General features: G+C 45.7%; 1 protein-coding gene across 1 annotated transcript; it reads right to left on the reverse strand.

Annotated features, from left to right (window-relative positions):
* Nucleotides 1-7,009: 7,009 nt before the first annotated feature.
* LOC130483900 (uncharacterized) lies at nt 7,010-48,721 on the reverse strand. The gene is made up of 14 exons (XM_056856809.1): nt 48,668-48,721; nt 46,112-46,228; nt 44,640-44,727; nt 39,729-39,877; nt 34,996-35,090; nt 34,268-34,356; nt 31,453-31,533; nt 19,974-20,128; nt 12,979-13,095; nt 11,964-12,051; nt 10,396-10,544; nt 9,215-9,309; nt 8,378-8,466; nt 7,010-7,137 (listed from the first exon to the last, which is right to left on the reverse strand). The coding sequence occupies exons 1-14, from the start codon at nt 48,719-48,721 to the stop codon at nt 7,010-7,012; spliced, it is 1,494 nt and encodes a 497-aa protein (XP_056712787.1).
* Between the last annotated feature and the right edge of the window lie 23,368 nt (nt 48,722-72,089).

The following is a 72,089-nucleotide window of genomic DNA, read 5'->3' on the forward strand; positions in this document are numbered from 1 at the left end:
AAAATAACTTCCAAGAGCAACTGGAACTCTAACCACAGACACTGGCGCTTTTGTGCTTTTCAGTGTGGTTTGTGTTTGAAACATAACCCTTTCAGTAATACCAACCAATGTGGAAGGCTGAACTGTAGCTAATCTTAGGAAACACGACACCAGTGTAGTGGTTTGAGAGTGGCAGGAGAATCTGGGAGAACCAGGTTCAGATCTCCACTCTGCTGTGGAAGCTTGCAGGGTGACCTTGGGCCGGTCACACACACAGCCTGACCAGTGGTAGAGCCTTTGCTTGGCATGCAGAAGGTCCCAGGTTTGATCCCCCGGCATCTCCAGTTGAAGGGACCAGGCAGGTAGGTGATGTGAAAGACCCCTGCCTGAGACCCAGGAGAGCCGCTACCGGTCTGAGTAGACAATACTGACTTTGATGGACCAGGGGTCTGATTCAGTATCAGCCAGCTTCATGTGTTCATGTGTTCATGTGACAGTCTAACACTGCTACCCATCATGATGTATCAAACTGAAAAATGTGAACCATTTACTTTTGCATCAGGAAAAAAAATATATGTATGGCTGAGAGAACGCAACACTCTGCTTCCATTTCATCTTGACATTACAGCTGTTGGCTCTGCTTTGATCAATATTTTCTGGAGGCATGGGATATTCAGTCATATCTTTGCAGCGAGACTGAATTTTCGGTTCAGTGCAGGGCCCATCCCTGATCAACTGACTCTCTAGACCATTTCAGAAGAAGAGTTGGTTTTTATACCCCGTTTTTCTCTACCTTAAGGAGTCTCAAACCAGCTTACAACCACCTTCCCTCCCCGCTCCTCCACAACAGGCACCTTGTGAGGTAGATGAGGCTGAGAGAATTCGGAGAGAACCCTGACTAGCCCAAGGTCACCCAGCACCCAGCATGTGGAGGAGTGAGGAAACCAACCCCGTTCACCAGATTAGAGTCCACCACTCATGTGGAGGAGTGGGGAATCAAACTCAGTTCTCCAGATTAGAGCCCACCACTCTTAACCACCTGGAGAAAATGGCCGTTTGGCAATTGGGCTCTATGTAGGGTTGCCAACCTCCAGGTACTAGCTGGAGATCTCCTGCTATTAAAACTGATCTCCAGCTGACAGAGATCAGTTCACCTGGAGAAAATGGCCACTTTGCCATAGAATCTACCTTCCAAAACAACTGTTTTCTCCAGGTGAATGGATCCCTGTCGGCTGGAGATTAGTTGTAATCCCAGGAGATCTCCAGCTACTACCTGGAAGTTGGCAACCCTAGGAAGGAGGGGAAGGAAGGATAGGATGGAGATGACAATCAGCCAGCGAATATTTTCCCCAGCAAATCTTTAAGGATCTCCTGCTCGTTTACCCTATTTTTAAGTTTTAACGACTGAACTGTGTTGTGAATTTACCAGATAAGAATGCTCAATAAAGGGTCACAGGAACACATGAAGCTGCCGTATACTGAATCAGACCCTTGGTCCATCAAGGTCAGTATTGTCTACTTGTACTGGCAACTGCTCTCCAGGGACTTAATCGAGGACTTTCACATCACCTTCTACCTGGTCCTTTAACTGAAGATGCCAGGGATTGAACCGGGGACCTTCTGCATGCCAAGCAGATGCTGTACCTCTGAGCCACAGCCCTTCCCCATCATGTAATGGTGGAGAAATTAAGTGGCTCCTTTCGCATTAGACGTATGATGCAACTAGAACTATTCAGTACATAACAGGGTACTGTTTTAGAAGTATTGATGGCACTAGAAATACCTCCACCCCTCGCTTACACAACGGTGTTCAGCTATGGCATGCAAAACAAATTTCCACTGCAAACCGCATTGCCTTTGAGGAAACTGGCACAGAACTGGGCAAACCCACAGGCTTTAAGCTCAAAACTGGGCCTTTTCTGGCAGATGCTTTTGTGCAGTTTTCTGGAAAACGTTGGCAAGCCGGATGCCGACGCTTGCTGCCTGTAGTCACTTTGCTTCTTCTGTGCCTCATTTTGCCCAGACCTGGCTAGCCTGATCTCATCAGATCTTGGAAGCTAAGCAAGGTCAGTCCTGGTTGGTACTTGGGTGGGTGACCACCAAGGAAGGTCAGGGTTGCTGCGCAGAGGCAGGCAACGGCAAACCACCTCTGTTTATTTCTTGTCTTGAAAACCTGAGGAGGTTAAGTGCGCTGCAACTTAACAGCAAAAGCCTCACAATGTAGCAATGTGTAAATACTGAGCACAGCAGATAGTAACTAAGTCCCTGTCATCACAATGTAAACTAGGGTTGCCAACCTCCAGGTGGTTACAAGAAAGAAGAAGAAGAAGAAGAAGAAGAGTTGGTTTTTATATGCTGACTTTCTCGACCACTTAAGGGAGACTCAAACCGGCTTACAATCACCTTCACTTCCCCTCCCCACAACTGACACCCTGTGAGGTAGGTGAGGCTGAGAGAGGTCTAAGAGAGCTGTGACTAGCCCAAGGTCACCCAGCTGGCTTCATGTGGAGGAGTGGGGAAAACAACCCGGTTTACCAGATTAGTGTCTGCCGCTCATATGGAGGAGTGGGGAATCAAACCCGGTTCTCCAGATCAGAGTCCGCCGCTCCAAACCACCACTCTTAACCACTACACCTTGCTGGCTCTCTTAGGAATTTTATTGAGGGATTTATTGAGGGATTTATTGAGGGATTTATTGAGTGTTTATTGAGGGATTTGGTACAATAGTGGGGGGACACACTTATCTTAAGCAAATACTAAACCAAGGCACAGTGAATGCAGCAACAGTGAATTCAGCAGAACTCCTCCAATCTGGAGAAGGAGTTCATCTTTGAGCTAAAGGTATAGAAAATGGAGAATAATAGTTTGGAAAATGGGGGGGGGGGCTAGATCAGAGGGAGAGCAAAGATTACCTGTCCTATTCTGCGAAGAAATCAGATGGAAGCAGAGGTATCCAGTATGTGTTGGGAGTCTGTCAGAGTTCAGCTGGTATTCAAGATCAGACTCTCTTTCCTGGTTCAAAAGCCAGGCTAGTTATAGTGTTGGCGGCCCATAGCATAAAATGGGTTCTTTTCAGGAAACAAAAGATTACGACAGAGGATAAAGGTATAATTGAGAGTAATCAGCAGAAAACGATAGAACTGACTAAAGGGCATCAGGAAGGGCAGTTTTTGATTGGATTATGATTACAATGGCTGGAGATGTTAAGGTGAGTCATGGATTGGGCAGGAGCCTTAAGGACTATGGGAAACTTTGAGTCAGAGGTCCCAGGTTGTCATAGGGCACTTAAACGTCCGAATTGTATCAATGGTCAGTGATTGCGTCTCATGTAAAAGACAATACAGGGAGCCAGTGTGGTGTAGCGATTCAGGTTGTGCAAAACAAAAAACAAAAAAAAAAACGGTAAAGTTTGGGTTTCTTGGGCCCGATTTTTTCTGATAAACCCGGAATAAGCTGAATACTCACACTGGTAAATTTCGGTATTCAGCTTATTACTGGGTTTACTGAAAAATTCGGGCCCATTATAGTCTGGAGACCAAGTCCTATGAAAAAAGGTTGAAGGAGCTGGGTATGTTTAGCCTGGAGAGGAGAAGACTGAGAGGGGATATGATCACCATCTTCAAGGACTTGAAGGGCTGTCATATAGAGTGGTTTTCTGTTGCCCCAGAAGGTTGGACCAGAACCAACGGGTTGAAATTAAATCAAAAGAGTTTCCGTCTAGACATGAGGGAGAATTTTCTAACAGAGCGATTCCTCAGTGGAACAGGCTTCCTCGGGAGGTGGTGAGCTCTCCTTCCCTGGAGGTTTTTAAGCAGAGGTTAGATGGCCATCTGTCAGTAATGCTGATTCTATGACCTTAAGCAGATGATGAGAGGGAGGGCACCTTGGCCATCTTTTGGGCGTGGAGTAGGGGTCACTGGGGGTATGGGGGAAAATAGTTGTTAATTTCCTGAATTGTGCAGGGGGGTTGGATTAGATGACCCTGATGGTCCCTTCCAACTCTATGGGCGAAAACGCACGGTCGCTTTATCCTCCTTTAATCCCTGTTTCAGCCAGGATTCAGCCTGGATCGAACGCATGCGTTTCGCCTAATGTGAGTTCGATCCTGGCTAAAACAGGGATTAAAGGAGGATAAATCGACCGTGCGTTTTCACCCATTGATTCTATGATTGATTCTAAGCAAAAAAGCTTTTATGATTGATTCTATAGGGATTTTTTCCTGAGCTCCTGGAGGGCATTTTTTGGGGTAGAGTCCCCATGTTTGCAATATGGCTGCAAGACACTCTCTTTAGACAGTCACTAAAGTTTAGTGAATTTTGGGACCGGGGGGTGGTCTAATTTTATGGGCCCGCAAAGGTGTCACCCCCATCCTCCAGGCATTTGTGAGCCGAGCTGTTCATCAGTTTCCAGGTTCAGAAGTTTAGCACTGCTGAGGATTGACGGAAAGAGCTGATTGCCAGGCTGGCGCCTCAAAGTCTGGGGGCTCCATTCGTATCTGGGCTGCATGCAAAATAGCTTCCAAACTGAGGAAAAAGGCTTAAATGCAAGAGAAATAAGGCACGGAAAACATTTCTTTTGGTGGCAAATAACATCCTGTGAACAGTCCCTTCAGTGGGTTAATATGGATCAAGCATAAGGGTTTTTTAAGAGACGGGGTTCACCAAGTCCCGACCGGAGGGATATACCCTCCAACTAAAAAGAGCTGGTTTCAACAGCTGCTCACAGCACCAGGCTTCTGAAGGGGACTCCCTCACTTGTGCAAAGCATAGTTAAATTGTTGAACCCCCTACCCCAGGATGGGGTGATGGCTGCCAGCTTGGAGGGCTTTAAGAGGGGGGGTGGACATGTTCATGGAGGAGAGAGGTATTCATGGCTACTAGTTAAAATTAATACTAGTCATGATGCATACCTATTCTCTCCAGGATCAGAAAAGCATGCTGAATATATTAGCTTCTGTGGAACACAGGCAGGATGGTACTGCTGCAGTCGTCTTGTTTGGGGACTTCCTAGAGGCACCTGGTTGGCCACTGTGTGAACAGACTGCTGGACTTGATGGGCCTTGGTCTGATCCAGCAGGGCCTTTCTTATGTTCTTATGTTCTTATTTTGGATGGGGGACCACCAAGAAAGACTCTGCAGAGGAAGGCAATGGCAAATCACCTCTGCTTCTCACTTGTCTTGAAAGCCCGTGCTGGGGTCACCAGTCCAGTTGTGACTTGACAGTGCACGCACATGCGCGCGCTCACACACACACACACACACACACAGAGTAAGGGAGGGAAGGCAGCATGGGATAGCCCAATCTCATCAAATCTCAGAAGCTAAGCATGGTTGGTACGTGGAATGGGAGATCCCCGGAAGGCTCTGCAGAGGAAGGCACTGGAAAACCACCTCTCCTTCTCACTTGCCTTGAAAGCCCCTTGCTGGGGTCGCCAGGAGTCAGTTGTGACTTGATGGCACTTAGATATGTACATATATATATACACTAAGGGAAGGATGGTGGCGTGGAATAGTCTGATCTTGTTAGATCTCGGAAGCTAAGGATGGTCATTATTTGGAAGGGAGAACACCAAGGAAGGCTCTGCAGAGGAAGGTAATGACAAACCACCTCTGGTTTGCAGTTCCCTGGAAGCCCCTTGCTGGGGTCACCAGAAGTCAGTTGTGACTTGACAGCACTTACATACACATCATAGCTGATAGTTGCCAGATTGGATCCAACCAACTTTGCCTCTCAGTCTCAACCAATTCTCCTCCTTCATAGAATCATAGAAACATAGAGTTGGAAGGGTCATCTAGTCCAACCCTCTGCACAATGCAGGAATTTCACAACTACCTGCCCCCACACACCCCCAGTGACCCCTACTCTATGCCCAGAAGATGGCCAAGATGCCCTCCCTCTCATGAACTGCCTAAGGTCATAGAATCAGCATTGCTGACAGATGGCCATCTAGCCTCTGCTTGTTACTGTCCCTGATGCCCTCATGCCTTTTTGTCCATGCAGGCCCGGCGATCCACACCATAGCCTTTTTTGGTTGTCAGAGGGGAGCTTCTTCCATTTTCCAGCACTGGAAATGCTGGTTGGATCCATCCCATACTCCAATCCTTTTCAAAAACCCGTCTAAGCTCCTGGTCATCCCTTCAGTTTTGGCCTTGCAAATTGGAAAAGCTCAGTTTGCCTTGTTTCCCCGCTAGGGTTGCCAGGTCCATCTTCACCACCGGCGGGAAGTTTCTTGGGTGGAGCCTGAGGGTGGGGTTTGAGGAGGGGAGGAGCTTCAATGCCATCGAGTCCAATTGCCAAAGCGGCTGTTTTCTCCAGGGGAACTGATCGCTGTCAGCTGGAGATCAGTTGTAATAGCAGGAGATCTCCAGCTAGTACCTGGAGGTTTGATGTGACAGTCACTTATGTTTTACAGCCTTGTTTACATTAGGCACCAGTCTTCGGAGGTCCTTCAGTTTTGACACTGGGACTCATATGGACAGAATGATATGTGGCATCTTGTGGGATAACCCTTGTATTCGAATCCTGTATTTGTATGTTGTTATAGATTACATGACTTGTCTATTCGAGGTATCTCGGCAGTTACAACGTTATGTTTAGTTTGGTTATGCTTATAGGGTTCAATAACAACAGAGACAGTACATGTCATCACATGTGGCACCTCTGATTGTCGGGAAAGGCATGCGTAGTCAAAATGAAGCGCCGGAGCGGTCGGAGGGGGGGGGACCGCGGGGAAACAGCCCCGCAAAAATGGCCTCAATCAATCACTGCAGTTGGGTTTTGTTTCACACACACACACACACACACACACACACACACACACACACACACACACGCCGTCTTTTTGAAATTAAAGCTTTATTAGCGAAGCAAATTTGGTTACAAGAAAACAAGAGAGGGGGAATCTAACACCAAGCAGTCTTGTTGCCATCTCCGATCTTTGCGTCATCCTCATTCTGAAAGCTAAACGGGAGCAGAAGTTACGGTTTTAACACCAAGTGATGAATTGCAGAAACAAGCTGCTGGGGGGGCTTTATTTTATTTCCTTGGTACATTTAATAGAGGCCTGACAGGAGTCTCTTAGGTCCGGGTGGTCGGGTCCCCACTGCGCAACCATGTCACCGCAGTTGCTGAACTTGTCGACGTATGGGCATGGATTAGCTGCAAATGAAAATATTTAAATAAACATATAAATAAAACCACATAGTGTGTAATCTGCACTGGAAACTGAAAACACTTTCCTAATTCCTCCTCCTTTCTAAAAAGGAATTTTTTTAACAACCACACCTCTACAGTTTGTCTCTGCTAGATTTGGAAACGGAAGGGCTGCTTTCCTTGTCCCTCTTCACCACTGGTGGGAGGTTTTTTGGGGCGGAGACAGAGGAGGGCGAAGTTTTGGGAAGGGAGAGACTTCAATGCCATAGAGTCCAATTGCCAAGCGGCCATTTTCTCCAGGTGGATTGATCTCTATCGGCTGGAGATCAGTTGTAATACCTGGAGGCTGGCAACCCTACTCATGCCTTGAATTTGGTGACTAGGGCTGCCTACTCTGGCTGGGGAAATTCCTGGACATTTGGGACAAGTGCCTGGGGAGGGGAGAATTTGGGGAGGAGAAAGAGCTCAGTGGGGAAGTGATGCTGACTTTTAAAACCTTATATGGCGTGGGACCGGCATACCCAGAGGATCCCCTACTCCCTTATGAACATACCTGACTGCTACAGTCACCTTCTGAGGATCTCCTTCAGGTGCCACAGCCTTCTGAGATTAGGCAGGTGGAAACCTGGGACGAGGTCTTCTCAATCGGCACTAAAACTCTGGCATTTCTCCCTAGAAAGACTCGCCTGTCCTCTTCTATTTCTCTGTTCCGCCAGTGGGTGAAGACTTCTGTATTGTCTGGCATTCCCTCTTTGAGCCCTCCTTCCTGTCCTTTGTATAAATTGTTGTTTTTATGCCTGTGTATTTTACCTTGGTTTTAATTGCTTGAATGACGTGTTTTTGTTTGATTTTAAGGGTTTTTAAGATACGTTTTTATTATCTTGGTTTTAAATCTGCTAGCCACCTTGTTGGCCCTGATCAGAGCAGAAAGGTGGGGTATACATTCTGTAAATAGATAGATAGATAGATAGATAGATAGATAGATAGATAGAGAGAGAGAGAGAGAGAGAGAGAGAGAGAGAGAAAACAACCAACCCCCAGAGCAACGTTTGAAGGGACAAAGGGGGTAAAGGAGAAAGAGACAAAGATCCTTTATGTGAACTTCCATTCACTGTTCTTAGGATTCAACCCATTAACCAGAATTTTGTGAAGACCGAGTTATGATTTTTATGTGTAGAGTTGGTTGAAAAATATCCTAATATGCCCATTTCTTTACTCTGTAAAAGAATAGCATTATCAAACTTACTGCACAATCCGTTGTTGCAGTTATTTGGACATTCACCACATGGAGATCCGACTGCGTAGGGGGTCTTAAGTTTATTTTGCATGTTCCCTCTGGAATGTTAAAATGAAAATTTGAAATGCTAAATCAGCAGCATAAATACATCATTGAATACAAATCAAGGACTATTGAGAGAGGACCTTGAATCTGAGGACTATTGAGGAATACCTTAAATTCAAGATCAAGGACTATTGAGACAGGTCCTTAAACCTGAGGACTATTGAGGACTACATTAAATACAAGATTAAGGACTATTGAGACAGGTCTTTAAACCTGAGGACTATTGAAGATTACCTTCAATACAAGATCAAGGACTATTGAGCGAGGACCTTGAACCTGAGGACTATTGAAGACAAGATCAAGGACTAAAATACAAGATCAAGGACTACTGAAATATGATCTTAGTAAATTGCTCCACTTGCTGTATTTTTTTTGAGAGAGTGACCTTGAAAGGAACTTCCACAACAAGGGAGTAGGGTAGGAGGAAAAAGCCAGCAGGAGACCTGGCAACCTTGATTTTGCCCAGGGCTAGGGAGTTAGAGCAGGCAATACCAGAGCAGAACCTCATACATGCTGGGAAAAGCCTAGAGCTATCTGGAAGGTCAGCGGTACGTACAGGGAACAATATGGCACATATAGGGCAAAATCTGTTGAAATGGGTGGAGCCTGTCAGAATCTGATTTTCTTGAAAGCTCAGTCATGCCTGGAAACCACAGGTTGGATGGAAACTTTAACTTGAAATATACATGTACCAAACAATGACAGTCTCAGCTACTAGTCAAATCTGTTGTTACTACTTACGCGGGGCAGTACTGGCAAACATAAAAATATGCGAACCGTGTTGTAGGACAATAGGCCACAGCACATCCCACTTTATAAGAGCTATACCAAACAACCTGCAGATTAAAAAACAAAACAAAAACACATCAGTGTGAGAAACTGGAGACCTCTTTGGGGTATGTTGTGGAAGACCTTCCCACAAGTTCCCATTTGTTTTTCGTCTTGTCACATAGTGCCCTGGCATCCTTTCTCCAGGCTGACCTTCTGTGGCAGGATCTTGCCTTTTGCTAGGAGTCAGATGGAGGTGTCTTACAGCCCATTCCTGAGCTCTGGGGCCAAAAGAGCTCAAGAGGCGCGCAAGCGGGCTCGCTGGCTTCCGGACCACTGGTTCTGGCACCCGGGCCACTTGCGTCGCCCAGAGAGGCAGGGTCGCCGGCGTTGGGGCGCTCACGCTGGCCTCCCTGCGCTGGCGCAGTAGCGCGGCCCTGGGATGCTGGCTCAGCCTCCCGCTCCATCCCGCCAGCGCAACTCCCCACATTGACATCTTGGGGGATGTCTCGCTGTTTTCAATGGGAAAAATGCCCCATTTTCCAGAAATAAATTTTAAAAGGCTTTTAAAAACCTTTCAGCAGCCAGGGAACGGCTTTGGAGGTGCCGTGGCGGTGCCTCGACCACACTGTCCCTGGCCGCTGAAAGGCACAGGAATGAGCTGTGATTGTACCCGGTAAAATGTGACACTTTCCTCCAGTGCCGGAGCAGCTTACTTTCAGTCACACGGTGACCATCTTTGAGCTTCGGTGGCAGCTGCTGCCAAAGCAATGTTTTTACAAATCTGCACAGCCAATCGAATCTGCAATGGCCAACAGAGGTCAATTGAGACTTCTGCTTGCTACATGGTCCATTCGGGCCAACTAAAGACTGTAAATGCGTGGTAAAGTCTTAGTCAAACCCTGTCAGGAAAACGTACAACAACATGGGGAAGGGCGGTAGCTCAGTGGTAACACAACTGCTTGGCATGCAGAAGGTCCCAGGTTCAATGCCCAGCATCTCCAGCTAAAGGGACCAGGCAAGTAGGTGATGTGAAAGACCTCTCTGCCTGAGACCCTGGAGAGCCACTGCCAGTCAGAGTAGACAATACTGACATTGATGGACCAACGGTCTGATTCAGTAGAAGGCAGCTTCGTGTGTTCATGTGGTCGTACCTGGGTGTAATGGCCGACGACTGCACTTGGTGAGGTTTCTCCAACGCCGTATTTGAAGTCTTTTTTTTCATTGTCCCAAGCCTCAATTGCTTCAGACCATGAGTTTGGCTGGGTGGACATGAAGAGGTTTTCACCACAATTTTTGCCACCTGCAAATGGAACAAGAATTATTGTCGAATAATTCAGTGTTACTACTCTGAAGATGCCTGCCACAGTTGCTGGCGAAATGTCAGGAAAGAAAATCCCAAGACCACGGTTACACAGCCCGGATAACCTACAAGAACCAAGGAACAAGAATTATTTTACAAAAAAAGAAAAGAAAAGACACAAAATATCCAAGCAATGTATTAGACAGCTTCTGCCGGTCAGTATAACTTTCAGAAACTGGGCGGTGGTGGAATGTATTCATTTTAGACACTCATCTGTGTTCCCAGCGTGTCTACAATCTGCATTGATCTTGCCTGCGACGTGAGGTTCTTGTTTAGAAGCAAAAATGTTGTTCCCAAATTTATAAATCACTATTTCGGCACCTCTGATTGGAAGTGTAAAAAGAAGGGCTTTTTAGAGCTGATGGCATAAGAAGGAAAGAGATACAATATTTCAGTATGAATGGCCCAAGAAAATATAATGTTTCATTACAGAATGGCCCAACGCATGCGGAGGTATTGCATAACACCACCCCCATGTGAAAAGACCCCTTAAAAATTGTAGTTCCAGTCTATCCATATCAAGGAAGATCTATAAATTGCGGTACAAAATGGCAGGTGAAGACATATTTGGCATGTATATCAAATTTGCCCACCAGATATATTGACCTGCGTTATATTGCAAGGATATATGGACCAATTAACAGGAAGAAGTAGGTTCTGACACTCTTCTCCTCTCAATTGCCTTCTCCAGTTATGACACAGCAACGTTATTTTCACTACTTTAATGTTTATCCTAATTTTGTAATGAAGACTGAATATGGGAAACCATTGGTTATACAGGATCAAAGAGATTATGGAAGATTAAAGGATAAAACAAATCAGTGGGTTATAGATCAAATCAAGCCTCAACTCACCCTAGAAGCTAAAATGACTAAACTGAGACTGTTGTATTTGAGTCACATCACAAGAAGACAAGAGTCACTGGAAAAGACAGTCATGCTAGGAAATGTTGAGGGCAGCAGGAAAAGAGGAAGACCCAACAAGAGATGGATTGACTCTATCAAGGAAGCCACGGCCCTCAGTTTGCAAGACCTGAGCAAGGCTGTTAAGGATAGGCCGGTTTGGAGGACATTGATTCATAGGGTCGCCATGAGTTGGAAGCGACTTGACAGCACTTAACACGCACACACAAGCGGATGGTTGGTACAAGTTGTACTATGTTTACTTAAGAAGACCCTCTGTGTACTCCTTAATGATTGCAGCATCTTATGCTGAACTGAAGTTCAAGGTCTAGTTTCTGAAGTATGAATACCTTTTGAATGACTACAGTGGAGTTTTTTTTTAAAAAAATGTTTTTTAAACCCTCTGTTTAGATAATGTACTTGAACAATATTTGCTTTAGAGGTATAGTCTGCTTACCAACAATTCTGCTATCCGATGAACTGTGGCCTAATTGGCATTGGTTGGCCCATTGTTGAGCGTTTGCCGCAATGGCGGGGTCCCAATTCTGTAGGAGATAAAGGTACATTAATGGGCTTTTGCTTAGTTTCAGTAGAAGCGTGAGGGCACCGCTAAGACCCAGAGTCAAGCATCTTACAGAAGAGGTGTGTAAGTTGCAAAGACATAATTGTTGTTTTCATGAAATTCCCCAAAATTATAGAATCATAGAGTTGGAAGGGACCACCAGGGTCATCTAGTCCAACCCCCTGAACAATGCAGAAAATTCAAAACTGCCTCCCCCCCTTCCCCCAGTGACCCCTACTCCATGCCCAGAAGATGGAAAAAATACAAAAAACCCTCCAGGATCTCTGGCCAATCTGGCCTGGAGGAAAAATTCCTTCCTGACTCCGAAGTGGCAATTGGCATTACCCAGGGCATGCAAGAAAGTGCTGACACAACCCTTCCTGCCCTCTCTCTCATGATCTGCCTAAGGTCATAGAGTCAGCATTGCTAACAGATGGCCATCTAGCCTCTGCTTAAAAACCTCCAGGGAAGGAGAGCTCACCACCTCCCGAGGAAGCCTGTTCCACTGAGGAACCGCTCTAATAGTTAGAAAGTTCTTCCTAATGTTTAGCCGGAAACTCTTTTGATTTAATTACCTCACATCCTTCTCTTTCTTGGTCTGTAACCTTTCCCCCCTCTCGGGATGCCAACCTCCAGGTACTAGCTGGAGATCTGCTATTACAACCAATCTCCAGGCGATAGAGATCAGTTCCCCTGGAGAAAATGGCTGCTTTGGCAATTGGATTCTATGGCATGGAAGTCCCTCCCCTCCCCAAACCCCGCCCTTCTCAGACTCCGCCCCCCAAACCTCCTGCCAGTGGCGAAGAGGGACCTGGCAACCCTATCTAATACTTGAGTGGAATAAACCTGAACACTGACATTGCTAACAGGCTTCTTTCGATTCCTTCTAGTGTTTCGGAAGGCATTTTACCATTTCCAGCATGTTTCTGGCTGGTGGCTGCACCATTCTCCTGCACGCGTTGTGTTTGTTGACGATCTCTCTTTGTTGATCCGAGTTGGTGGTCATCAAAGCATCCGCCGGGCTGCCCTGCAATGAAAGAGACATGATGCTTCCTGTGACATTTCATTTTATGGGTTGCATCGCAATTTTCACTGGTTCCGCCTTCCCACTGCAGACCCCCATATTATACCCAGTCTATTCCTTGAGGAAGGTTCTCTGAACTCCAAGGGCAGAATTTTTTTTGGGGGGGGGGGGCAAACACATGGTGGGAGGTACAGGTGAGACAATTCCACTTGCCAGATACAACCCAATGTTTACAACATTTACATATCAAACACTGGAGAATACCTGTTCTTCCAGGAACATTAACTTTCTGGAGAAAATTCAGATCCAACATTTAGAGTTGGATGGACATTCAAATCATCCTATCTAGGGCTACTAGCTTTGGGTTGGGAAATACCTGGATATTTTGGGGGGTGGAGCCTGAGAAGGGCGGGGTTTGGGGAGGGGAGGGACCTCAGCAGAGAATAATGCCATAGAGTCCACCTTCCAAAGCTGATCAGGTGATCTCAGGAGCTCTCCAGATACCACCTGGAGGTTGGCAACCCTAACCCCATCCTAAACATCCTCTGAGGTCAGAAGTCCCAGTTTGGGAAAGCCTAATGGAAAAGGGCTCTGCCGACTGGTTATTTTTGTGAAACAGAAATCAATGCAGCCACAGCGATCCATGCAATGGTCACCTCCAGATTAGACTGTAACTTGCTCTACACAGGGCTGCCCTTAAGACTGCTCCAGAAACTTCCGCTGGTCCAGAATACAGTGACCTGGATCCTTACAGGGATCCCAGGGTGAGAACATATTTGACCAGTGCTCCTCCAGTTTCACTGGTTCCAGTTTGGACACTGAGTCAGGTTTAAGGTTCTAGTATTGACTATTACAGCCCTTAATGTTCTGGGACCATCATATCTTCGGGACTGCCTCTCCCTTTACACCCCCCAAAGAGTGCTTCGCTCTGCTGGAGAAAATCTGCTGGTGATCCCTGGCCCGAAAGATGTCCGACTGTCCTCAAGCACGGCCATGGTCTTTTCGGCTCTGGCCCCGACCTGGTGGAACACTCTACCAAGTGAGATCCGGGCCCTGTAGGACTTAAATCAATTCCTCAGGGCCTGTCAAACGGAGCTGTTCCACCAGGCATATGGTTGAGGGCAGCAATGGTTTTTATTCTGCTGGCCTCCCTTCTCTTCCTTCCCCCTTCTTTCCTTCTGTTGCTGAAAATGTTTATAAATAATTATTTTCTATATGTGCGGATCAATGTTACCACTATGGGTTAAGGGCGCTGTCGATTTTAACTGATGTTTTTGTTTGAATCATATATTGTATTGTGTTTTAATCATGTTGTAAGCCGCTCTGAGCCCGACTTGTTGGGATAGAGCAGCCTAAAAATTTAATACATTATCATTATTATTAGGGTTGCCAGGTCCCTCTTCACCTCCAATGGGAGGTTTTTGGGGTGGAGCCTGAGGAGGGTGGGGTTTAGGAAAGGGAGGGACTTCAATGCCATAGAGTCCAATTGCCAAAGCGGCCATTTTCTCCAGGTGAACTGATCTTTATTGGCTGGAGATCAGTTGTAATAGCAGGAGATCTCCTGCCATCACTTGGAGGTTGGTAACCCTAATTATCATCATCAGGACACAGAAATGAAGAATCCTGGCAAGGGTTTGTTTCCATTCTTGACAAGATTTCCTTAGGTCTGATCCATACAGTTGAATTGAACATAATTATGGGGCACCCCACTTTTATAATATCACTGTCATCTTAGACCCCAAAATGCAAATCCCTTACCTCAGATTGGTGCAACCCTGCAGCCAGGCACCCGGCCAAAACAAGGAAGATCATCTCTGCAAAGCAAAGAAACATCTGTAACTTGAAATTCTTGAAACTTTTACTTGGGGTAACATTTTCCACTGAGCCCCGTGGTGCAGAATGCTAAGCTGCAGTACTGCAGTCCAAGCTCTACTCATGACCTGAGTTCGATCCTGATGGGAGTCGGTTTCAGGTAGCTGGCTCAAGGTTGACTCAGCCTTCCATCTTTCTGAGGTACACAGCTTGCTTGGGGTAAAGGGAAGATTACCAGGGAAGGCACTGGCAAACCACCCCGTAAAAAACAAAGTCTGCCTAGTAAGAGTTGGTTTTTATATGCCGACTTTCTCTACCACTTAAGAGAGACTCAAACCAGCTTACAATCGCATCCCCTCCCCACTACAGACATCCTGTGAGCTGGTTGGGGCTGAGAGAGCTGTGACTAGCCCAAGGTCACCCAGCTGGCTATGTGTGTAGGAGTGGGGAAACAAATCCAGTTCACCAGATTAGCCTCTGCCACTCATGTGGAGGAGCAGGGAATCAAACCCGGTTCTCCAGATCAGAGTCCACTGCTCCTTTGGATGCCATTGTGAGGTCATGCTGGTTCCTGTGGCGCCTTGACCCCCCTTCAGGATAGCACAGTTAGAGTTGGAAAGGACCTTTTAGGACATTTAATCCAACTCCCTTAATCCTTACATGAAATCTATATCTAGAACATTCCATCCTGACAGATGGTTCTCCAGTCTTTGTTTGAAAACCTCCAGTGAGGGAGAACCCATCCCAATGCCATGCCATTGGTTCCACGTTAGGAAGTTTCTCCTGATGTTCAACGGAAATATACATTTTTAACTTTAGCCTAGGAGTGAAGGTGGCATGGTATAGACCAATATCATTAGGTCTCAGAAGTTAAGCAGGTCTGGTACTTGGAAGGGAGACCACCAAGGAAGATTCTGCAGAGGAAGGCAATGGTAAACCACCTCTGCTCCTCACTTGCCTTGAAACCCTTTCCCTAACTTTTGTTGGGGTTGCCATGTGTCGGTTTTGAGTTGGCGGCCCTTACGTGCATCAGTTAAGCCAATTAGATCTAGCTCTGTCCTCAGGAAGTCTGAGGGCGGACAGGAAGTCTGTCCTCTTTTCCAGGACAGCCCTGTAGGTATAGGTTCCATCTTCTCTTTTTAATTAAACCCATGAAGTTTCTTCAACCTTTCCTTGCCTGCTGGGCTGTGAGGATTCACACCCCAGGTCTGCTAATTTAGTGTGGCTGCCACTCCCCCCTGATGGGAACTCATTGGATGGCTTGTCCTGTGCCTTCTTGACAATAGTTACCTGTTGTCCAAGAGGAAAGTACAGCATCTCCTGGCAGAAGCAAATGGTTGTGTGAAAAAACACCCCTTCTCCAGCTTTTTTTTGGGTACAATCCAGAAACACACAAACACTGTGAATGCAACAATTGCTATTCCTGATTTAATAATTAGCAAATAATTTCCATAACAGGTAAATGCAGATATCTTGATTTGAATACGAATACGAAAGCCTTTATTGGCATTAAAAGGGAAATTGTACAGTGAAGTTTACAGTAAAATCATGATATAAGGGCATGCAGACATACGATCAAATTTTAGACAATGTGGACAGAACAGCTTCCTTAGTACTGGCAGCTATTCTTAGCATTTTTGTTGCATGGTCCATCTTGATGTCCCAACACTTACGTTTTGTCCATCTGCTGATCTAGCCGTTCCAGTTGTTTCCCCCTCAAGTGTCATACAGACCTTCTTGTTACATACAGGTGCTTAGAATGTAACACTCATAAATGGAATTAAGATTTTAAAATGTAAAACTAGACCCATTTAAGATGTGCTCTACTCAAGCGAGTTTCGATCTACTTACCAAATGCCCTTCTGAAAGGACTTTCCCCCTCCTAGCAAAGGATAGACGAATCTTACCTCTGCGTTTCTAGGAATTCCAGAAGAATTATCTTTATCCTCGTGCAGTTTCCTTCGAAAGTCGGTAGATACCTTCGCTTCACTGGGGCCTGATATATATACCAAAGCTTCTTCCTGTTTCGCAAGGTGACTCGAACAGGAACGTAAATCTTGATGGGGTTGGATGACGGCTTTGTTCTGCGGGGGCCCCCACCGCCCAATTGACCAACGTGAAAGACATATATTTACATCATGTATTATTTCCTGGTATTTTATGGCTCCACTGCTCTCAAAAAATGCCCAAAGCTGATGCAAGGTCCTAAGCAGCATGTTTATTGACTACAAAAGGAAGCTGAGTTACCAAAGCCAGTTGGGTAGATTTTTAGGCAATTTGTCCGATTCTAATTTTTCTTCTTGTGAAAGCTTTAAAACACAGCCTAGTCCACTATGAACATCTCGCAGTCTTGAAAAACATGTTGAAATACAAGAGGCTTCTTTTGCTGTTAGGGAGCCATCCGAAATAGGCCTACTTGGATGTAAATCCCAATTTATTCAATGGGTTTACTCTCAGGAAAGTGTTCTTAGGATTGCAGCCTTAGGTCTTTTATGCATGGCTGTTTCACTCGCCGTCACCCCTCCGACGATTTCGGGTTTTCTTTGGATTATGCATGCCGTTTCCAAACGTCAGAGGTTGCCTCGCTCTCTCCCTGCATTTCCCTGCGTTTTGCCCACGTTTTCAAATCTGAGATAAAACAGGTCCCTCAAAACAGGACCAAACAAAGGGAAACGCATGAGGAGAGGGAAGCGACCTTTGACGTTTGGAAATAGCATGCATAATCCAAAGAAAGACCCGAAGTCATCGGAGGGGTGACTGTAGGGTTGCCAACCTCCAGGTGGCTAACAAACAAAGACAAGCACTGATGGCACACAGTATATGTAATGAAAATTTCCTTTTCAAAACAATTACAAAAAATAAACTGAACCCGACAAGCTGTAATAGTTACAGAAACATATAATGCTCAGTTGGCGAAGCGGCTGTGGACAAAACGGAGGCAAGTTGGCTCTCCAGATGAAGGATGGAAAACCCAGAATGGATTTTCGTCATGTTAAACACTCAAACTGTGTGCTTGCGTTCGCAGTGTATAGTTCATCCACTGGGTTTCTGGGGTTTTTCCTGTTGTTATTCTGTCTCTCACAGCTACAATAAACCTACCATTAAAATTATGGACTGGTCATTTCTTTGTCAGAGGGCAAATGGGCAAATTTTGCAGGGGATCAAATACTTTCCCCCCTCACTGTATGGTATGAAAAGGAGAAAGTAAACAAAGAATTTAATTCCCATATTATTAGAGGTGGTCTACTTCAAACTTGGAAGAAACATAAAGGATTTTTGGAATGTAAAACCCCTGGCTGGATTAACCCTGTAGAAGCTTTTATGAAGAGCGGTGTACAACTAAATCTGGATATTGATATTTATAGAGAAATTACGGAATGTAAAGGGGTTTGGATGTTGAAAAGTAGAGAAGAGCTTAAAATTAAAGACTGGTTTATGTATTCTAAATTAAGGGATATATTTAATAAAGATAATTTGAAGGGATTTAATCAAAATAAATCTAAACTAGAAATTATATTAACTAAGGGAAGTAAAGGACTGATAGGAAGAATTTATAAGTTACTAATTGAAGTGAATTTAGAACAAGAAAGGATAAAACCAGTGATGGTGAAATGGATGAAGGAGTTAGGTTATAATATTGATTTGGAAATAAGGGAAAACTTGTGGAAGAGGGAATACAAATTTACAATCACTAATGAAATAAGAGAAAACTTATATAAGATGTTTTATAGATGGTACATAACCCCGGTACTGCTAAGTAAAATAAAGAAAGACGATATGGGTTTATGTTGGAAGTGTGGAACTGAAAAAGGCACGTTTATGCATGTATGGTGGTTTTGTAAAAAAATCAAGAGGTTTTGGAGACTAATATTAAAGGAAACTAATAATTTGATCAATATAAAAGTAAAAAAAGACCCTGCTTTTTGTCTATTGGGAATCCCTAAAGATAATATGGATAGATGTGATAGAGTTATATGTCAATACAGCTTTGTGGCAGCAAGAATTATAATAGCAAAAAACTGGAAGCAAGTAAATAAACCTTCAGTTAAGGACTGGAGAGAGAAATTGTGGATGTATATGCAGATGGCCAAACTTACAGATTCTTTACATGGTAAAGATATGGAAGAGTTTAAAAAAACATGATTAAAGGCCGTCGCATTTTGGGATAAACTGGCGAAAATGAATTTTACAAGTATAGTTAATGAATTAAAGATAAAATGTAATGTTTTTTATAATAATAACAGTATAAAGTAATTTTAAATACTGTCAAAACACTTCTCCAGAATTTTGGTGATGGGACACACTGTTAAGGTGGGTGGTGGGCATTAGAGCACTGTGTATTTTACAATTTATATTATATGGTGTAATTTTTGATGGTTGTATAAGTGCTCTTTTTGTATCTCTGTATCTTTTCTGTTTTTTTCTTTTCTGTTTTTTTAATGATTTTTATAATTTGTTTGGTTTTTATTATAAAAATTTATATAAAAACAATGAAGATGCCTGCCACAGCTGCTGGCGAAATGTCAGGAAAGAAAATACCAAGACCACGGTCACACAGCCCGGATAACCTACAAGAACCGATGAACTCTGACCGTGAAAGCCTTCGACAATACATCAATAAACTATTTTTACATACAAAATGTTTCTATAGATTAATTATCCATACTTACAATGCATTTTCTCAAAGATTGACATAGTCCCTTCCTGGTTTTACCAAGGCATTTTCTAAGCGGGATACAAGTGGAATCCTTAACTAACAGCATACACCTAACTGATTATATGTCTGTCCCTGATAACACCTCAGGAAAATTAAAGGGATCGCACGGTTTAAAGGTAACAACCCAAATCCAGTGCGGTATTCATACCCTTAGGTTGAACAGTATCAAACAAAAAAATGAACTTGGCCTCCTGCCTTCATAAAACATGATCTAAATCCATCCTATTATACAAATCTGGTTGTGGTTGCCAAATGGCAAAGAAAACTAACAGCGCATTCCTGAAATGCGCTGGGGGCCGTGGTGAAAGGCCTTAGGAGGCTGACGAAGGCCTCTGCTAGCACAGGGGCTCACTTCGCTGGTGCCTGGATGGCGTACGCCGGTGTGAGTGGCCCCGGTGCCGGCATGCAGGCCCGGCTGCCGGTCCCCAGCTGGCCCCGGCCGCCTCCGCCGCTTCCTGCCGGCCTCCGAATGCTGGCAGAGGCTGCGGTGGTGAGCAGGAGGCTTTCCTGGGGCGTAAGGGCGCTGCCCGGGGTGCGGGGCCAACGTTTGTCAGCCTCATGAGCCGTTTTGGCTCGGGAACACCCCCTTTTGTTTTTCTCAAGATATGCCAGCTTTTTGCTGGCGTTTCTGAGGGTTGCACAGGTTTTTGGCACCGGGCGGAGGTTTCGAAACCTCCTTTGGTGCCGAAACCTCCTTAGGAGGCAACGCCGCTGGGTTGCCTCCTAAGCCCGGCGCAGGCATTCCTTTCAGGAATGCGCTGTGAATCATTGTCAGAATGTCCTTTGGAAATAAAGTGCTGGACCATAGGTGCCTCGATGACCTTATTGCGGATCCTTGAACTATGCTCGCTGATCCTGTGTTTCAACGATCTTGAGGTCTTACCCACATACAAATAATTACAGGGGCCCCTAATCAAATAAATAACCCTCCTAGAGTCACAATTGGTGAAGGTTTTAAGTTTGAAATGAAAGCCCATATTTGAGGTAAACTCCTTTACCTGCACGGAAAATGCACACATGGTGCATCTGCCACATTTGAATTGGCCAGCTGGTAAACAGGAGACATTGCGTTCCTTAAGTGTGAGGGTCTCTGTCTTTGTGTCTCTGCTTTCCATCACCTGCGGTGTTATCAGTGAACTCGTAAAAGCAGTTCACACCTTCTGGTCTCAGGCGCCAGGCCTGATGGCCCATGTATCTTCCCCCCCGCTGTTCTTCCTGCCAGTACTCCCTCAGGCCGGTGCGGCCTTGGAAGTGTGATAGCCGCACCAGACTTCCTGGGATCCGTCTGATGTTTTGTATTATGCCAAGCTTGTAACTTCCCATAACAATAAGTGTGAACCCCAGTGCCCCAGTGCCCTGGAGTCAATATATTCTGTAAACCCGTATAGCCCCTCACTTGCAACTTTCTACCTGTGCCTGTCTCATCTCCTGAAGGCTTCAATAAATCTATTGTTTCTGTATCAACGTCTGAGCAACTGATTTGGAGAAGCAAACTCAGAGAGGGGGATCTCTCACATTAAGTTGCAAGTCTTTGCCTCCCGGACTGCAGCTGTACCGCTTTGGACAGAATGTCAGCCGACGAGGACACCACCCCTAACCCCGATGTCCCCAAGGAACCGGACGAGCCGGAGAAGCCGGACCCGAAGGAGGAGGGAGCCAAGCCAAAGAAACCGAAGGATCGCGCACCCGACCAAGATCGGGACGGACGTCCCCGGGGGCTTACTTATTGGCTGGACTCTCCCAAGGGCTGGTCGCTCTCGCGGACTGCGGCGAAGGATCGCCGGTTGGCCTTCCCCAGCACGGGACTCGAAGGGGACCCGGCCCGCAAAGAGGCCCTCATGGAGGAAGAACGAAAGCAGTGGCAGGAAGACCGCCGGGCTATGCAGGAGCAGATGGAGATCATGCAACGCGTAATGGGTGAGATGGCCACGACCCTGGATGCGCTGAAGTTGCAACCTCCAGCCGGTGCTCCCCCAGACGGGGCGCCGGTAGTTCCGCCCGCAACCCCTGCCCCCCCGGCCCGTCGGGACCTGAAAGTCACGTATGACGGGTCGGGAGACCAGTTGACCTTTTTTATGGTCCAAGTAGACATTTTTATGCGGGAACAAGGCCGAACCTTCGTTTCTGAGGAGTCCCGGGTGCAGTACGTGGCTTCCTTACTGCAAGGGGAGGCGGCTGCCTGGATGGTGTTGCAGTATGAACTCCGCTCGCCGGTGCTGCGAACCCTGGACGAGTTCATGGTAGCACTCCGAAACCGTTTTGAGGACCCGACTCTGGGTGAGCGGGCTAAAGCATCCCTGATGCAACTGCGCCAAGGGACTAAGTCGGTGGCGCAGTATGCAAGTGAGTTCCAGTCACTGGCTAGCCGAATCCTGGACTGGAGTGAAGCTACCTTGGTGCAATGTTTCAGGGAGGGTCTCAACCCAGACCTCCAACATTGGGCCTTCATGCAAGGGAACCCCCCGGATGTGGAAGGTTGGGTTCGCCATGCTGCTGACATCGAGAATCGCAAACAACTCCTGAACTTGTCCAAGCAACGGCTTGGGCGAGACCCCAGGCCCCGAGGTGACCGTGGCCGGGAACTCCGGCAAGGGGGTGGCGGGGGTCTCTCGGCCGCGGAACGCCGCAAGCGGTTCGAGGCCGGCGTCTGCCTGATCTGCGGGGGAAAGGGTCACTTTGCATCGCAATGCCCCTCTCGCTCAGGCCGTCCGACCCCCCCCCGCCAAACCCAGGCCGAGCCGACGAAACCGGCCGCCGACAGCCAGCCTCGCCGCAGAAGTGGACCACTGAGCCGGCGCTCCGGCGCACCCTCCGCTCTCCACGCGCGCCCCCAGGATGGGGCATCCGACTCTACGGTCCCATCGGGGTCCCGGATTACAAATACCGTCTTTGATTCGGACGGCTCCCCGGAGGCCACCACCCCGTCCCCCTCTTCCAGCGAGGAGGAAGAGTGGGAACAGCCGGCAAAAAACGCCGTCGGTCTGCTGTAGAGGGGGCTCCGCAGCAGACCGTCCCTATCGTTGTGCAAGGAGCTCCACCGATGGTAAGCGCCCAAGAGGACAATGTATTTGTGCGTGTTCATCTGTCCCTACCCAAAGGGGGTCCCCCGTTAGAGGTCCCCGCGTTGGTCGACTCGGGGTGTGCCCGCACCATGATAAATGAGGAAACTGCCAAGAAGTTGGGTGTCCGGCGCAAGCGGCTTCCGGGACCCCTCCGTTTTTCCCAAATGGACGGGAGTGACTTTAAACGGGGCCCTGTGACCCACAGAACTGCAGCCGTGATTATGTCCGTGGGGGAACATTGGGAACGGTTGTATTTCACCATCGCCCCTATTGTAACCCCTGTGGTGTTAGGGATGAACTGGTTAAGGGGACACAATCCCTCCATTGATTGGGTTAAACGGGTGCTTTCCTTCCCCGAAAACCCCTGTGGGTTGCATGACAAGGAACGGGTACTCAGAACTCCAGCCGCCGCGCTGGTAGGGTCCCCCGCCCCAGTCTCTCCTCAATTACCCTCTGAGTACTCGCAGTTTACTGACGTTTTCGATGTTAGAGAGTGCGACGAACTGCCTCCCCACAGAGAAACGGACTGTGCCATCGAGATTGTAGGGGAAGGCAAACTGTCTAAGGGAAAGGTTTACCCCATGAGCCCTAGTGAAAAGACTGTATTGCGAGACTATCTGGATGTCAATCTGGCGAGGGGTTTCATACGCCCCTCCAAGGCTCCTTATTCAGCCCCAGCTTTCTTTGTAAAGAAAAAGACGGGAGATTTAAGACTGTGTATTGACTTTCGAAGACTGAACGCAGTCACCCAGTCTAATGCTTACCCCCTCCCTCTTATTCCTGACCTTCTAGCACAATTAAAGGAGGGCCGAATCTTCACCAAACTGGACTTGGTAGAAGCCTACCACCGCATTCGCATCAAAGAAGGAGACGAACCCAAAACGGCCTTTTCCAGTTGTTTTGGGATGTTTGAGTACCTGGTCATGCCGTTCGGACTTTCGGGGGCTCCGAGTGTCTTTATGCAATTAATTAATGAAGTTTTGCATGATTTACTGTTTCGGGGGGTGGTGGTATTTCTCGATGACATTCTTATTTACTCTGAGACCATGGAAGAACATGTGCGCCTAGTGCGAGAAGTGCTCCAGCGGCTGCGGGAGCACAAACTGTATGCTAAGGTGTCCAAGTGTGAATTCCACCAACCTTCTATTACATTTCTGGGGTATGTGATTTCCCACCAAGGGTTGGAAATGGACCCCGCCAAGGTCCAGGCGGTGCGGGACTGGGAAACCCCCACTACCCGCCGCCAACTTCAACAGTTTTTGGGGTTTGCCAACTTTTACCGGAATTTCATTCCCAACTTTGCCCAAGTTGCGCTTCCCCTCACTGCCCTGTTGCGTACCAAGGACAGGGGGGCTAGCGCCGCACTCCCCTCAGCCCGTCTGCAATGGTCTCCCCAGTGCCAGCAAGCTTTTGAACGTTTAAAGCTACTTTTTTCATCCGAACCCGTTTTGGCTCACCCGGATTGCACCAAGCCCTTCGTGGTGCAGGTGGATGCCTCGGATGTAGCCATGGGCGGGGCCCTATTGCAGAGGGATGAGGGGGGACGGTTGAGGCCATGCGCCTACTTCTCCAAGAAGTTTTCCCAGTCCGAAATCAACTGGGCCATTTGGGAGAAGGAGGCAGCAGCGGTCAAACATGCCCTTACCATATGGAGACACTTCTTGGAGGGGGCCGAGCTGCCGTTCGAAGTGTGCACAGATCACAAGAATCTTGAGGCTCTCAAGGGAGCTAGAAAACTCAATGCCAAACAAATTCGGTGGGCCCAATTTTTTGCAAAATTCCGGTTCACCCTCAAACATGTCCCTGGCAAAGAAAATGCCCTCGCTGATGCTTTGTCACGACTTCCCCAGTATCGCAACGATTTCGATCGCCCCGTCGACTCCCTGTTCACTCCCGAACAGCGAGGGGAAGTCCCTGGCTTGGCCGTCACCACCCGATCCCAAGCCCGCCAACCGGAGACCCCCCCTACGCTCAAAGGTATCCCGGAAGCATTCCAACAGCGACTCCGGGACGCCTCCTTACAGGAGGAGGAGCACCATCTCCTCCCCACTGGCTTGGAACGAACCAACACTTGGTGGGTGCAAGGGGGGAAACTATATGTCCCATCTTCCCTTCGCAAAGAAGTATTGGGACTTGTACATGGGGCCAGGCTAGCGGGTCATTTTGGTTTCATAAAAACGCTTCACCTGGTTCGAAGGCAATTCTGGTGGCCCGGTATGAGATCTGATGTAGAGTTGTATGTGCGCAGCTGCCCCACCTGCGCCACAGCCAAGAAACGGATGGGAAAACCCCCGGGGCTTCTCAAACCGCTTGAGAACCCCTCCCGTCCCTGGGAAGTCATCGCCATGGATTTTATCACCGACCTACCTCCAAGTCGGGGGAAAACGGTTCTCTGGGTTATCACAGACCTCTTTTCCAAACAGGTTCATTTCGTTCCATGTGCAGGTCTTCCTTCAGCCCAGGGCTTAGCTAAACTGTTCGTCACGCACGTCCTCAGGCTACACTCGATCCCGAGGAAGGTCCTCTCCGACCGGGGGGTCCAGTTTGTTGCCAAATTCTGGCGGGCTTTCCTAAAGTTAATGGGAGTGGAGGAACAGGGCCTTTCTTCCGCCTATCACCCCCAAACGGATGGTCAAACGGAACGAGTAAATGCGGTAGTAGAATGTTATTTGCGTTGCTATGTAAATTTCCACCAGGACGACTGGGTCGACCTGCTGCCATTTGCCGAATATGCGTACAACAATGCGCCTCATTCCTCTACCGGCTTTAGTCCCTTCCAAGTTATATACGGGACGGATTTTGGCCCTTTTGGTTCGGCCCCCGTCTCGCCAGAGCTCCAGTCTACCCCTGATCTTCAGGAGTGGATTCAGGTGGTTAAATCCACCTGGCCATGGTTGCTCAAAAATCTGGAAAGGGCAAAAAGCAAGTACAAGGAACAAGCAGACAAACACCGGTCTCCGGGATGGGAACTCAAGGTGGGGGAGCAAGTCTATCTGTCCACCAAAAACCTCCGCTCTCTTCGCCCCTGCAAAAAACTGAGCGACCGTTATGTAGGACCTTTCCCCATTACCAGAGTAATCAACGAGGTTACCGTGGAACTGAGTCTCCCTAAGACTCTCAAGGGAGTTCATCCAGTCTTCCATATAAGCCTCCTCAAACCTTATGTAGCAGCTCCCCAGTTCCACCCCCCTCCCGCTCATGAGATTCCTACCGTAGTAGGAGGGGATACCCATTTGGAAATATCCAAGGTTTTAGATTCCAAATGGAAGAAAGGGAAACTGTTTTACTTTGTTCGCTGGAAAAACCTTGGCTCCGCTCATGACGAATGGGTGGCCGCACCCCACATGGCAGCTCCTCGCTTGGTCCGAGAATTCCACCTCGCTTATCCCGATAAGCCTCGTCCTCTCGGAGGGGGGCCTTAAGGGGGGCAGAATGTGAGGGTCTCTGTCTTTGTGTCTCTGCTTTCCATCACCTGCGGTGTTATCAGTGAACTCGTAAAAGCAGTTCACACCTTCTGGTCTCAGGCGCCAGGCCTGATGGCCCATGTATCTTCCCCCCCGCTGTTCTTCCTGCCAGTACTCCCTCAGGCCGGTGCGGCCTTGGAAGTGTGATAGCCGCACCAGACTTCCTGGGATCCGTCTGATGTTTTGTATTATGCCAAGCTTGTAACTTCCCATAACAATAAGTGTGAACCCCAGTGCCCCAGTGCCCTGGAGTCAATATATTCTGTAAACCCGTATAGCCCCTCACTTGCAACTTTCTACCTGTGCCTGTCTCATCTCCTGAAGGCTTCAATAAATCTATTGTTTCTGTATCAACGTCTGAGCAACTGATTTGGAGAAGCAAACTCAGAGAGGGGGATCTCTCACATTAAGATTAGTGTGAGTTAATTTATCTTGTAAGAAACCTGTTTTCCTCTGACCCAACCTGGGGTGTATGTCACACCCCGGTAAACTGCACAATGTGCTAAGATATTTTTTTATCTTAAATGTAAGGGCTGTGTATCCAAGAGAAGAGGTAATCCCCTAAAACTCCTTCCGTGGTTGTGCTTTTAAAAGCTCTGTTCTTGGTTGGGCTGCTGCTCTAATGTAAGCTTGTTTAATCATGGTCTCAGGGTACCCTCGTGCCTATAGATCTGTGCTCAATCTTGAAGCTGCAGTTCTAAAGTCCTGCCAATTTCTGCTTAGCCTCAAAAATTGTCCATTGGGCAAATTCCTTTTCAAATGTGAGGGGTGAAAAGAGTTAAACTGTAACAAAGAATTTCTGTCTGTTTCCTTTGTGTAAAGACATACCCCTAATTTGGTCCTATCTATGAAGTAAACCACTGTATCCAAAACATTGTATCTGAGACTGATCCACCTTGCCTGTAAGAGTGATGTATGGATTATTAGTGTTAACCCATTCTGTAAAAACATAATATGAGGACTGGTCTGTAAATCTTAGGAAAATGTCATCTATGAATCTCTTGAAACTTAGAATATTGGCAGAGAATGGATTATTGGCAAATATATATTGTTTTTCAAAGTAAATCATAAAGATGTTCGCCAGTGAAGGGGCACATGCCAAGCCCATTGAGACACCCTGCACCTGTAGGAAAAACTGATGTTGATACCCAAAGACATCTTTTTCATAGAATAGAATAATCGAATCATAGAGTTGGAAGGGACCACAAGGGTCATCTAGTCCAGCCCCCTGTACAATGCAGGAATTTCACAACTACCTCCCCCCCCACACACCCAGTGACCCCCTACTCCAAGCCCAAAAGATGGCCAAGATGCCTCCTTCTCATGAACTGCCCAAGGTCATAGAATCAGCATTGCTGACAGATGGCCATCTAGCCTCTGCTTAAAAACCTCCAGGGAAGGAGCACTTACCACCTCCCGAGGAAGCTTGTTCCACTGAGGAACCACTCTAACTCTCAGAAAATTGATCCTAATGTTTAGATGGAAACTCTTTTGATTTAATTTTAACCCATTGGTTCTGGTCCGACCTTCTGGGTCAACAGAAAACAACTGGGCACCATCCTTTATGTGACAGCCCTTCAAGTACTTGAAGATGGTTATCATATCAATTCTCAGTCTTCTCTTCTTCAGGCTAAACATACCCAGCTCCTTCAACCTTTCCTCATAGGACTTGGTCTCCAGACCCTTCACCATCTTTGTTGCCTTCCTCTGGACACGTTTTCTAGCACTCTGTCTAATAAGTTGACCAAGAATGAAGATGGGCGACTTCTATCTTCTTTTGTCGAAGGCTTTCACGGTCAGAGTTCATTGGTTCTTGTAGGTTATCCGGGCTGTGTGACTGTGGTCTTGGTATTTTCTTTCCTGACGTCAGGAAAGAAAATACCAAGACCACGGTAACACAGCCCGGATAACCTACAAGAACCAATCTATCTTCTTTTGTTTGTAATGACTCAGAGACTAACATTCTCACACTGTCAAGTGGAACATTTGTGTACAAAGGGTTCACGTCTAGAGAGGCAAGTACACTTCCCTCAGGGACCGAAAGTGCTTCAACCTGAATAATAAAGTCCCTAGTGTCCAGAACATATGAGGTAGTTTGGTTGCTAAACTCATGTGTTTTTCCAAATATTTGGCAATGGGGTCTAGGACTGAATTCACCCCAAATGAAATGGGTCTTCCTGGGGGTGGTGGTGGATATTTTAATGAGTTTTGGGAAGGACATAAAAAAATAGGCACTCCTGGGTGTAGGTTAATCAGAATCATAGAATTATAGAGTTGGAAGGGACCACCAGGGTAATCTAGTCCAACCTCCTGCACAATGCAGGAAACCCACAACCACCTCCCCGCTACACGCCCAGTGACCCCCCACTCCATGTCCAGAAGATGCCCAAGATGCCTTCCCTCTCATCATCTGCCTAAGATCATAGAATCAGCATTGCTGACAGATGGCCATCTAGCCTCTACTTAAAAACCTCCAGGGAAGGAGATCTCACCACCTCTCAAGGAAGCCTGTTCCACTGAGGAACCGCTCTAACAGTTAGAAAATTCTTCCTAATGTCTAGATGGAAACTTTTTTGATTTAATTTCAACCCATTGGTTCTGGTCCGACCTTCTGGGGCAACAGAAACCAACTCGGCACCCTCCTCTATATGACAGCCCTTCAAGTACTTGAAGATGGTTATCATATCCCCTCTCAGCCTTTTCCTCTTCAGGCTAAACACAACCAGCTCCTTCAGCATTTCCTCATAGGACTTGGTCTCCAGACCCCTCACCATCTTTGTTGCCCTCCTCTGGATGTGTTCCAGCTTGTCTACATCCTTCTTAAATTGTGGTGCCCAAAACTGAACATAATACTCTAGGTGAGGTCTAACCTGAGCAGAGTAAAGCGATACCATCACTTCGCATGATCTGGACACAATTGAGTATTCTGCTGTTAGTTTTGAGATAACATCCGACACAAGGGCTTCATTAACTACTGTTCTTATGATCAGAGATATTTCCTCTGTCGGATCTCTATCTAACGTGCGATAATATTCTGTGTTATTTAATTGATGGTGTAATAATCCTTTCTATTAAGAAGGACTATCGCCCCACCCTTATCAGCTTTTTTTTACCACTATGTCCGGGTGTTGTGCAAGGCGATTCATCCCTTCCCAATCCTCCCTACTGAAATTATTGTTTATAGTTCTTACATTTTTCCAGTTCTTCAATGTCCTTGAGAACCAGATGTTCAAATGTGCTAGTTAGATGGGGTGGATGTGGATGGGGTGAATGCAGATTTAGGGTTGTGTTCATATTCAGATGGTTCCCTAGTCGTGTTACCAAAAAATTCTCGTAGCTTAATAAGTCTTGTTAATTTATCAATGTCCACCCTTGTTTGAAAGCTAGAGTACTGTGGTGTAGGTACATATCCCAGCCCTAAACTAAGGACTCTAAGTTCTTGCTCTGACAGCATTTTGTAGGATAAATTAACTACTATGTTCTGCGTCCCTAGTGTCCCCAGCCTTTTTCCCGCAGACGCCCAGGGAAAGGACGCAGAACATAGTAGTTAATTTATCCTACAAAATCCTGTCAGAGCAAGAACTTAGAGTTGGCACACCCTGATTTCTCCCAGAGAGGCTTCTTTGGAAGCAGTGCTGTGGTCTTTGTCCCAGGATCCTCTGATGTGCTCACCGCTGCACTGTTCCCTGTGAGACACAAAACCCGGCGGCTGCTCCCAATGTGTGGTTGTGTGCCTTGTGGGACTTGCTCACGGTGTTACTCTGGCAGTACATCCATTCAGGCAAGGAAGCAGGGTGTGCGGATGAAAGGGGGGCTGGCAGCAGGACTCTAATCTGGAGAACTGGGTTCAATTCCCCACTCATCCATATGAAGCCTGCTGGGTGACCTTGGGCCAGTCACAGTTCTCTTAGAGCTCTCTCAGCCCCACCTACCTCACAGGGTGTCTGTTGTGGGGAGAAGAAGTGAATGTGATTGCAAGCCACTTTGAGACAGTTTAAGGTAGAGAAAAATGGGATATAAACCCCTTTTCTTCTACACTTCATAACTAGATAACTCTCGGCGAGGATTCTACCCGCACTGGATCAGAGAAATTGACACAGCAGAATGTGCGCATACACAGAGCAGCAGCACAATGCGTGATTATATAAAGCGGTTCAGTTAAATCGACTCAGAGCGTGGAAGGGCAGTCTCATTCCTATGGAAGGATAAATGCAAACAGGCAAACTGAAGAAAGATTGTCGAAGGCTTTCATGGTCAGAGTTCATAGGTTCTTGTAGGTTATCCGGGCTGTGTGACCGTGGTCTTGGTATTTTCTTTCCTGACGTTTCGCCAGCAGCTGTGGCAGGCGTCTTCAGAGGAGTAACTGCGGATGCCGGCCACAGCTGCTGGCGAAACGTCAGGAAAGAAAATACCAAGACCACGGTCACACAGCCCGGATAACCTACAAGAACCAACGGGAAAGCTCAGTTTGCCTTGTTTGAATAAGTCTTCTCAGGTCATTTATGTGGGGCTGTTTCCCCACTAGGGTTGCCAGGTCCCTCTTTGCCACCAGCGGGAGGTTTTTTGGGCGAAGCCTGAGGAGGGCAGGGCTTGAGAAGGGGAGGGGCTTCAATGCCATAGGGTCCAATTGCCAAAGCGGCCGTTTTCTCCAGGGGAACTGATCTCTATCGGCTGGAGATCAGTTGTAATAGCAGATCTCCAGCTAGTACCTGGAGGTTTAGGAAAGCAGTACAGGAAACTGTATATACACAAAGTGCAAATTTTTATAAGCTACTGAAGTGAAACATAGACCATATACGTGACATATACACAACACAATTATAATACAATATGTACAGTTCACACACGGCCGTATCCATCGATGATTGTGGCTTTATATGAACTTTACACAAGGATTACAATATTATCATTCATTTGGTACAAATGAAGCACCGGAGTAGTGACTGTGGGGAAACTGCCCTGCACAAATGGCCTCAATCAATCACTGCAGTTGGCTTTTGTTTCACACACACACGCACAAAAGAAAAGACACCATCTTTTTGAAATTAAAGCTTTATTAGCGAAGCAAATTTGGTTAGAAGAAAACAAGAGAGGGGGAATCTAACACCAAGCTGTCTCGTTGCCATCTCCGATCTTTGCGTCATCCTAATTCTGAAAGCTAAACGGGAGCAGAAGTTACGGTTTTAACATAAAGTTACGGTTTTAACACCAAGCGATGAATTGCAGAAACAAGCTACTGGGCGGGGGGGGGGGGGACTTTATTTTATTTTGTTGGTACATTTAATAGTGGCCTGACAGGATTTACTTGTTAACGGGTGGTTGGGGCCCACCATCACAACCAGGTTACCGCAGTTGGTGTAGTCGTCGTCGTATTCGCATGGATTAGCTGCAAATGAAAATATTTAAATAAACAAACAAAACCACACAGTGTGTTGTCTGCACTGGAAAATGAAAACACTTCCTAATTCCTCCTCCTTTCTAAAACAGATTTTTTAAAAAACCACATATCTACGGTTTGTCTGTGCCAGATCTGGAGAAGGGAGGGCTGCTTTCCTTGTTTCGTAATGTGCCTGCCTCATGCCTAGGGTTGCCAGGTCTCTCTTCACCACCGGTGGGAGGTTTTGGGGGTGAAGCCAGATGAGGGCTGGGTTTGAGGAGGGGAGGGACTTCAATGCCATAGAGTCCAATTGACAAAGCGGCCATTTTCTCCAGGTGAACTGATCTCTATTCGCTGGAGATCAGTTGTAATAGTGGGAGATCTCCAGCTAGTACCTTGAGGTTGGCAACCCTACTCATGCCTTCAATTCGGTGACTAGGGCTGCCCACTCTGGCTTGGGAAATTCCTGAAGATTTGGGAGAGGTTCCTGGGGAATGTGGGGAGGGGAAAGAGCTCAGCGAGGATGTGATGTCACTCTGGGATTTCCGTATCTTGAGTCTTTATGGGATACTATAAAATCCACCCTCTGGAGCTGCTATTTCCTCCAGGGTAGGACTGCCAACTTCCTTTCTTACATCTTGAGCCCATGGGGAGGGGCTGTGGCTCAGTGGTAGAGCATCTATTTGGCATGCAGAAGGTCCCAGGTTCAATCCCCGGCATCTCCAGTTAAAGGGACTAGGCAAGGAAGGTGATGTGAAAGACCTCTGCCTGAGACCCTGGACAGCCGCTGCTGGTCTGAGTAGACAATACTGACTTTGATGGACCAAGGGCCCTGATTCAGTGTAAGGCAGCTTCATGTGTTCATGTGTTCATATTTTCACTTTGGGGTCAGGAAGTAATTTTCCTCCAGGCCAAATTGGCCAGAGTTCCTGGAGGTTATTTTTGGTCATCTTCTGGGCATGAAGTAGCAGTTACTGGGGGTGTTGGGTGGGGGAGGTAGTTGTGAATTTCCTGCATAGTCAGGGGGTTAGACTAGATGATCCTGGAAGTCCCTTCCAACTCTATGCTTTTATGATTCTGTATCTATATCTATAAGGGAGCCATGGCTGATCTGAGTAAGGCTGTCAAAGATAGGACACTTTGGAGGACAATGATTCATAGGGTCGCCATGAGTCGGAAACAACTTGGCGGCACACACACATCTATATCTATAGACAGAGAGATAAAGATAGAGAGATAGCTTTTATAGCTAGATATGGATATAGATAGATATATATTAATATTGATATTGATGTTAAGGTGTACCCTTAAAAGCTATGTGTGCTTGATAAATGCATGCTATCAGTTGTGTGGGTCATAGAGATACGGTTATGAAGATACCAGTGTCAAGATTACAAATCTGTCAGTTTAGTTTGACAGGGCAGGATAGATCAGAGGGATCTAAGGATGATGTAATCAGCCTGGAAAGTACCTGGGGAGCTAGAGAAAGCTGGCCTGATCCAGCTATAGCCAGGTGGCTGATGCAATGCAGTAGCAATGCCAGAATAATTGGATATCTACTGTGATTGGTGGCTGCAACCACCAGGTGTATATATTGAAGTGAAACCGCAGTTCTATGCGGGATGTTATGAGTGGAGAGTGTGAAAGGAGTATCTGTATATATTTCTGCACTGTACAAATAAACAACACTTTTTCTATGTGGCCGTGGACTTTCTGATGGGTATCCTGGACTAATCCGCTTGGCTTCCGAGTCAACCAGATAGGCTGTGGTTCATCACTGCGTGTTCATATAGCGGTAAACCTATGTTTTGTCACAGTGTAATACATGAAGCAGGCCTTTCTAGTGTGAAATCTAGGCAGTGACTTGCCATGCTGACCACCCAGAGTTCACCGCTGAACAGGGAGTGTTGCTACACCCCATTCTGTTCCTGATGGTCCCTTAATCCATGGCTGTTAATTCAAGGGCCCACCTACCGGTACACTGGTTCCCAGTCTGTTTCTGGGCATAATTCAAAGTTCTGGTGTTGACCTTTAAGACCTTATATGGCTTGGGGCCAGCATACCCAGAGGATCCCCTATTTCCTTATGAACATACCTGACTGCTACAGTCACCTTCTGAGGATCTCCCTCAGGTGCCACAGCCTTGTGAGATTAGGCAGGTGGAAACCTGGGACGAGGTCTTCTCAATCATGGCACTGAAACTCTGGCATTTCTCCCTAGAAAGACTCGCCTGTCCTCTTCTGTTTCTCTCCTTTGCCAGTGGGTGAGGACTTCTGTTTTGTTTTGTCTGGCATTCCCTTAATGAGCCCTCCTTCCTGTCCTTTATTTTAATTGTTGTTTTAATGCCTGTGTATTTTACCTTGGTTTTAATTGTTTGAATGGCATGTTTTTGTTTGATTTTAAGGGTTTTTAAGATGTGTCTTTATTATCTTTGTTTTAAATCTGCCAGCCACCTTGGTGGCCCTGATCAGGGCAGAAAGGTGGGGTATACATTCTGTAAATAAATAAATAGATAGATAGATAGATAGATAAAACAACCAACCAACCCCCAGAGCAATGTTTGAAAGGAAAAAGGGGATAAAGGAGAACTTTATGTGAACTTCATCCACTGTTCTTAGAATCCAACCCATTAATCAGAATTTTGTGAGGACAGAGTTATGATTTTTATATATAGAGCTGGTTGAAAAAATAACTAATATGTCAATTTCTTTCCTCTGAAAAAGAATAGCATTGTCAAACTTACTGCACAATCCGTCCTTGCAGTTATTTGGACATTCACCACATGGAGTTCCTGCTGCGTAGGGGGTCTTAAGTTTACTTCGTATGTTCCCTCTGCAATGTTAAAATGAAAATTTGGAATGTTAAATCAGCAGCATAAATACATCATTGAATACAAGTCAAGGACTACTGAAAGAGGACCTTGAACATGAGGATTATTGAGGACTACCTTAAATACAAGATCAAGGACTATTGAGACAGGACCTTGAACCCGAGGACTATTGAAGACTACCTTAAATACAAGATCAAGGACTATTGAAAGATGATCTTAGTAAATTGCTCCACTTGCTTTAGTTTTTTTGAGGGGGCAACCTTGATATGAACTTCCATAACAAGGGAGTGGCTTGGCTGTGCACAGTCTGGGAGTAGGGTAGAAGGAAAAGCCAGTGGGACACCAGGGAACCCTGATTTTGCCCAGGGCTAAGGAGTTAGAGCAGGCAATACCAGAGCAGAATCTCATAGGTGCTGGGAAGAGCCTGGAGCTATCTGGAAGGTCAGGGGTATGTATAGGGAATAATATGGCATATACAGGGCAATATCTGTTGAAATGGGTGGAGCCTGTCAGAATCTGATTTTCTTGAAAGCTCAGTCATGCCTGGAAACCACAGGTTGGATGGAAACTTTAACTTGAAATATACATGTACAAAACAATGACAGTCTCAGCTACTAGTCAAATCTGTTGTTACTACTTACGCGGGGCAGTACTGGCAAACGTAATAATACTTGAACGACTGGTTAGGGCAGTAGGCTAAAGCACATCCCACTTTAAAAGAGCTATACCAAACAACCTGCAGAAAAAACAAAACAAAACAAAAACACATCAGTGTGAGAAACTGGAGACCTCTTTGGGGTATGTTGTGGAAGACCTTCCCACAAGTTCCCATTTGTTTTTCGTCTTGTCACATAGTGCCCTGGCATCATTTCTCCAGGCTGACCCCTCTGTGGCAGGATCTTGCCTTTTGCTAGGAGTCAGATGGAGGCGTCTTACAGCCCATTCCTGAGCTCTGGGGCCAAAAGAGCTCAAGAAGCGTGCAAGTAGCTTCGCTGGCTTCCGGGCCACTTGTGCTGCTGAGAGAGGCAGGGATGGTGGCGTTGGGGTGCTCACGCTGCCCTCCCTGTGGCAGCGCGCCCTAGGACACTGGCTCGGCCTCCCGCTGGCGTCCCGCCAGTGCAAATCCCCACGCCGTCATCCAGGGGGCTGTTCCTGGGGCATTCTGGGGGGCCGAGCTGCCAATAGGCAGCTTCCTGACCCCTTTCAGGCCAGGAATGCCCCCTTCAACAATAGAGTTGGTGCGTCAGGTTTTTCCTGGTGCAGCCTCGCTGTTTTCAATTGGGAAAATGTCCTATTTTCAGCAAAAAAATTTTTTTAAGGCTTTTTAAAGCCTTTCAGTGGCCAGGGAACAGCTTTGTCCCTGGCCGCTGAAAGGCTCAGGAATGAGCCTTTATTGTACCTGGTAAAATGTGACACTTTCCTCCAGTGCAGGGGTCCCCAACCTTTTTGAACCTGTGAGCACATTTGGAATTCTGAAAAAAAAGGTGGTGGGCACATCACAAAATGGCTGCCACAAAATGACTGTCACAGGAGGTGGAACCAGCCACAAAATGGCTGCCGGAGCAGCTTACTTTCAGTCACACGGTGAAGATCTTTGAGCTGTGGTGGCAGCTACTGCCAAAACAATGTTTTTACAAATCTGCAGATCTGATCAAATCTCCAATGGCCAAAAAGCCCCACCTGGCCCCACCTAAAAACACTCGGTGGGTAGCAGGAAAGGTGTTGGTGGATATCCTGGTGCCCACCAGTATCATGTTTGGGACCCCTGCACTAGTGTTTTTGTTGCAGCTTGTAAACCCAGCGAACGCTAAGGACAGCACATGATCCCGGGTACTCAAGTTTTATGTTTTACCTAAGATACATAAAGGCATAATACCATAACCAGGACGCCCAATTGTAGCAGGGTTTAATGGAATCCTGGACCCAATTTTAAAAAATTTGGAAAGTTTTCTACATAAATTTACAGAAGATACCCCTTCATTTATTTTGGATTCAAAAGACTTCATACAACAAGTTGAACAAATTCAGGTTCCACAGGGTGCTATTTTAGCTACTCTTGACGTAATATCACTATATACAAATGTGCCTTTAAATGAGGCTAGTAGTATCATAGAGGAACTTTTGCATAATAGGACACAAAATAGTCCTCCTACTCATTTTCTAATGGATCTTTGGGATCTGCTGGCAGATAATAATTTCTTTAGGTTTAAAAATGATTTTTATAGACAAATAAATGAAGTTTCAATGGGATCAGCAGCAGCCCCTTCAATTGCAAACATATTTATGGTTTCTTTTGAAAAGCTTTTTCTTTTTGCAAATGAAGGTTACAAACAGCATGTTCTATTCTATCGAAGATATGTGGATGATTTGTTTATGATTTTTGACAATCAACATAACTATGAAGCATTTATTGCTGAGATTAACACAGTTAGTACTTGTATAAAATTTGAGTACAATATGCATGAGTCCGCAACCCTGTTCTTAGATATAACAGTTAACCTAAGCATGGATGGTAAAATATGGGTTTCACCATATAAGAAATCAAGTGATAGAGGTACATTATTGCACTATAGATCATATCATCCAAATCATTTAAAGCAAAACTTACTGTTCAGTCAGCTATTAAGACTCAAAAGAAATTCCACAGAACAAAGAGACTATGAACGGGCTGCGGGCTCTTTAAGAGCAACGTTGAGTAGCAGAGGTTACCTGGATGAGGTTTTTGACTGCAAAAAGAAAAGTTGATTCGAAACAACGGGTGGAGCTGTTTCAAAAAACACGTTCATCCAATACTACAATGACAGCCTCATTAAAATATACACCACTGGCAGGAAAAATTAGGCAAATTATAAATAAACACTGGCATGTAATTGATTCAATTCCTGGATGCACCACACCACCTAAAATTGGCTACAGGCACACATTTTCATTAAAAGATAAATTGGTTTATAGTGACCTAATTAAGGAGTCAGCTCCCCCGATTGCAAAGGGACATTTTCGATGTGGCGCATGTGCCATGTGTGCATACGCCTTGCCAGTTAAAAGTTTTACCTACATTAAAACAGGTTTTCGGTTTGTGTTAAAATCATTTACTAATTGCAATTCAACAAATGTAATTTATGCTTTAATTTGTCCCTGTGATTTAATTTATATTGGAAAAACTTCCTGCCAATTAAAACTATGCATTGGCAAACACCGTTCAAGAATTTGTAATCATGTGATAGAAGCCCCTGTAGTAGTCATTTTTTTAAAAAAACACTCAGATACAGATTTTAGATTTTTTTGCAATGTTGCAGTTTCTCCTTAAAAAATATGAACAAACGAACACTGAAAGAATTTTACATCAACAAGAGGCTCGATATATTACCCTCTTCAATACGGTTATTCCAAATGGCTTGAATGATGCATGTGATTTTTCAGGATTCTTGTAATTAACTTCAGCTGTTGCCGAGTTGGGCTAAAAGTCTTTGTCTTTAATTGTTAAAGTACTAAATTTTGTTAAGAATCATTACAGAATTTAAGAGTAGAAACTGATTATGTATAAGTAGTCTATAGGTTTCATGCATCACGCATGAGCAATTATACCCTAAGAGGTTAGACGGTACGCCGTAATTACGAGCCAAAGTTAAGAATACGTTGGGTAAATTTATAAAATGATTCCTGTAATATTACTAAACAGAATGCAATGTAAAAATACTTTAGTACTAATGTTAAAAAGTTTAAAACTTAAAATTGCTAAAAATTTAAGTTCTATTCAGTTCACAGAAAAAGTGGCAACAAAACCAATTGCCGACATGCAGCAACACATGCTCAGAAAAAAAACAAGAGCCTGAATGGGGGGCTGATGAAGGACTTCTCGGAAACAGGGACTATTTACTGGAGAACCTGTACTCCCTTTCTATTGATTTTAATTTGTTTATGCTGCTCTTATTGATTTAAAAAGCATGTTGTATATTGACAATTATATGTTGCCATTCTTATACAGGAAGAGAAACAAGCAATGAAATATGTTTATTTGAAAATGAACAAATGAAATGAAAAGAATTAACTACAATATATAAATTTACAAAGTTAACATTGTGTTATGATATTTGCATAATAACAAGACCTGGAGGTTGGCAACCTTAATTTTGAATCTTGTGCTTGACTTTTGAGATCACTGTTCCTATTTCCAGCTACAGTGTCTTGAAGATTTTCAAGGGATAGCTGTTCTGGTCCAGCAAAGACAAACAGAAGTCCTGGAGCGCTTTAAAGACTAACCAAATTTTATTCCAGTGTAAATGTTAACCCATAAACATATTTGGCAATCTCTGAACATATTTCAAAGACTATGAATGCTAACTTCAATTGCTTTCTTTGGATTCATACTTCTCACAAAAGCCAAGGGAACTGATGTGATATTATTTCAACATTTTCTTCCAGACATTCTCAGGGGTTGCCTGGGAGAGGAAAAATAGCCCTGGAAAAGGGTACCACCCTTGCAAAGGAGAAAAGGAGAGAGATCCTGTCCATTCTGTCAGCTCCACGCCTCATGGAGCTCAGTTGGGTTTAGGGTTTCCAACCTCCAGATACTAGCTGGAGGTCTCCTGCTATTACTACAGATCTCCAACTTATACTAGGGTTGCCAACTTCCAGGTAGTAGCTGGAAATCTCCTGCTATTACATCTGATTTCCCGCCAATAGAGATCAGTTCCCCTGGAGAAAATGGCTGCTTTGGCAATTGGACTCTATGGCATAGAAGTCTCTCCCCTCCCCAAACCCCACCCTCCTCAGGCTCTGCCCCAAAACCTCCCGCCGGTGGCGAAGAGGGACCTGGCAATCCTAGCCAATAGTGATCAGTTCACCGGGAGAAAATGGCTGCTTTGGCAATTGGACTCTATGGCAATGAAGTCCCTCCCCTCCCCAAATCCCAGCCTCCTCAGGCTCCACCCCAAAACCTCCCACCAGCAGCAAAGAGGGACTGGCAACCCTAGCTGGGTGCCCTCCTTCTTGTTACTAAGCTGGCCCTGTCCAGGTGGGAGAGGGGAGGTGGTCATCGGTCTACCAGGAGAAGTTCCTGTGACTATAATGGCCAATCCACCCTGGACACTCTGCGTTAACAATTGAGACATCTGCTTGCTACATCGTCCATTCAGGGCAACTAAAGGTTATAAATGCATGGGGAAGGGCTGTAGCTCAGTGGCAGAGCATCTGCTTGGCATGCAGAAGGTCCCAGGCTCAATCCCCGGCATCTCCAGTTAAAGGGACTAGGCAAGTAGGTGATGTGAAAGGTCTGCCTGAGACCCTGGAGAGCCGCTGCCGGTCTGAGTAGACAATACTGACTTTGATGGACCAAAGGTCTGATTCAGTATAAGGCAGCTTCATGTGGTCGTACCTGGGTGTAATGGCCGATGACTGCACCTTCTGAGGTTGCTCCTGTGCCGTGTTCGAAGTCTTTTTTTTCATCGTCCCAAGCCTTGATAGCTTGAGTCCATGAGGAGGGATGGCTGGACATGAAGAGGTTTTCACCACATTTTCTGCCACCTGCAAATGGAAAAAGAATTATTTTACCAAAAAGAAAAAAAGAAAAAAAAAAGACACAAAACATCCGAGCAATATATTGGACGGCTTCTGCTGCTCAGTATAACTTTCAAAACCTTGGCAGTGGTGGAATGTATTCCTTTTAGACACTCATCTGTGTTCCAAGCGTGTCTACACTCTGCAGTGATCTTGCCTGCGATGTTAGGTTCTTGTTTGGAAGCAAAAACGCTGTTCCCAAATTTATAAATCAATATTACGGCACCTCTGATTGGAAGTGTAAAAAGAAGGGCTTTTTAGAGCTGATAGAACAGGAAAGCAAGAAGAGATATATTTCAGCACTGAATGGCCCAAGGAAATATAATAATGTTTCATTACAGAATGGCCCAATGCATGCAGAGGTATTGCATAATACCACCCCCATGTGGAAAGACCCCTTAAAAATTGTAGTCATGGTCCATCCATATCAAGGACTGTTTATAAAATTGGAGTACAAAATGGCAGGTGAAGGCATATTCGGCATGTATATAAAATTTTCCCACCAGATATATTTGCCCACAGATATATACCTGTGCGCCCTTGCTTCGATTCGGCAGGGAGCCCGTTTAGCGCGACCTTTTCATTTGGATCCGGCTTCGCCGTGAAGCAGCCACTGTGGAACTCATGAAGAATCACAGCTGTGGGCTTCTGTGATTCCGCCTCTCTCCCTCTCTCTCTCCAGTGTGGTGTAGTGGTTAAGAGCGGTGGTTTGGAGCGGTGGAGTATGATCTGGAGAACTGGGTTTGATTCCCCACTCCTCCACAGGAGCAGCCGACACTAATCTGGTGAACTGGATTTGTTTCCCCACTCCTACACACGAACCCAGCTAGGTGACCTTGAGCAAGTCACATTCTCTCAGCTTCACCTACCTCACAGGGTGTCTGTTGTGGGGAGGGGAAGGGAAGGTGATTGTAAGCTGGTTTGATTCTCCCTTAAGTGGTAGAGAAAGTCGGCATATAAAAACCAACTCTTCTTCTTCTTCTTCTTCTTCTTCTTCTTCTTCTTCTTCTTCCTCTTCCTCCCCTCAATCTACCCAGAACCCTTTCGCTGCTGGAAGTCATTTCACCATTCGGGCACACACACTGCAAAACCTCCCCTCTATTCAGTCCCAGGGTTTAGACGCATATTCCCCAGTCGCCAAGTACGTCTTCGACATTCAGATTCACGAAGGACAGCTCTCCTTGAGGATTCAGGTAAAGGTGTGTAAATAATCATTGCGACTTAGGCGGTCCAGATAAATCTGGCATCAGATCACAATCGCACTCCCTTTTAATTTTTTAAAATATTGTTATTGTTGATGTATCCCATCAACTAACTGTCGATGTATTTATATTGATGCATTGTAACACGGCATGGGATTTATCTTGGGCAACTCATTTTCCCTTGGCGGTGCCTATCCACGGGTCAACCCCCCGATCGCTTGCCTTTGAGTGGTGAGGCTTGCATCATCTTTAACTTGGGGGGCGGGTCCCACATCATAAGGACAGGATGGCAGCCCTTTCTGTGACAAATTGATAGGTTGGGAATGTGTACTTATTACGGTTTAAAAGGAGCTAGTGTGATAGATTACGTAATTGTCTCACCAGCCCTTATTAAAGATTGTCTTGGTTTTGAAATAGGATAGTTTATGGGTAGTGACCATCTCCCTACATGTTTGGGATAATAGTTTTATCTGATACATATGATTGTATGTTAGCTCAGACTTCACAGTCTATCCGCCTGCATAAATGGAGAAAGGAGAGAACGGTAGAAACAAAGGAGATCCTTGCTTCTTTACTAGGGTTGCCAGCCTCCAGGTACTAGCTGGAGAGCTGCTATTACAACTGATCTCCAGTTCACGCTTTGGCCATTGAATTCTATGGCATTGAAGTCCTTCCCCTCCCCAAACCCCTCAGCTAAGGTAGTCCCTCAACTACTATACGGGGTCTCAGTTTGGATTGATGGAATAAACAGTTCTATTGAAACTCTTCTGTATAAGTTCTTAAGATGGATCACAGGTTTACCCAAATGTGTTGCCAATATAAAAACAGAAGCTGAACCGGCACTGAATTCTCTTGAAATGAGAACCCGGCGCTCGACTTTGAAGTGTTGGGTAAGGCTGGGGCTAAATACAAGTCCCAACTTCTATGTGAAATATCTTGGGAACGATAATTATAAGTTGCCGTGGAAACAACTGGTAGAAAAAAGGGCTAATCAGCTAGGGTCCTCAATGGATACTATAAAATAACCTGGGGCAAGGAGGTTGGTGACTCAGATTTTTAAAAAGCTTGATTTTATTAGACTGCAGTAGTGTGCATGATAGAGCATGGAGAGTTTGTTCCACCTTATTTTGAGGTATTTTCTCTCCAAGTATGCTGGAGCATTTAAATTTGGTAACCTTTTTTCAAGTATAGGAGAGCCTATATGAAGGCCCAATTGAATGCCATACATCTCCTGAGTTGAAGGGCAGATTTAATAAAGTTTTCCAATAAATTGTGGAACTCCCTGCCCCAGTATGTGGTGATGGCTGCCAACTTGGAAGGCTTTAAGAGGGGAGTGGACATGTTCATGGAGGAGAGGGCTATTCATGGCTGCTAGTAAAAATGGATACTAGTCAGGATGCATCCCTATTCTCTCCAGTACCAGAGGAGCATGACTATTATATTAGGTGCTGTGGAACACAGGCAGGAAAATGCTGCTGCAGTCGTCTTATTTGGGGGCTTCCTAGAGGTGCCTGGTTGGCCCCAGTGGGAACAGACTGCTGGACTTGATGGACCTTGGCCTGATCCAGCATGGCCTTTCTTATGTTCTTATGTTATGTAATAAGATCTGCACTTGTGGGTCTGGTAGTATAGGTAAGATAAGTAATTTCCCCCCACTGTCCATTATTTGAGGTTGATAAACAGAGACGGGTTGAGTCATTTGACCCTTCCTGACATTTTTAAAATAACAAATAAACCGGTGATGGTAAAGACTGCAAAATGTATACATATTTTGGCTGGCTATTTTAAAGGATAAAGGGAATATATTACATATTTTGGCCATGGTGCTTTAGTGAGATCTTGCTTAAGACCTATTAGTCATTTGAGCAGAGTCATTAAAGTTTTAAAAAAAATTGGATTCAGCTGACTGTAATATTCAGAAGACCATTTCATGATATACTAGAGTTCTAGGGTACCAGAAACTGGTCAGGCAGAACCATAATTAAAACTGCTGTCCCAACTATAGAGATCAGTTCTCCTGAAGGAAGAAGAATAGTTGGTTTTTATATGCCAAACTATCTCCCACTTGAGGAAGAATCAAACCAGCTTACAATCACCTTCCCTTCCCCTCCCCACAACAGACACCCTGTGAGGAAGGTGGGGCTGAGAGAACTGTGACTAACCCAAGGTCACCCAGCTGGCTTCATGAGGAGTGGGGAAACAAATCCAGTTCACCAGATTAGCCTCCGCTGCTCATGTGGAGGAGAGGGGAATCAAACCCAGTTCTCCAGATCAGAGCCCACCGCTCCAAACCATTGCTTTTAACCACTACACTACACTGGAAATGGCTGCTTTGGAGGGTGGACTCTAAGGCATTATACCCCACTGATGTCCCTCAACTCTCCAAAGCTTCCCTCCCCCACCGGTGACTCACCCCAAAATCTCTAGGAGTTTCTCAACCTGGAGTTGGAAACCCTATCAGGCAGGTTGCTATGAAGGACTCTATTGTGTGTGTAAAGTGCCGTCAAGACACAGCCAACTTATAGCCATCCTGTAGGGTTTTCAAGAAGCGGGAGTTCCATAAGGGGTCATGGGAGACATCTAATGTCCACCCTTTATCCCCTTCCCTGACTTGGATGGCCCAGGCTAGCCTGATCTCGTCAGATTTCAGAAGCTAAGCAGGGTCGGCCCTGGTTAGCAATTGGATGGGAGACCACTAAGGAAAACCAGGTTTGCTGTGCAGAGGAAGGCACTGGCAAACCACCTCTGTTAGTCTCTTGCCATGAAAACCCCGAAAAAGGGGTCGCCATAAGTCGGCTGTGACTTGACAGCACTTTACACATACACAGGGTTTTCAAGGCAAGAGACTAACAGAGGTGGTTTGCCATTGTCTGCCTCTGCATACCGACCCTGGTATTTCTTGGTGGTCTCCCATCCAATTGCTAACCGGGGCCGACCCTGCTTAGCTTCTGAAATTTGACGAGATCAGGCTAGCCTGGGCCATCCAGGTCAGGGAAGGGGATAAAGGGTGGACATTAGATGTCTCCCATGACCCCTTATGGAACTCCCGCTTCTGCGGATTTGTAGGTGTTCTAAGTGCACTTATCAGTGGAACTTACTTCTGAATACACATACGGGGGGCATTTACTCACGGGAGGTTTTGCCTCTCTCAAGATGCTCATTTCCCCCATCAGAATTGTCAAAACTCTGCATCGGGGCTTGTTTTTGAGTTCTGAGAATTTGGATGGGGAAAACGTGCATCTAGAGAGCTGCAAATCCAAAGCAAAACCTCCCATGCATAAATGACCTTAGACTTGCATTATAAACCAGCTAAGCGGATGGTTGGTGCAAGGTGTCCTATGTTAACTTAAGGAGACCCTCTGTGTATTCCTGAATCATTGCAGCTTCTTATACCGAACAGAAGTTCGAGGTATACTTTCTGAAGTCTGAATACCTTTTGACTGATTGCAGCAGATTAAAGCGCAACAACAAATATGTTTAGATAATGCGCTTGAACAATACTTGCGTAAGACATATAGTCTGCTTACCAATGATTCTGCTTTCATCTGAACTGTGGTCTAAATGGCATTGGTTGGCCCATTGTTGAGCGTTTGCCGCAGTGTCGGGGTCCCAGTTCTGTAGGAGATAAAGGTACATTAATGGACTTGGGCTTAGTTTCAGTAGGAGTGTGAGGGCACCACTAAGACATAGAGTCAAGCACCTTGCAGAAGACGTGTGTAAATTGCAAAGTCATGATTATCGTTTTCATGAAATTACCCCAAATGATAGAATCATAGAATCATAGAGTTGGAAGGGACCACCAGGGTCATCTAGCCCAACCCCCTGCACAATGCTGGAAATTCACAACTACCTCCCCCCACACTTCCCTACTCCATGCCCAGAAGATGGCCAAGATGCCCTCCCTGTCATGATCTGTGTAAGGTTTTTGATAAGGTTCCACATAATATTCTTGTTGACAAGTTGGTAAAATGTGGCTTGGATCCTGTTACTGTTAGGTGGATCTGTAACTGGTTGACAAATTGCACCCAAAGAGTACTTGTTAATGGTTCCTCATCCTCTTGGAGAGGAGTGACAAATGGAGTGCCTCAGGGATTTGTCTGGGGTCCTGTGTAGTTCAACATTTATATAAATGATTTGAATGAAGGAATAGAGGGGATGCTTATTAAATTTGCAGATGATAGTTAATTGGGAGGGGTAGTAAATATGATAGAAGACAGAGCCAGGATACAGGGTGATCTTGACAGTCTGGAAAACTGGGCTAAAACTAATAAAATCCAATCACAGAATCATAGAATTGGAAGGGACCACCAGGGTCATCTAGTCCAACCCCCTGCACAATGCAGGAAATCCCTTCCCCAAGTGATCCCAACTCCATGTCCAGAAGATGGCAACCCCCGCCCCCACAAAACCCTCCAGGATCTCTGGCCAATCTGGCCTGGAGGAAAAATTCCTTCCTGACCCCAAAGTGGCCATCGGCATTACCCTGGGCATGCAAGAAAGGGCTGTGGGAATCAAACACTGACACAACCCTTCCTGCCCTCCCTCTCATGATCTGCCTAAGGTCATAGAATCAGCTTTGCTGACAGATGGTCATCTAGCCTCTGCTTAAAAGCCTCTAGGGAAGGAGAGCCCACCACCTCCCGAGGAAGCCTCTTCCATTGAGGAACCCCTCTAACTGTTAGAAAATTCTTCCTAATGCCTAGACAGAAATTCTTTTGATTTAATTATCTCACAGCCTTCTCTTTCATGGTCTGATACATTTTTCCCCTCTAGGGCTGCCAACCTCCAGGCACTAGCTGGAGATCTCCTGCTATTACAACTGATCTCCAGCTGATAGAAATCAGTTCCCCTGGAGAAAATGGCAGCTTTGACAATTTGGGCACTCTGTGGCATTGTATTCCCTCCCCTCCCCAAACCCCGCCCTCCTCAGGCTCTGCCCCCAAAACCTCCCACTAGTGGCAAAGATCTAATACTTTTAGCATTTCGGAATGCATTTTACCATTTCCAGCATGTTTGCAGCTGTTGGCTGCACTGATCTCCTGCACTCGTTATGTTTGTCAACGATCTCCTTTTGTTGATCTGCGTTGGTGGTACTCAAAGCATCTATTGAGGATCCCTGCAATGAAAGAGACATGATGCTTCCTGTGACATTTCATTTTATGGGTTGCATCCAAAATTTCACTGGTTCTGCCCCCATATTATACCCAGTCTATTCCTTGAGGAGGGTTCTCTGAACTCCAAGGGCAGAATTTGGGAAGAAGGGCAAGCGCATGGTGGGAGGAGCAGGCGAGACAATTCCATTTGCCAGATACAACCCAATGTTTACAACATTTACATGTACATACTTGATCAATATTAGATAAAAGATAAACAGAGAATACCTCTTCTCCCAGCAACATTCACTTTCTGAAGAAAATTCAGATCCAACATTTAGAGTTGGATGGGCTTCCAAATCACCCCATCTAGGGTTACCAGCTTTGGGTTGGGAAATACCTGAATGTTTGGGGGGGGGGGGTAGAGCCTGAGAAGGGCAGGGTTTGGGGAGGGGAGGGACCTCAGCAGAGTATAGTGCCATAGAGGCCACCTTCCAAAGCAGCCCTTTTCTCCAGGTGAACTGATCTCTATCACCTGGAGATCACTTGTAATCTCAGGAGCTCTCCATATACCACCTGGAGGTTGGCAACCCTAACCCCATCCTAAACATCCTCTGAGGTCAGAAGACCCATTTTGGGAAAGCCTAATGGAAAGGGCTTTGTCGACTGGTTCTCTTTGTGAAACAGGATCAACGCATGCGCAGTGATCCATGTAACGGTCACCTCCAGATTAGACTGTAAATTGCTCTATGTGGTGCTGCCCTTAAGACTGCGCTGGAAACTTTAACTGGTCCAGAATACAGTGGCACGGATCCTTACAGGGACCCTAGGGAGAGCACACATTTGAGGAGTGCTCCACCAGCTTCACCGGTTCCACTTTGAACATCGAGTCAGGTTTAGGGTTCTAGTATTGACTATTACAGCCCTTAATGTTCTGGGACCATCATATCTTCGGGACCACCGTGGTTGAGGACAGTCGGACATCTTTTGTTCAAGGGATCACACCCAAAAGAGTGCTTTGCTCTGCTTGAGAAAATCTGCTGGCGATCCCTCGCCCGAAAGATGTCTGACTGTCCTCGACCACGACCAGGGCCTTTTCGGCTCTGGCCCCGACCTGGTGGAACACTCTACCAAGGGAGATCTGGGCCCTGTGGGACTTAAATCAATTCCTCAGGGCCTGTCAAATGGAGCTGTTCCACTGGGTATATGGTTGAGGACAGCAACGACTTTTATTCTGCTGGCCTCCCTTCTCTTCCTTCCCTCTCCTTTTCTTCTATTGCTGAAAATGTTTATAAATAACTACTTTCTGTGTGTGTGGATCAATGTTACCATTATGAAGAAGAAGAAGAGCTGGTTTTTATATGCTGAGTTTCTCTACCACTTAAGGAAGAATCAAACTGGCTTACAATCGCCTTGCCTCCCCCTCCCCACAACAGACACCCTGTGAAGTAGATGGGGCTGAGAGAGTTTTGAGAGAGATGTCTAGCCCAAGGTCACCCAGCAGACTTCATGTGGAGGAGAGGGGAAACTAACCCGGTTCATCAGATTAGCATCCATTGCTCATGTGGAGGAGTGGGGAATCAAACTTGGTTCTTCAGAATCAGATTAGAGTCTATCACTCCAAACCACCGCTCTTAACCACTACACCATGCTGTTTTATGAGTTACGGGCACTGTCGATTTTAACTGATGTTTTAGTTTAAATCATATATTGTATTGTGTTGTAATCTTATTGTAATCTTGAGCCTGACTTGTTGGGATAGAGCAGTCTAAAAATTTAATACATTATCATTATCAGGACTCAGAAATGAAGAAACCTGGCAAGGGTTTGTTTCCATTCAAAGGTTGCCAACCTCCAGGTACTAGCTAGATATCTTCTGTTATTACAACTGATATCTTCTGCTATTACAACTGATCTCCAGCCGATAGAGATCAGTTCAATTTAGGTACAGATGAAGTAAAATAAAAATAAATAAAATGAGACAAAAGATCTGTTAAATCCAGCATCCTGTATCAGCACTGGGGAGAGGCTGTGGCTCAGTAGTAGAGCATCCGCTTGGCATGAAGAAGGTCCCAGGTTCCATCCCCGGCATCTCCAATTAAAGGGACTAGGCAAGTAGGTGATGGGAAAGACCCCTGCCTGAGACCCTGGAGAGCCGCTGCCGGTCTGAGTAGACAATACTGACTTTGATGGACCAAGGGTCCGATTCAGTATAAGGCAGCTTCATGTGCTCATGTGCACCTGGAGAAAATGGTCACTTGGCATTGAAGTCCCTCCCCTCCCCAAACCTCGCCCTCCTCTGGCTCCAGACAAAAAACCTCCTGCCGATGATGCAGCCCTATTCCATTCCCTGGCACGATTTCCTTAGGCCTGATCCATATAGCTGAACTTAACACAATTATTGGGTACCCCAGCTTCATAATATCACGTTCATCTTAGCCCCAAATGTGCAAATCCCTTACCTCAGATTGGTGGAGCTCTAGAGCCAGGCACACGGTCAAAACAAGGAGGAGCATCTCTGCAAAGCAAAGAAACAGCTGTAACATGAAATCCTTGGAATTTTTTACTTGGAGTAAAAAGGTTGAAGGAGCTGGGTATGTTTAGCCTGAAGAAGAGAAGACTGAGAGGTGATATGATATCCATCTTCAACTTGAAGGGCTGTCATATAGAGGATAGTGTCGAGTTGTTTTCTGTTGCCCCAGAAGGTTGGACCAGAACTAATGGGTTGAAATTAAATCAAAAGAGTTTCTGTCTAGACATTAGGAAGAATTTTCTAACAGCTAGAGTGGTTGCTCAGTAGAAGAGGCTTCCTCTGGAGGTGGTAAGCTCTCCTTCCCTGGAGGTTTTTAAGCAGAGGCTAGATGGCCATCTGTCAGCAATGCTGATTCTATGACCTTAGGCAGTTCATGAGAGGGAGGGCATCTTGGCCATCTTCTGGGCATGGAGTAGGGGTCACTGGGGGTGTGGGGGGGAGATAGTTGTGAATTTCCTGCATTGTGGAGGGGGTTGGACTAGATGACCCTGGAGGACCCTTCCAACTCGATGATTCTATGATTCTAGGTGCCTTCTCGACAATAGTTACCTGTTATCTAAGAGGAAAGTACAGCATCTCCTGGCAGAAGCAAATGGTTGTGTGAAAAAACACCCTTTCTCCAGCTTTTTGTGTGTGTGGTACAATCCAGAAACACACACAAAACCACTGTGAATGCAACAGTCGCTATTCCTGATTTAGTAATTAGCAAATAATTTCCATAACAGGTAAATGCAGATGTCTTGATTTGGGGAATATGGCAACCTTATGGACCATGCTTTTTATGTGATCTGGCCATCAAATAAGGTTGCCAACCTCCAGGTACTAGCTGGAGATCTCCTGCTATTGCAACTGTTCTCCAGCCGTTAGAGGTCAGTTCCCCTGGAGAAAATGGCCGCTTTGGCAAGTGGACTCTATGGCATTAAAGTCCCTCCCCTCCCCAAACCCCACCCTCCTCAGGCTCCACCCCAAAAACCTCCTGCCGGTGGCGAAGAGGGACCTGGCATCCCTACCATCAAAGAACTTCTGGTGAGTCAGCTGTGAAAAAGTTGCAGTGCATCTTGTGTTTTTATGGCGCCCATAATCTGAACTCAGTCTCCTGGTCTAATGCCTTTGCAGGTACTCCATGCATTAATGTACTCAAAGGGAAAGTATTCATTAATTTGTTCATTCATGGTTTCATTTTAGGCACTTGAGAATTACAATTCCATTTCCCCCCTTCACGGTTCGCTCAGATTCTCTGACTTCCACCCCATTTCATTAATTTAGGTTTTCGTAATAGGGTAGTAACCGTTTGTAGTCAATGATAAGAGTTGTCGACGGAGCCGTTTAAGACATACATTCAGAAGTACTGGCTTTCCTGAGCTTTGTAGAATACTCCCCAATACACCCCCCCACAAACAAACCAAAACCCTATATGACTTTGGAAAGAACACTGAATTTTAAATAAATAATAACAATACATTTTTTTGCTGCTAATATGCCAGATAAAAGAGGTAAATGAATTTTAAATAAAATATTTTTTATCATTTATGTTGCATTCATATGGGATTCAGTGTGAGAAGGCAGAATTCTGGCATTTCAGAGAATGTGGATAGAATAGCTGCCTTAGTTTTGGCAGCTATTCTTAGGATTTTTGTTCCACGGTCTGTCTTGGTGGTCCAACTCTTACGTTTTGCCCGTCTGCTGATCTAGCCGTCCCAGTTGTTTCCCCCTCAAGTGTCATACAGACCTTCTTGTTACATACAGGTGCTTAGAATGTAACACTCATAAATGGAATTAAGATTTAAAAATGTAAAACTAGACCCATTTAAGATGTGCTCCACTCAAGCGAGTTTCGATCTTACCAAGTGCATTTCTGAAAGGACTTTCCCCCTCCTAACAAAGGATGGACGAATCTTACCTCTACGTTTCTAGGAATGCCAGAAGAATTATCTTTATCCTCATGCAGTTTTCTTCGAAAGTCCGTAGATACCTTCGCTTCACTGGGGCCTGATATATATATACCAAAGCTTCTTCCTGTTTCGCAAGGTGACTCGAACAGGGACGTTAATCCTGATGGGGCTGGATGACGGCTTTGTTCTGCGGGGCCCCCACCCCCCAATTGGCCAGCGTGAAAGACATATATTTACACCGTTTATTATTTCCTGGTATTTTATGGCTCCACTGCTCTCAAAAAATGCCCTAAGGTGATGCAAGGTCCTAAGCAGCATGTTTATCGACTACAAAAGGAAGCTGAGTTGCCAAAGCCAGTTGGCTAGATTTTTAGGCAATTTGTCCGATGCTAATTTTTCTTCTTGTGAAAGCTTAAAAAAACATCCTCGTCCACTGTGAACATCTCACAGTGTTGAAAAACATGTTGAAATACAAGAGGCTTCTTTTGCTGTTAGGGAGCCATCCGAAACAGGTCTACTTGGAACGAAATCCCAATTTACTCGATGGGTTTACTCTCAGGAAAGTGTTCTTAGGATTGCAGCCTTAGGTCTTTTATGCATGGCTGTTTCACTCGCCGTCACCCCTCTGTCGACTTTGTTCATTGTGCATTTGGATTGTGCATGCCGTATCCGAACGTCAGAGGTCGCCTCCCTCTCCTCCTGCGTTTCCTTGTGTTTTGAAATTCGAGCAAAAACAGGTCCCTCAAAATGCAGGCAAAACACATGGAAACGCAGGAGGAGAGGGAGGCGACCTCTGACGTTCGGATACGGCATGCACAATCCAAAGAAAGACCCGAAGTCGTTGGAGGGGTGACCATAGGGTTGCAAACCCCCAGGTAGTAGCTGGAGATCTCCCTCTATTACGACTGACCTCCAGGTGACAGAGATCAGATCCCCTGGAGAAAATGGCCGCTTTGGCAATGGGACTCTATGGCATTTAAGTCCCTCCCCTCCCCAAACCATGCCCTCCTCAGGCTCTGCCCCCAAAACTTCCTGCCAGTGGCGAGGAGGGACCTGGCAACCCTAGGTGACCACGAGTGAAACAACCATGCATAAAAGACCTTAGATTCCCTCCATTAAAAACCAAAGTTTTGATTCCCCCCCGCCCCCTTTACAGTTATCTGAGTATTCAGCTTTCAAGAGCAGACTTGGGGCAAATGCCATGAAAACACCACAGGATGAATCACTTCGGAAAGGGTACCGCCTGCTGCCTCTGTGAAAACCAGGGCACTTTGTATGGAATCCCACACAAATGTAAAAGATCTGGATTGGACAGCTTTAGGATACTTCCACAGCCCAAACTTAGAATAATAGAATCATAGAGTTGGAAGGGACCACCAGGGTCATCTAGTCCAACTCCTAATAATAAAAAAACTACCTCCCCCCCACACCCCAGTGACCCCTACTCCATGCCCAGAAGATGACCAAGATGCCCTCCCTCTCTTAAGGTCATAGAATCAGCATTGCTGACAGATGGCCATCCAGCCTCTTCTTAAAAACCTCCAGGGAAGGAGTTCTTACCACCTCCCGAGGAAGCCTGTTCCACTGAGGAACCTCTCTAACTGTGCATGGTTATCTTCTTCCTTGTAAGTTTCACCCACCTATGTGAACTTGACAATTGCTCTCACCAGTTACGGAAGGACACTCTAGACCTAGTAGAGCGCCAGCATTGTGTAGTGGTTACAGTGCCAAACTAGGATCGGAGCGACCCAGGTTCGAATCCCCATTCTTCCATGGAAGCTCGTTGGGTGAGCTTGGGCCAGTTACAGACTCTCAGCCTCACCTACCTCACAGGGTTATTGTAAAGAGGAGAAGAGAATGATGGGAGCTGCTTTGGGTTTCCGTTGGGGAGAAAGGCAGGGCATAAATGAAGAAAACAAACCAATAAACCAATAAAAACAATTGTTCCATCGGACGAAAGCAGCCATTCTTTTTGAAGTAAATAAAGTTATGTTCTCCTGCTTGAGAGAGGGAAGGCAGCATGGTATAGCCCAATCTCACCAGATTTTGGAAACTAAGCAGGGTTGGTACTTGGATGGGAGACCACCAAGGAAGACTGCAGAGGCAGGCAATGGCAAACCACCTCTGCTTCTCAGTTGCCTTAAAAGCCTCTTGCTAGGGTTGCCGTAAGTCAGTTGTGATTTGATGGCACTTCCTTATGTGCATATATATAAACTAAGGAAAGGAAGGCAGTGTTGTAAAGCCTGATCTCGTCAGATCTCAGAAGCTAAGCAGGGTCAGTACTTGGAAGGGAGACAACCAAGGAAAATTCTGCAGAGGATGTCAATGCCAAACCCCCTCTGCTTCTCACTTGCCTTGAAAGTCCCATGCTGGGACTGGCCATAAATTAGTTGCAGCTTGATTGGACTTAAATACATCTCTTGCCTGATCCTCATCTCTGTTCATACAAACTGATCCACAGTTTGGGAGAGAATGGGGCTTCTTCCAGCAAGGAAAATCTGAATATTAGCCATGATGCATATTCTATTCGCTCCAGGATCAGAGGAGCAGGCCTAGTATATTAGCTTCTGTGGAACACAGGCAGGACGGTACTGCTGCAGTCGTCTTGTCTGTGGGCTTCCTAGAGGCACCTGGTTGGCCACTGTTTGAACAGACTGCTGGACTTGATGGGCCTTGGTCTGATCCAGCAGGGCTTTTCTTATGTTCTTATGAAGGAGGGGAGCTGAGCTGGACTCTCAAGGTCATCATATTACTGGGCATGCTGTTGCCCTCCAGTTCATAGCTCAGTTGTATTCAGAAGAGGCCTTTTTCTACAACAGGGATCAGTTTACCTGGAGAAAATGGCCACTTTGGAAGGTGGACTCTATGGCATTGTACCCCATGGAAGTCTCTCCCCTCACCAACCCCTCCTCAGGCTGCATCCCCCAAATCTGTAGGTATTTCCCAACTCGGAGCTGGCAACCTTAGCTGGTGTGCTGGACAACATGGGAGGAGGCTGTCCTTCAAGTGCCCTTGCCCCAAGCCATTTAGGGCCTTAAAGGCATGAACCAGCGCTTCAAATGGTACCTGGAAACAGCTGGGCAGCCAGCAAATATCCTTCAGCACTGCTGTGATCCAATAAGCTGACTGCTGCATTTTGGATCAACCAGGTGAGTTTCAGCTTTGTAATTATGCCATACAAACATTGATTAATGAAAAATCACATTTTACTGCAAAGGAAAAAGAAAGTTGCGTTTACTTTTGGGGGTGGGTGGGGAGTAGAAGAAGAATTGGTTTTCATATGCCGACTTACTCTACCACTTAAGGGAGAATCAAACCGGCTTACAATCATCTTCCCCTCCCCTCCCCACAACAGACACCCCGGGAGGTAGGTGGGGCTGAGAGAGCTGTGACTAGCCCAAGGTCACCCAGCTGGCTTCATGTGAAGGAGTGCGGAAACCAACCTAGTTCACCAGATTAGCATCCACCACTCATGTGAAGGAGTGGGGAATCAAACCCTGTTCTCCAGATCCGAGTCCACTGCTCCAAACCACAGTTCTTAATCACTGCACCATACTGGCTCCCCTACCCCCCCGCAGAGATTTAAGTGGTATTCTCTGACTATGGTCCAAACTTTCTTTATTGGAGAGCTGAGCTTAAACCTCTATTCAAATGTCATGAAATTCAAATGTCAAGAGATTAGCCTGGTGTTTCTTATGCTGAAAACAGGCTTGTGGTTTGGCAGGGAGAGCTAATGACGAATACCTTTCCTTGATGCAACTTCCCCTTGTGACACTGGCAATTTCCCTGATGGCAAGAAAACTGCCTGTGGACTGGCTACAGTGAAAGGCTACTGAATTCGATTTTGGTAAAAAGAGAGGCCAAAACTGGGGCCCATGTCTCTGGGAATACAGAGAACATTTCGCCTGGGAGGCCGTTGGGGCCAAGGGCCTTCCTGGGTTTCAGCTTGGCTATCAGGAATCTAATTTCGTCAGTTTTGACCGGGGCCCACATAGGAAGTCCTAATGAGGTCAAATTGCCAGGGGGAGACTCCAGACTATTTGGGTCATATAATAGCACTGTGAAATGGCTTATCCAAGTTGAAACTGAAATTTGGGACTGGGGCACAATTTGATCGCGCCGCATGCTGCAGGAAACCATACGCCAAAACTTCCTCGGATCTTTAGTTTGGATCGCTTTCGCGAATTTGTCCCATTGTTTGAGGTGTAGGTCCCATTTCTTGGTCATCACTAAAAGTTGGTATTCTCTCCTCCGCAGAAAGTAATCCTCAAGCAGGTCAGGCAAGTTTAGAAGTTGGAATCTTCTATAGATTGATCGAAGATGGGCTTTATGATATCTGCACTCTTCATCAAACCAAGATGTAGAAGAGGTGAGGCAGGTAGGCTTCCTCGAAGGAACTGGGTTCGAACAGAGCTGATAAAGAAGGGATGTGACGGTAGTAAAGTATTTAGGAGCATCTGCAGGGGGTCCAGCACTAGTGACCTTCATAATATACTGGGCCAGATGCTACTGAATTATTTTTGTTCCAAATCCCACACAATACCTGCGTATCCAATCAATACACCTTTTTTAAAAGTCTCCAAAATGAACTTGTCTATTCCAGATCAGTGGTTAAGAGTGGTGGACTCTAATCTGGAGAACTGGGTTGGTTTCCCCACTCTGCCACACAAAGCCAGCTGGGTGACCTTGGGCTAGTCACAGTTCTCTCTGAACTCTCTCAGCCCCACCTACCTCACAGGGTGTCTGTTGTGGGGAGGGGAAGGGAAGGTGATTGTAAGCCAGTTTGATTCTCCCTTAAGTGGTAAAGAAAGTCGGCATATAAAACCCATTCTTCTTCTACTACTCCCCCCCCAGGGTGTCTTTTGTGGGGAGAGGAAAGGAAGGCGATTGTAAGCAGCTCTGGACCGTGTTTGATTATTGCAACGAATTGGACTACTATTACTTTGAGACTGTTGATTTGCAATTTCGGGACGGGAGTCTCCTGCCCCTTTTCGGAGCAATTTTGGATTTATATTTTGACTTGTATGATAGTCGGGATTGACTATATGCTGATTTATACTTTGAGAATTGCATGAATGAATGCTTATATATCATTACATGGTTTATTGTTGAATTCCAGTGTGGTTTGATATTTTTGAGCCTCCGTGCTGCCATTTTCTGTAACGAAGTTATTTCTGGCACAGGTGTTCCTCATTATTGTAGTAACCTCCAGGTACTAGCTGGAGATCTCCCGCTATTACAACTGATCTCCAGCCGATAGAAATCAGTCCACCTGGAGAAAACGGCCACTTTAGCAATTGGACTCTATGGCATTAAAGTCTCTCCCCTCTAGGGTTGCCAAGTTGTGGCGGGCAAACTCTTACACTTGTTGATTTTTAAAATTCAGTTTCATAATAAAATTGGCAACAGTGGATTTTTCATTTTTTTTTAATTAGTTAATGTTGAAAGGCACATCCTTGTTCCACTTTGGCCTACGTTTTTAAAGAATATCTTACCACACCAATTCTTTATTGACAACATAGCTCTTCTTCCCCCCTACCCCTGATTGAATGGGTTTAATTGGGGAGAGACGGATTGATTGACACAATGAATAAGATTCTCTCCAATTTAAGCGCGGCCAAGAAAAAAATCAACTTTTCAGAGATGGCCAAACAATGACTGTATTTTGCAGTGTCCCTTTGCCCCCATGAAAAGGAGAGATAATATTGAACTAAGAACTGTGGAAAAGTCAATAGCCTTAAATCAGCTAATTTATTAAACTGTCAGAAATGTTGATTGATTAGACATTATTTTTACAAAGCACTAGATTTTTGATCAGCTGATTGCTCTATTTGCCATTCAATCAAACCACCAAGATTTTAATAGAAAGTTAATAATTGCTCATTGCTATTGTTAAAGTGTATTATTGCTTCTATTTATTTGTTCTGTCCATTTATTTATATCAGGCTTTTCTTCCCAATGGGCACCAAAGTGGCTAACAAATAGTCTACCTCTTCCTGTTCCAGATCTTCCTTGCAGTTCTAGGCTACGACCCTAAGGTGAATAGCCAAAGGGCAAATAGCCCTTCACTAGATGCCCTTGGGCATGTGTGTGTGTGTTGTGTGTGTTAAGTGCTGTCAAGTCGCTTCCGTCTCATGGTGACCCTATGAACCAATGTCCTCCAAAATGTCCTATACTTAACAGCCTTGCTCAGGTCTTGCAAACTGAGGGCTGTGGCTTCCTTTATAGAGTCAACCCATCCCTTGTTGGATCTTCCTCTTTTCCTGCTGCCTTCAACCTTTCCTAGCATGATTGTCTTTTCCAGTGACTCTTGTCTTCTCATAATGTGACCAAAGTACGACAGCCTCGGTTTAGTCATTTTAGCTTCTAGGGTCAGTTCAGGCTTGATTTGATCTATAACCCACTGATTTGTTGTTGTTTTTGGCAGTAACACTCTCCTCCAACACCACATTTCAAAGGAACATGCTCAGGACTTGTCAAGTATTTCCTTGTCAACAGAGGAGAATAAACTCAGCCAGCTCCTATGCAACTGCTGCTAGCCAGCTGTCAGGCTCTACCTGCTTCTTTAAATTATTAATTTACATTAATTTTTATTAAACTACCCCTTTGCTCAGTCAGGGTGGATATATTTCTGAACACTAGTACTCTAGGAACAACAAAGGAGACAGCGAATGAGTCCCTACTCTGTAACGAAAAGTAGGACTAGGTAGACCTTTGCTATGATCCAGCAAGGCAGTCGGGACTCTGTGACATCACTTCTGGGTAGGGTACCCAGACCCTCTCTGTGGGCAGGGGACCCCGCTTTGGGGACCCTCCCCCTGGTGCCGTTCAGACAGTCGGCTGGGGGGACTTACCAGCAGCCAACTGAGGAATAGGCTTCTGTCACTGGTGACGAGTCGATGTCACTTCCGATGCTCACTGGAAGTGATGTCATCGTGTTGCTGGTGGTTTGGTATTTGGCCCAATGTCTGTGGTAAAAATGGCTTCTACCATAGATTTTTTGCCCAAATACCAAAGTGTCCCCATTTCACCGGCGACAGGATGACGTCACTTCTGGTGTGTGCTGCGTCGCCGGCGGTAGAGGACTAGGCCTCAGTTTGCTGTTAGTAAGTTCTCCCCATCCCCCATCAGTTGCCATGGGGTACCTGGCAACCCTACTTCCAAGTGTCTCCAGAATGTGATATCATGGCAGTTGTGTCTTCATCCTCCCTTCCTTTTTTTCTCCAGTTCAGGGCATGGAGCATGAAAGTAAAAGATTGCCCTCTTTGGTGGGCATCCTGGTAAGCCTAGTTGGAAAACCCATTGGACACAATGGAACTTACTTCCAAGTAGATGTGAATTGCAATACATTGTAAGTAGGGTGGAGGTGTTGCTAGCGGCAAACTGAGACCTAGCCCCTATGTTGTTAGAGACATGTTGGTTTCTTCCGGCACTCATCAGGAGTGACACCGTCATGTCGTTGGGCAAAACTCTATGGTCAAAATGGCTTCTACCATAGAGATTTGCCCAAATACTCGAGAACCACATGTCGTTGGCGTCACTTCCAATGAGTGCCAGAAGTGATTATGTGGAGACTAGGCCTCAGTTCACTGCTGGTAAATTCCCCCCTTCCTCCACTGGTTGCCAAGGGGTACCTGGCAACCCTAGTTGTAAGAGGAAGAGAAAAAAACCCAACAAGCTACATTTGTGGACACACATCCATCCATACACAAAACCCTGTAACATAGAACACCAAATTGACCTAAGTTACAGTAATAGCTGGGGAACAAGAAGCTCAAACGTGCAAGATTTAATTTATTTTTGGGTAAAATGCTTTCCCAATGGCAGGACAGTAAATATATCAGCAATATATCATAATAAATGACCAGATACAAAACAAACCATACATTATTCTACCACAGGAGTCCCCAACTTTTTTGAGCCACTGGCCACATTTCAAATTCTGACTCAACATGGTGGGCAAAGACATAAAATGGCTGCCGCAGGAGGCGGAGTCAGCCACAGAATGGCTGCCGCAGCTTACCTGCAGTCACACACTGAAGATCCTTGTGCTGTGATGGCAGCTGCTGCCAAAGCACTGTTTTAAAAGAGCTACAGAGCCAGTCAAATCTCCAATGGCCGATTGCTGGTAGGGTTGCCAACCTCTAGATACTAGCTGGAGATCTCCTGCTATTACAACTGATCTCAAGGTGACAGAGATCAGTTCCCCTGGAGAAAATGACTGCATTGGCAATTGGACTCTATGGCATTGAATTCCCACCCCAAACCCCACCCTTCTCAGGCTCCACCCCAAAACCTCCAGGTATTTCCCACCCTGGAGCTGGCAACCCTACTTGCTGGGCAAAAGTTCCATTTGACCCCACCCACTTTTTAAAAACTGTAATGTATTCAGTTGGTGCAAGGACTATACTGAATTATTGGACTCTTGAACTGCTGAACTGTTGAACTCAGCTGTACTGAACTGCGTTGAGCCTGAGGCTCTGCTCCAGGCTCCACCGTCTGTTTCTCCTATTGGACAGTGGACTTTGGCCATCCAGCCATGGACTGGAGTGGTGGTGGCGGGAACTGTATATAAGTTGGAGTGTTTTGCAGTTCAGTTAGTTCTCTCTTCCCTGTTAGCTGAATAAAATGGTTGCTATTGGAACTCTATCTCCGGCCTCGTGTGTAATCTACACATACATAATAAAAACATGTTGAAGAAAGGTGTTGGTGGGTGCTGTGGCGCCCAGAGGCACCTCATTGGGGACCCGCACCCCACTGATAAACAGCTTCTTCTGTCCACAGTTCATCTACAAATGCACCAAAATGAGCTGCTCTGGAAACTCTACAAACAGCATGCGTCTGTTATCCATCCTACAACCCTAAGGCAGACAAAGCATGGGATGATGCCAGAGGAGTGCATATTTAGTGGCAGGAGGGTATCACTGAAAGGGACTGTTGCCAGGACCATTGTTTGCACACAGGTTCTTCTAGGCGGCTTCAACAATCTGGTGTAAACATATTTAGAACCCGAGGGGTGGGGTGGGCTTGTGAGCGGGCTTGAAATGGCTCGAGAGGAATCTTTCTTTGACTCCTGCTAAGTGCCAAAGCGGGACTACAGCTGAACGTCAAGAAGACACAAGTAATGACTACTGGGGAATAACTCAACTGTAAGGCTGACAATGAGGAAATCGAAATTCTTCAAGACTTTCTGCTGCTTGGCTCTTTTATTAACCAAAAGGGAGAGTGTAACCAAGAAATCAGAAGGAGATTGAGACTGGGGGGGGGCAGTCATGAGGGAGCTACACAAAATCCTGAAGTGTAAGCATGTGTCACTGGCCGCCAAGATTAAGTTAATCCATGCCATCGTATTCCCTATTACTATGTATGGGTGTGAAAGCTGGACAATGAAGAAAGCAGATAGGAAGAAAGTAGATTCCTTGAAATGTGGTGTTGGAGGAGAGGGTTACGGATACCGTGGACAGCCAAAGATACAAATCAGTGGGTTCTAGATCAAATCAAGCCTGAACTGTCCCTAGAAGCTAAAAGGACTAAACTGAGGCTATCGTACTTTGGTCACATTATGAGAAGACAAGAGAAGAAAAATGGGTTTTTATATGCCGACTTTCTCTACCACTTAAGGAAGAATCAAACTGGCTGACAATCACCTTCCCAGACACCCTGGGAGATAGGTGGGGATGAGAGAGCTGTGACTAGCCCAAGGTCACCCAGCTGGCTTCATGTGCAGGAGCGGGGAAACAAATCCAGTCCCCCAGATTAGCCTCTGCCGCTCACGTGGAGGAGTGAGGAATCAAACCCGGTTCTCCAGATCAGACTCCACCGCTCCAAACCACTGCTCTTAACCACTACACCACGCTGGCTCTCGAGTCACTGGAAAAGAGTCACTGGAAAAGACAATAATGGTAGGAAAAGTTGAAGGCAAAAAGGAAAAGAAGACCCAACATGAGATAGATCGACTTTATACAGGAAGCCACGAGGGGGGCAGCTGCCCAGGGTGGTGGGCAGAGGGGGGTGCTGAAAGGTAGCTGCACGAAGGGCACCTGGCACTGGAGGGACCTTACCACCCTGCGCGAAGCCCAGCACCAATGCTTCCTCAGCCTCCTCTTCACCTCCTGTGCATTCCAGGAACTGGGGGAGGGGGCCTAATTTTGTACTTTCCCCCCTCTTCAAAGAAAATGTAGATTCAGCCCAGGTTGGAAGCGACTTGACGGCACTTGACACACCTACACTGACACTCCGCATTAGACCCTTGTTTACCAATGAGCTGAAAACCTTCAGTTTGGCCACGTTCCAGCTCCTTTCACTCCAGCCAGAGAGTGGTGATTGCCCAGTTAATGGATAAGCTCAGCCTCTGGCAGCTTTGGTCCTGCTTAAATGGGGTGGAACAATGGGTTGACCTTATTGGATGGTTGATTGTGATGACCACCCTGGCTGAATTTGTGAGATTCCCCTTTAATTCTCTGTTTATGTCTAGGGTTGCCAGGTCCCACTTTGCCAATGGTGGGAGATCTAAGAGCCTGAGGAGGGTGGGGCTTAGGGAGGGGAGGGATGCTATAGAGTCCAATTGCCAAAGCGGCCATTTTCTCCAGGTGAATTGATCTCTATCAGATGGAGATCAGTTGTAATAGCAGGAGATCTCCAGCTAGTACCTGGAGGTTAGGTGTAGCAAACAAAAACAGCACAACAACAACAAATTGCAAATTTAAATATATAATATAGTGATTAAGTGAAGAGGTGAGAAAATACATACAAATTACAAAAATGCAAAACACGAAATACAATTACAAATCACAAATGAGCACAGGTAGACAGGTTGCAACAAAGGTTTTTCCAGTCGAGAATTTCTAGGCAAGCAACAATAATATTGAATACAATGTATCATATATAGAGGTCAGTATCACTTTCAACCAGTCTAAATATAGTTGAGATAACAGTGTCCTTTTTTCTTCCTTTCACAGAGGAAGCACAGAGCCCTATTTTTTCTGGTTTACCATATAGTACCTGGAGGTTGGCAACCCTATTTATGTCCCTTCATCTATCTAACTCTGAAACCAGATTTTTCATGCTCCTTTAGAGCTGTCAACTCCAGACTGGGAAATTCCTGGAGATTTAGGGGTAGAGCCTGGGAAAGGCAGGGTTTGGGGAGGGAAGGGGAAGGGAGGGACCTCAGCAGGGTATGATGCCAAAAGTTGTCATTTTCTCAATTGGAATTGATCTCCATGTAGCGATCAGTTGAAATTCTGGGAGATCTCCAGGCTCCATATGGAGGTGGCAACCCATATTCAGCAGAATGAGGAAGGTAGAATTATGCCTGGACTGGGTCACTTCATAGCATGGGTGAGGAATTGCCATTCCATCTTTCAGGGCTGTTTCGGTCAGTTTGGACCTCTTTTGTCAGGGCACCAGTTCATTGGACTAGCCTTACAAATGAGACCAGAAGGTCATCTACCCTAATGGCCTTTAGAAAGCCCTGTAAAGCACTCATGTTTAGAGAGCTAGCGTGGTGTTGTGGTTAGGAGTGGTGGACTCTAATCCGGAGAACCGGGTTTGATTCCCCACTTCTCCACACGAGCGGCGGACTCTAATCTGGTGAACCGGGTTGGTTTCCCCACACCTACACATGAAGTCTGCTGGTGGCCTTGGGCTAGTGTAACAATCAAACAAAAGCAAGGGGAGGGGGTTCAGGGTAGAGTTGCTGCCAGCTCTGGGTTGAAAAATACCTGGAGATTTTTGAGGTGGAACTTGAGGCGGGTGGGGTTTGGGGATAAGAGGGACCTCAGTGGGGTGTAATGCCATAGAGTCCCCCCTCCAAAGCGACCATTTTCTCCTGGTGAACTGATCTCTATTGGCTAGAGATCAGTTGTAATAGCGGGAAATCTCCAGCTAGTACCTGGAGGTTGGCAATTCTAGGTCAGGGGCTGCCATGGATGGTGTGAGAACAGGAGAGCATAGACACCATGCCTGCCTGTTTCCTAGGGTTGCCAACTCTGGGTTGGGAAATACCTAGAGATTTTTGGGGCGGAGCCTGAGGAGGGCTGATTTGGAGAGGGGAGGGATGCAATCCCATAGAGTCCAATTGTCAAAGCGGCCATATTCTGCAGGTGAACTGATCTCTATCGGCAGGAGATCAGTTGTAACAGTGGGAGATCTCCAGCCACCACCTGAAGGTTGGCAACCCTACCGGCCCCAAACATGTTGCTGCCGTTATTGTTGGGAAACGGCCTAAAGGACTCTTGCCATGAATGGGGGTTAGCTCAGTTTTGCCACATTTGTAAATGGGGGCACAAGCCAATCAAAGAACGGAGTCACCCAGGAAATAGCCAAGAACATCAGAGATATTGGCAAGCAAGGCCCTTATTCTGCTGGGTACTGAGGCAAGGATGTGCCAGCCTGTTGTGTTGTCTGTTTGTGAGTACAGCGCAAGGACACATCAATAGGGGAACTTCCTGCACACACCGTCCACAAAGGCTGTACAGTTTGTTTTGAGTTTTACCCTCAGGGGTCATTCCAATTTCCTTATTTGTATCAGAAGGAGAGAGAAAGGCGTGAAGAGGGATTCATACTGATGTCCTTCTGAGAAATGGGTAGCTGGCATTGCCCAACAGCATGGATCTCGGTTCGTCACAGATTTATGGATTATAAACCTCGGGCAGGCGGAGTTCTGTTTCTCTTCACTCTACTTTCTTTTTCCTTCCAGGCTTTCGACTGAGCAGTTCCTTGTCATTTTAGGCATGTAAGAAATAAGAGGCCCTGAACTGAATGGCTCAGGCCAGACCGAACTCATCAAATATCGGAAGCTAAGCAGGGTCAGCCCAGGTTAGTACTTGGATGGGAGACTGTCAAGGAAGTCCAGAGGCGCTACGCAGAGGCAAGCAATGGCAGAACCCCTCTGAAGACCTCTTGCCTTGAAAGCCCTACAGAGTTTGCTGTAAGTCAGCTATGTAGGGTTTAGAATTGCCAGGTCCCACTTTGCCACTGGCAGGTAGTTTTGGGGGCAGAGCCTGAGGAGGGCAGGGTTTGGGGAGGGGAGGGACTTCAATGTCATGAAGTCCAATTGCCAAAATAGCCATTTTCTCCAGGTGAACTGATCTCTATGGGCTGGAGATCATTTGTAATAGCAGGAGATCTCCAGCTAGTACCTGGAAGTTGGCAACCCTTTTGCCAGGTTTGCCAGCTCTAGGTTGGGAAATACCTGTAGATTTTGGGGGTGGAGCCTGAGAAGGGTAGGATTTGGGGAGGGGAGGGACTTCAATGCAGTATAATCCACCTTCCAAAGTGGTCATTTTCTCCAGGTGAATTGATCTCTGTCATCTGGAGATCAGTTAGGATTGCCAGCTCTGGGTTGGTAAATACCTGGGGATTTTGGTGGCAGACCCTGAGGAGGGCAGTGTTTGGGGAGCGGAGGGACTTCAATGCCATAGAGTCCAATTGTCAAAGCAGCCATTTTCTGCAGATGAACTGCTCTCTCTTGGCTGGAGATCAGTTGTAATAGCGGGAGATCGCCACCACCTGGAGGTTGGCAATTTTACTGGTCCCGTACATGTTGCTGCCGTTATTGTTGAGAAACAGCCTAAAGGACTCTCACCATGAATGGGAGTTAGTTTGGTTTTGCCACACTTGTTAATGGTGCACAAGCCAATCAAAGGAAACAGAGTAAGAACATTAGGGAGAGGATATTGGCAAGCAGGGCCCTTATTCTGTTGGGTTCTGAGTAGAGTTGTGCAAAAAAAATCAATAAATTTCGGGTTCGTGTTTTTTCGGCCTTAATTTTACTGGTATTCGGTCCCGGGACCTGTATAATTGATGAATAGAACCACTACAAGGTCTTGGACCCTGCCAATATATTTAGAACAGCACTTCTTGATATTGGTGAATTATTAGAACTATTTTCAGAAATAAACATGGGAAAGGCCGACGAGAAAATACAGGAAATGTTAACAAAACACATGGATGCCTTTACTAAACAATATGAGCAACAATCTCAACGTCTGGCTCAGCTAACCAACATATTGACTAGTCTAACTCAAACTACCAACCAGACTAGTCAGAAATTGGACATTTTGGCAAGCGAAATTACAAATATGAAATCTCAAATATCTACAATGAAAACTGACATGGGAAAAATGGATACTTCAATTAAAAAGGCAATTGAAGAACAGAAAGATATTAAAAATAAACAGATACTTCAAGGTAATCAAATTCAAGCTATACATTTCCAACAAGAAAATGTTTTAGACCAACTGGCTACTATGGAGTTAAAATTAAGACAATCGAACATACATCTTCGCAATTTTCCAGAAGCAATGGGATGTACCAGAATAACTATCATAAAATCATTGGCTGACCTGATTCATATAAGTGAACAAGATCTGGATTATGCAATAAACAAAGTATATAGAATTCCTTTACCCACCAGTCTGGAGAAGACAAAGGCAAGAGATATTATGATTTCCTTTTATGATATAAGGATGAAAGATTATATTATGCAAACCCTCTATGATAATCCTTTGTCTGTGAATGGAAATCCTCTTATCATTCTTAAGGATATCCCACGACATTTGATGATGAAGAGAAATATGTACAAAGAATTTACTGGGACATTGAAGAAGAATGGAATAAGATTCTGCTGGATCTTCCCACAGGGACTCACTTTTACCTACAGAGAGGTCAGATTTACTATCACTTCACAGGAGGAAGTAAAAAACTTTTTGAAGAACTATGAAAAAGATCTAGCTGGCCTTAACCAGGAGCCACAACATCAACAAGAAGAGGAGAAAAAGGAGTTGGCCTTGACATCTGGACAAAAAAGACAGGACATCAAAAATAACAGAAGTGTTGGGAAAACAAAAATTCACAGCAAGAACAAAACTAAAAGGAAACATGCAGTTTATGGGTGATAGAGAGAAACAGAGGGCTAAACAGGGATTTAAATGATGACTAGGGAATTTTGTATTTACTGATCTAATCCTTTTATCTTAAGAACGGTTTTGAAATAAAATCTGTTACTATATATGAAATCAATAATAAACACGTACTAATTGTAAATGAATTGAATAATTTAGAATTAACTTAGTAATCAAGCTTGATGTATTTTTCTGGATTATAACTTCTTTGCAAAAGAATAGATAAATTTATAGCAAGATGGAGGAAGGTGAGGAGGAAGTCTCTTATTTGAATATCTTTTCATTAATAGATGAATATGCTTTTCGATGACGCTGTTAAAGTTTTTTATTGTATGATTTATGAAATGAATGTGTTGTTGAAAAGTACCAGACAGTAAAATATTTTAAAAATAATAAAAATTTTATGAAAAAAAATTTTTTTTTACTGGTATTCGGCTTATTTCTGGGTTTACTGAAAAATTCAGGCCTGTTATAGTGTATGGAAAATTCTTTTCAAACCTCCTGTGGGGCCATTTTTGGAGGTAGAGTTCCCAAATTTTCAGGCTAGCTTAAAGGGACTCTCCTTGCATGAACTCCAAAGTTTGGTGAAGTTTGGGTCAGGGGGTCCAATTTTATGAGGTTTGACCCCCCCTCCATAGAAACGAATGGTAATGTTTACAACGTTTTTCTATGGGGAATAGGGGCTACCCCCTCTAGACTCCATAAAATTAATTTTTAAGCTATTTATTTAAGTAATTGGAAATTGATTTCATTTGCTTTTTTTAAGGCCTAACAGAAGCCTAATTGGTAAGAAACTACAGCCCTACAGCTGAATGTTCAGAGAAACTCGCAAAATCCAAACAGTGGAACTGGCTGGAGATCAGTTGTAATAGCGGGAGATCGCCACCACCACCTGGAGGAACACCAAGCAAGCAGTGGGGAAATGGAAGAAGGTATTCCCACCCAAAATAATGAAATAACACCCCCACCAACCAATAGGCCAAGGCTCTCCTTTAAATGCAACAAGGGCCACAACATGGAGATTCCGCAGAAGGTGACCCGGAATTAGGCTTTTCCAAAAATCACCAATTTGGCTTCAGGCAGATTCCCAGGTTTTGGTATCCAGTAAAACCGAAACCTGAATATTGCCGAAATGGCTAATTTTGGGATTATTTTTGGTTCGGGTATATCAATATGCACAACCCTCGTACTGAGGCAAGGATGTGCCAGCCCGTTGTGTTGTTTGTTTGTGAGGACAGCGCAAGGACACATCGATAGAGGTACTTCCTGCACACAGTGTCCTCAAAGGTTGTACAGTTTGTGTTTGACCTTGAAGGGTCATTCCAATTTCCTTATTTGTATCAGAGGGAGAGAGAAAGGCGTGAAGAGGGATTCATACTGATTTCCTTGTGAGAAATGGGTAGCTGGCATTGCCCAATAGCATGGCTCTTGGCTCATCACAGATTTATGGATTATAAACCTCGGCCAGGCGGAGTTCTATTTCTCTTCACTCCACGTTCTTTTTCCTTCCAGGCTTTCGATTGAACAGTTCCTCGTCACTTTAGGCAATTAAGGAAAAAACTGGCCCTGAGCCAAATGGCCCAGGCCAGCCCAATCTCATCAAATATTGGAAGCTAAGCAGGGTCAGCCCTGGTTAGTACTTGGATGGGAGACAGTCAAGGAAGTCCAGGGGTGCTACGCAGAGGCAGGCAACGGTAAATCACCTCTCGAAAGCCATTTCTCCAGGTAAATTGATCTCTGTCGCCTGGAGATCAGTTAGGATTGCCTGCTCTGGATTGGGAAAAACCTGGAGATTTTTGGGGTGAAGCCTGAGGAGGGCAGGGTTTGGGGAGGGGAGGGACTTCAATGCCATAGAGTCCAATGGCCAAAGTGGCCATTTTCTGCAGGTGAACTGATCCAGAGAGACAGCGTGGTATACTGGATAAGAGCTGTGGTTTGGAGCAGTGGATTCTGATCTGGAGAACTGGGTTTGATTCTCCACTCCTCCACATGAGCGGTGGAGGCTAATCTGGTGAACTGCATTTGTTTTCCCGCTCCTACGCACGAAGCCAACTGGGTGACTTTGGGCTAGTCACACTCTCTCAGTCTCACTTACCTCACAGGGTGTCTGTTGTGGGGAGGGGAAGGGAAGGTGATTGTAAGCCGGTTTGATTCTCCCTTAAGTGGCAGAATGGCTCCCGTCACCATCTCATCAAGTTTTGGTCCAATGTGGTTGAAGCTGGCCACCTGATTAATCTGAACATCCTTAGCAACCTGTTCTCCAAGGAGCGGGTGGTGCTGCTGCCCTTCTACCGAACAGCCGTTACTAATCCTGTAAAAACATTTGCAGCTTTAGTATCTTGCTGCAGCTGTTAACAGTTGAAAGCCTGGAAAAAAAAAACCTTCTGCAAGCATTATGTTGATGTCATATCCAAACTGATCAAGGAGTATTTCCTTTACTGCTCGCCCTGTTCCAGTTCTTCCAGCGGCACAGAATCATAGAGTTGGAAGGGACCACCAGGGTCATCTAGTCCATCCCCCTGTACACACCCAGTGACCCCCTACTCCATGCCCAGAAGATGGCAACAAAAACCCGTCCAAGATCCCTAGCCAATCTGGCCTGGAGGAAAATTGCTTCCTGGCACCAAAACAGCTATTGGCACTACCCTGGGCATGCAAGAAGGGCCATGAGAGCCAGACACTGATGCAAATCTTCCTGCCCTCCCTCTCATGATCTGGGATACCAAAATTAAGTCGACAGAAAAGTGGTGGAAACAGCGTGATCAAAGTAATTTTTAATCAATTTGCTACGAAGACACAGGATCAATAAAAAAGACAGTAACACTAAATAAGAACATAAGAAAGGCCCTAATGGATCAGACCAAGGCCCATCAAGTCCAGCAGTCTGTTCACACAGTGGCCAACCAGGTCACTATATAAAGATTCTTATAACCCTATAGTTGATGTGATCCTTTTTTCTAGCCTCTTGGTCCATAAAGATGCAAGCAACAAACATGAAAATCATCAATACAAACAATACAATTAAAATAGCAAAACAACAACAAAAACACCACCCAAAGAAACAAAACATAACCCAACACAACCACAACCCCCTCAAAACCCTCAAACAGCTCAAGAATAAGAAAACAGGGCAGCAAAACCAACCAGCCTAATATGCAAAGATCTCAACAGAAAAGATCAACACAATTAAAACTCAAAATCACTACGGTATATCTCAGGTGTATTATTTCGAATCCGGGCACTGAAAAAACAGAAACGATTCAACAACCTGGATTGGGATTTACCCTGGTAGATCTCTAGCTTGCATCTCACAAATGCATCTCACAAATGTGATGCTTTGACGTACTAGCTGTCATCACATTGTTATACAATTGCCTCAATGGCACCTTTGTAACCTTTCTGGAGTTTCTTGCCATTCATTCATCAGGAGGTAATTCATCAGGGATTTATTAAATAGGCAGAGAATTTCCATTTATTTTTCATTAGTTTAACGGGATAACATGATCCTCTGGATGCGAATCCACACCCTAGTCTCTGTTTACTTGGTTTTGTTGCCCTGTTCATTGTAAATGCTCCGATTGCCACACTCCGAAAACTATTCCTTTATTTCTGAACCACAGGTCTGATGCATTAAGAAATCTTTTGAAACACCAGATTTGCAACCATATAGATCTGAAGAAAGAGTTCCAAAGAACTTTGAATCTGAAGGCTGGCTTGTCTGATCCCCTCGACAATTTTGGCCCTTTTAAAAACGAATGTTACAACTGCATCTACACAGGGCTGTCTTTACAGCATTATAGGCCCCCGGGCAAAGCAGTGCTCTGGGGCCCCTACCTACACAAGAGCCAGCATGGTGTAAGCGGTGGTTTGGAGTAGTGGAGTCTGAGAGAACTGGGTTTGATTCCCCACTCCTCCACATGAGCGGCGGAGGCTAATCTGGTGAACTGGATTTGTTTCCCCACTCCTACACATGAAGCCAGCTGGGTGACCTTGGGCTAGTCACTCTCTCTCAGCCTCACCTACCTCACAGGGTGTCTGTTGTGGGGAGAGGAAGGGAAGGTGATTGTAAGCCGGTTTGATTCTCCCTTAAGTGGTAGAGAAAGTCGGCATATAAAAATCAACTCTTCTTCTTCTTCAACACAACCACTCACAGGAATAAAAATGTAAATGGTCAATAAAATTAAATATATATTTATTCATTGATGCTTCCAATATTCTTTTGTTATTATTTTTAAAGGAATCTACCATTGACCACGAACTTGAGTGGGAATTTGGGTGGAGCTCCTAATCCAATAACATGAGAACAAACAACCCAATTAAAGGTTAAGTCAATGTGATTATCCCATTAAAGAAGGAAGATTAATGGTTCAGTCACGAATAATGATGTAATGAATTCACCCTTACCATCAGAAGATTCTCTAATAGGTTCATAAGGAATTTATGGGAGTGACCATTTCTAATGTTTACAGTCTTTTCCTGGCAGCTGTGTTAAACTCTCTGCCTCTCCCTCCTTCCCTTTCTCTTAAGTTTAGATTCTATATAACCATCAGAACAAAAAAAAAATTGGGCTTCAAAAATTTTCAAGATGGTTCATGATGGGCAGCCGTGTTAGTCTGTCGGAATAGCAAGAATCTAGTAGCCCCTTAAAGACTAACAAAGATCAATTATGCATGGCTGTTTTGCCTCTATTCTCCTGGGAATGTAGCGACTCAGTGAAGTTGAAATGCACGTCCTCCCCTGCGCATACTCAACCCACCTCCTATCACGACATTACCAGGTTATCCGAGCCCTGGCTTGTCGAGACATTAATGGAATGTGTGTGACAGTTCTGGAGTTCGCTGGTGTGTTTTCTGCGCCCAGGTCGACTCCCTGCCGGGAGACTGCCCGACCCCGACAGCAGCAATGGTGGCTCCTCCCCACCACGCCTCTCTCTCCCCCTCTCCTCCGCTCCCACACCCTCCTTTTTATATACTGCTGTTCTCCACCTTTAAAGAGTCTCAAAGTGGCTTACAATCACCTTCCCTTCTCCTCCCCACAACAGACACCTTGTGAGGTAGGTGGGGCTGAGAGAGCTCTAAGAGAACTGTGACTTGCCCAAGGTCACCCAGCAAGCTTCATGTGTAGGAGAGGGGAAACCAACCCAGTTCACCAGAGGAATTCTGGGCTGCATGGAGAAGGGCAAGGTGGGAAAATGATGCTTCATGGGCAGCAATCCTTGAGCGCATGGAAATGTTCATCTGGACCCAGGCCCCATGAGACTCTTGTGCCAGGCAACCATCAGTTGACTCAGTGATGTTAAGTTTGATTCTTGTTTGCCGAGAGCTGTTGTTTTCGGGCCTGAGGGGAAAATCTGGGATGTTATGCTTAGGGCTTTGTGAGTAGGGCTGCTAACTCTAGGTCGGGAAATTCCTGGAGATCTGGGGGTGGAGCCTGGAGGGGGTGGGGTTTGGGGAGGGGCCTCAGAGGGGTATAATGCCATAGAGTCCACTTTCCAAAGCAGCCATTTTTTTTGGCAGGGGAACAGATCTCTGTCGCCTTGGGACCAGTTGTAATTCTGCGAGATCTCCAGGCCCCACCTGGAGGGTGGCAACCCTAGCAGTGAGCAGAATAAATCAACACCCTCTGGTGGAAGGAATTGAAAGGGAGGAGAAGGGGCTCCCTAAAGCCCCAGATTTCCCTCATTTCCCTCCACAAGATCTCAGTGGCTCCAAACATTTGCAGATTGCCTCCTGGGTGGCCATACAGTCCTGACTGAGAATAAGCAGATTGGACCAGGGGTGTTGAACTCATATGTTACGAGGGCTGGATATGACATCATAGGGTTGCCAGGTCCCTCTTTGCCACCGGCAGGAGGTTTTTGGGGCAGAGCTTGAGGAGGGCAGGGTTTGGGGAGGGGAGGGACTTCAATGCCACAGAGTCCAATTGCCAAAGCGGCCATTTTCTCCAGGGGAACTGATTTCTATCGGCTGGAGATCAGTTGTAATAGCAGGAGATCTCCAGCTTGTACCTGGAGGTTGGCAACCCTAATGCCTTGCCAGCCCAGATCGAGATGGGGGGAGGGGCTGGCTGCCATGGCTGGCTTGAGGGCCGGATAAGAGCTCTCAAGGACCGGATCCGGCCCCCAGGCCATATGTTTGACACCCCTGGCTTAGACCCTTGAGCTTGAACTACTCTTTGAAACGAGACCGAAAATGAGGCATCATCGTAGAAACACGTTCAGCGAGGAAAGATACACATAACAGAATGATACAATTTATGGGTTCAAACCTCTTGTCCAAATGCAATAAAGATCTGTATCAGTTACGTTAAGTGAGTAATTGCGCAAGTCTCATTCAATGGCTTTATTTGAACAAACGTTCCGATACCAGATTACTAAAAGAAGCCGATGCTGAAAAGCCAAGCTGAAATACTTTTCACAAGCTGGTGTAGTTATAAAAGAAACAAACAAAAGGATCACCTGGGGTTGGGGACAAACAAATCTTCCGCAAGATATGGGAGAAGCAAACGAAAGCTGTCCTAACAAGGTAGGGTTGCCAACCTCCAGGTAGTAGCTGGA

This window comes from Euleptes europaea, chromosome 10 (genome assembly GCF_029931775.1).
Source record: "Euleptes europaea isolate rEulEur1 chromosome 10, rEulEur1.hap1, whole genome shotgun sequence".
In the NCBI taxonomy this organism is placed as follows: Eukaryota; Metazoa; Chordata; class Lepidosauria; order Squamata; family Sphaerodactylidae; genus Euleptes; species Euleptes europaea.

Bases quoted from the DNA above. Each gene is read 5' to 3' on its own strand.
- LOC130483900 (XM_056856809.1), bottom strand. From the start codon at position 48,721: ATGCTCCTCCTTGTTTTGACCGTGTGCCTGGCTCTAGAGCTCCACCAA. The intron at 46,229-48,667 runs GTAAGGGATTTG...CTTTCATTGCAG, and splicing joins TAGAGCTCCACCAATCTGAG to GGATCCTCAATAGATGCTTT. The intron at 39,878-44,639 runs GTAAGCAGACTA...TTCCATTTGCAG, and splicing joins AGATGAAAGCAGAATCATTG to GTGGCAGAAAATGTGGTGAA.